A 71934-nucleotide genomic window follows, 5' to 3' on the forward strand; every position below is an offset into this window, starting at 1 on the left:
TTGGGCGGGAGGGAGCGGGCAGCAATCGGTGGAAGAGCATGCACTTAGTTTTATTGATGCCTCTTGTACTGAGATGCAGTGTCTTAGACCACTGCGCCACTCGTAGAAGTACTACCAGTAGAGCTGGTACGTGTCTCTATGGATGCGGGCCTTACTTTAAAAAATAATAATAATAATCAGGAAAATGGTGGAATTAGTGGAATTCCCTTAAGAGAGTACGGTAATGTGAACGGTTCATGTTAATGTGTTAATTATTTGACTAGGCTACCTGTATTTGACATTGTGTTGTTATTTCGCTGAACACTAGATCATTTAATTTTATGGCAGTGAAATGAGGCTACTCAGGCGAGAAAAAAAACTCACCCAAATGTATAGCCCTGTTGGAAAATATAAATGAACTGTTTGAAAATGTAAAGATTATTATATTTTTTTTAACGTGTATCACATTTTTATTTTGCGTACCCCCGACAGCATTGCATACCCCAGTTTGGGAATACCTGGTCCATTCACCCTGCGAATGGCACACATACACAATCCATGTCTCAATTGTCTCAAAATCCTTCTTTAACCTGTCACCCTTCTTCTACACTGACTGAAGTGAATTTAACAGGTGACATCAATAAGGGATCATAGCTTTCAACTGGATTCACCTGGTCACCTGTGCCTTATTGCTTAAATAAAGTAATCTTCTAATTGACCATTTTGATGCCAGAGGGCCTGGATATTGCTTTGGGGGCCTTTGTCTTCCCACCTGTAAAATCAAACTAGGAAACAACTGCTGCGGTCTGTGTGACTCACCTGCAGCAGTGGGGCGATGTGGAGGGTGGAGAGAGGGAGAAAGAGAGAGGCGGAGAGAGAAAAATAGTGAAGAGGTGTGACTCTCCTGTATCTCCTGCAGTGGGGGGATGTGGATGGTGGAGAGCAGCAGCAGTAGGACAGTGTGGGTTTATGCAGTTGGGCAACAGCCAATGACAGGCCCAGATGGGCCAGGACCACGTCCACTCCTTGTATCCGCAACGCAGGCTGTGGTTAGGGAAAAACAAAAAAACATAAAAACTACAATATTTTGGTTCTAAATTGTCTGGGGGAAGAAAAAAAAAATGGGGGGAAAAAAATGTTCCACCTTAGTTGGTATTTTCCTTGTATATTATACCTTAGGAACGAAGAAACTGGCTAGTCTGGAGACCACAGCATTGCCCAACAGAGTACAAAGCAAAAACTTCCTAGCCCAGTGACTCCAGAAACTCCACTCAAAGTATGTGGGGTCCTGTCAAAGACAAATTATTTTACCATGAGCCCAGTCTGAAAACTTCATGTCACTTCACACACATATTAGAAAGCCTTTCTCCAGCTGGAACTCTCCAATCCTGGTTCATGTTCTTGGAAAAGAGAGCCTATTTCTCTCTCTCACAATGAGGCTGTACAGAGCAATCATTCTGTTTTTATTGCAAAGTTTTGCCAGGAGGTTTGAACAACTCTACTATGAAGTATTAGAAGCTATGTGGGGAAATATACATTGTTAAGGGGATAACACACTATAAAATCAGTCCATCTGATCCACTTTGCTTTCCATTTAAGGCTTTTTCATGAGAGCTGTGTTGAATAAAATCAAACTTTATGTTGTTGTTTTTGGCCCATGTGACAGGTGTAGACCTTAACGTGAAATGCTTACTTACAAGCCCTTAACTCTTTCTTGAACTGCATTGTTGGTTAAGAAAATATTTACCAAATAAACTAAAGTAAAAAATAACACAATAAAATAAAAATAACGGGGCTATATACAGGGAGTACCGGTACCGAGTCAATGTGTGGGGATACAGGTTAGTCAAGGTCATTTGTACATGTAGCTAGGGGTAAAGTGAATATGCATCAATAATCAACAGCGAGTAGCAGCAGTGTAAAAACAAAGGGGGGGGGGGGAACAGTCTATGACTTGGGTGACTGGAGTCTTTGACAATTGTTTGGGCTTTCCTCTGACACCCCCTAGTATATACAGTGAGCACCATAATTTGTTGGACAGTGATAATTGTTTTGTTATTTTGGTTCTGTACTCTAGCACTTTGAGTTTGAAAGGATACAATGAGGGTGAAGTGCAGACTGTCAGCTTTAATTTGAGGGTATTTTCATACATATCGGATGAACCGTTTAGAAATTATAGAAGCTTTTGTATATAGTTCCCTTCCATTTTCAGGCATCAAAAGACATTGGACAGTTTAACATAATGTAGAATAAAGTAATCATTGTTAATATTTGGTTGCATATCCTTTGCATGCAATGACTGCTTGAAGTTTGCGATGGATCGACATCACCAGACGCTGGATTTCTTCCCTGGTGATGCTCTGCCAGGCCTGTACTGCAGCCATTTTCAGTTCCTGCTTGTTTTGGGGACTTATTGCCTTCAGTCTCCTCTTCAGCATGTAAAATGCATGTTCAATTGAATTCAGATCCGATGATTGACTCGGCCAGTCAAGGATTTTCCACTTTCTGGCCATCAAAAACCCCTTCGTGGCTCTAGCAGTATGTTAAGGGGTCATTGTATTGTTGCATGATGAAGTGCCATTCAATGAGTTTGGAGGCATTTAGCAGATAAAATATTTCTGTAGACTTCAGAATTCATTGTTCTACTTCTGTCTCCAGTCACATCATCGATGAAGACAAGTGAGCCTGTTCCACTGGCAGCCATACAGGCCCAAGCCATAACACCCCCTCCACCATGTTTCACGAATGAGGTGGTATGCTTTGGATCATGGGCATGTCTTTTTTCTCTCCACACTTTCCTCCTAACATCACTCTGGCACATTTTAATCTTTGTCTCATCTGTCCACAAAACTTTTTTTCCAGAACTCTTGGGGCTCTTTTAGGTGCTTTTTAGCAAACTGTAATCTTGCCTTTGTGTTCTTCAGGCTCATCAGTGGTTTGCATCTTGTAGTGTACCCTCTGTAGTCCTGCTGGTGTAGTCTTCTACGTATGGTAGACTTTGACACATCTACACCTGCATCCAGGAGAGTGTATTTGGTCTGTTGGGCTGTTGTCAGGGGGGTTTTCTTCACCATAGGTAGTATTCTCCGGTCATCCACTACAGTGGTCTTCCTCAGTCTACCGGGTCTTTTGGCATAATTGAGTTCACGGGTAATTTTTTTCTTGTTAATGATGAACCAAACTGTTGACTTGAACATGCCCAGGGTTTTTGCAATGTTCCTGATTGATCGATTTTCATTTCTGAGCCTTATGACGGCCAGCTTCATCTGCATTGACACTGCTGTCTTCCTCATGTTGTCACACCCCAACAACAACCTCCAAAGGCAATAGCAAAGTGTAGAATCAATACTATTCATCAACAGCTCTCCTGCATTCACTAACGACACAAATTAATAGACCTGCCTAACGACACACATCTGTGAAGCCAAATCAACAAATACTTGTAGTATCTTAAAATGGGGGGGACCATGTAGAAAAGGTGCTGTCATTTCTAAACGGTTCATCCGATATGTATGAAAATACCCTTAATGTAAAGCTGACAGTCTGCACTTCACCCTCATTGTATCCTTTCAAACTCAAAGTGCTAGAGTGCAGAACCAAAATAACAAAAAAATTGTCACTGTCCAACGAATTATGGTGCTCACTGTAGGTCCTGGATGGCAGGAAGCTTAGCCGCAGTGATGTACTGGGCCGTACGCACTACCCTCTGTAGCGCCTTATGGTCACATTGTCACACCCTGACCTGAGAGAGCCTTTTTATGTCTCTATTTTGGTTTGGTCAGGGTGTGATTTGGGTGGGCATTCTATGTGATATTTTCTATGTTTTTGTATTTCTTTGTTTTGGCCGGGTACGGTTCTCAATCAGGGACAGCTGTCTATCGTTGTCTCTCGTTGGGAATCATACTTAGGTAGCCTTTTTCCCTTTGTTATTTGTGGGAAGTTGACTTTTGTTATTGGCACTATAGCCCTGTAGGCTTCACAGTCATTTTGTATTGTTTATTGTTTTTGTTGGCAACATCCTAATAAAAAGGAAAATGTACGCTCACCACGCTGCATTTTGGTCCACTTATTCCTTCCAGGAAGACGGCCGTGACAGAACTTCCCACCACCAAAGGACCAAGCAGCGTGGCCAGGAGAGGCAGCCCCAAAAACATTTTTGGGGGGTGGCACACGGGATGGTCTGCGGAGCCGAGGATGGAACCAGAGCCAGTCGGGGTGAAATTGGAGGGGAGCGTAGGGAGCGAAGCAGAGACAGAGAAGGAGTTGATGGGGAGATTGGAGGAGAGAGCCAAGAGAGAGCTGCTGTGTTGGTGCATGAGGGACAACATTCGCCCTACAGAGCATGTCGCCTGAGTCAGCTCTCCACACTCGTTCTGAGGTGTGTGCTAGCCGTCTGGTGAAGACTGTGCCAGCCCACGTACCAGGCCTCCTGTGCACCTCCCCAGCCCTGCACGTCTTGTGCCAGCTTGGTGCGCCAGACCTCCAGTGCGCCTCCACAGCCCGGTGAGTCCTGCGCCGGCTCTATGCACGGTTTCCCCAGTTCGCCAGGAGAACCCAGTGCGGCCTGTTCCAGCTCCCCGCACGTGCCAGGCTAAAGTGGGCATGCAGCCAAGAGGAGCGGTGCAAGTGCTAAGCACCAAAGCTCCAGTGCTCCCCCACAGCCCGGTCTATCCTGTGCCTCCAGTAGGTCTCCCCAGCCTGGTTCATCCCGTGCCTCCTCCACGGACCAGGCCTCCAGTAGGTCTCCCCAGCCTGGTGAGTCCGGTGCCTGCTCCACGGGCCAGTCCGGGGCCCGCAGCAAGGGTGCCCAGTCCGGGGCCCGCAGCAAGGGTGCCCAGTCCGGGGCCCGCAGAGAGGGTCCCCAGTCCGGGGTTGGCGGCGAGGATCCCCACAACTTTTGTTAGTGGCACTATAGCCCTGTAAGCTTCACGGTCGTTTTGTATTGTTTATTGTTTTTGTTGGCGACATCCTAATAGAAAGGAACATTTACGCTAACCACGTTGCACTTTGCTCCACTTAATCCTTCCAGGAAGACGGCCGTGACACAAATGTTGAGCAGTTGCCATACCAGGCGGTGATGCAACCGGTCAGGATGCTCTCCATGGTGCTGCTGTAGAACTTTTTGCGGATCTGGGGACCCATGCCTTTTCAGTCTCCTGAGGGGGGAGAGGTGTTACTGTGCCCTCTTCACGACTGTCTTGGTGTGTTTGGACCATGATAGTTTGTTGGTGATGTGGACACCAAGGAACTTGAAATTCTCGACCCGCTCCAATACAGACCCGTCAATGTTAATGGGAGCCTGTTCGCCCCGCCTTTTCCTGTAGTCCATGATCATCTCCTTTGTCTTGCTCACGTTGAGGGAGAGGTTGTTGTCCTGGCACCACACTGCCAGGTCTCTGACCTCCTCCCTATAGGCTTTCTCATTGTTGTCGGTTACCAGACCTAACACTGTTGTGTCGTCAGCAAACTTAATGATGGTGTTGGAGTTGTGCTTGGCCACGCAGTCGTGGGTGAACAGGGAGTACAGGAGGGGACTAAGCACGCACCCATGAGGGGCCCCCGTGTTGAGGGTCAATGTGGCAGACGCGTTGTTGCTTACCCTTACCACCTGGAGGCAGCCCGTCAGAAAGTCTAGGATCCAGTTGCAGAGGGAGGTGTTTAGTCCCAGGGTCCTGAGCTTAGTGATGAGCTTTGTGGGCACTATGGTGTTGAACGCTGAGCTGTAGTCAATGAACAGAATTCTCACATAGGTGTTCCTGTTGTCCAGGCCGGAAAGGGCAGTGTGGAGTGCAATTGAGATTGCGTCATCTGTGGATCTGTTGGGGTGGTATGCGAATTGGAGTGGGTCTAGGGCAGTGGTCGCCAACCGGTCGATCACGATCAATCTGCAAGGCATTCCTAGTCGATCACCAAATATTTCTGCAGAAAAGCCAAAGGCTTGCGCTCCTTTTTAAAAATCGTGTTGAGCTGTTGCCGGTAGGTGCACTTGATTTAAAAGTCCTGCGCAAGCCTTTGGCTTTTCTACTTCCGCTCAAGCTACAGCTGCAATGACTGAGTAGCCAAGTATCGATAGCCCTGCGTTTTATTTTTATTAGCAGCTCGTCGTGTCGATTTTAATATTAAGGAATATTTAACTTTCTCTGGTCATAGGAACAACATGAATTTGTGCATGAGGCAGATGTGGTGCGACTCGAGTTTCTCCATCAGGTGGAAGACTGTGTCCCCTCTCTCTGGTCAGTCTCACTGGAGGAAAGGAAGGAGAGAGCAGGGACCATGAGAGGCGGTTGGGAAAAATAATTTTGAACGGTCATCCAACTCGGAATTCCTAGCCGGAAACTCGGGCATCTTTCTAGAGCTCCGAATTTTCGACCTGAAGATCACTGACGTGGTGATTTGACGTCGTTGACCATCAGATGCAGGTACCATTAGCCCAGTAACATGCTCCACAGTGCTTTACAAGTGCTAAACCAACTGATCTATTTTGTTATCAAACCTGGAGTTTTTAAATAGAATATGGTCTGATTACCAATATTGGCAGGCCAATCATATAGCCAATATGCTGTGATAATGTATTAGGCCTACTGCCCAAACCTCCTTCCTACAAAACTGTTTGTGTGAGGATAATGTAAAAAATAATCTGAGCAGTAGATCTCAACTTGCTTTTTGACTGGGAAAGTGATCTTGACCCAGAAAAGGTTGGTGACCACTGGTCTAGGGTATCCGGCATGATCATGCTGTTGATGTGAGCCATGACCAGCCTTTCGAAGCATTTCGAAGCATTTCATTGCTACCAATCAATCAGGCAGGTACCTTCGCTTCCTTAGACACAGGGTCTATGGTGTTCTGCTTGAAACATGTAGGTATTACAGACTCGGTCAGGGTGTAATCATTGTGATGACAACACACCAGTGTCTCCCCTACCATTGTACATTATACATAGGAAGGGAGGAGTGGGCCCCCGCCAACTCCTTCCCCCTGCCCAAAATAATTAGGCTTAAATGGGTTTCAATTGACAATTTTGGTCAAAGAGGCACAGGATGTGGATTTGTGTCCTTAGCGCCCCACCTGGAGAAGACCCTAATAATGAGAAACACTGCAACACACAGGGAATCCCTGGCCATAGCCCAATACTAACATTCATTGCCTCCTCCTCTGCCCATTCGCTTCCCTGCTCTGCTCTGCAATGCAGCATCAGCTTGTTTAGCATTCTTACCTCTATCTCTCTCTTTTCCACTCTATCGTTCCATGGGGCGAATTGCCTTGTCACCTAAACAAAAGGCATTGCTTCCTGCATAGAAATGCAACACAGTGAGATGGGCCTGCATCTCTCTCCGGCCCTGCCCATGTAACCCCTTGAATACCAATATTGTCGGCCTAGTTTAGAATGTAGACATTTTGATCAAAATGGATACAATGAATTATTTTCACCCATCGTATTCTGTTCTTTTTTTTGCCTGGGCATTGTGGTATTGTGGATTCGTTACGATATATTTAGTTTTGAGTCCTATGGTTTAATTTGAAACATAACAGAGAGGGACAGTAGGGTGTAGTTGTAGCCCTATGGTATATACCAATCCCAACCGTTCAAATCTCAGAGGGAGTCAACGGTAACAACAGTTATTAGTGATTTGTAATCATCCCCAGCTCACTTTTCTGCGAAGTGCATTAACCACAGTGCCACAGCCCCACTTAGTGGCTAAACAACACAGAGCCACAGCCCCACTTAGTGGCTAAACAACACAGAGCCACATCCCCACTTAGTGGCTAAACAACACAGAGCCACAGCCCCACTTGGTGGCTAAACAACACAGAGCCACAGCCCCACTTGGTGGCTAAACAACACAGAGCCACAGCCCCACTTGGTGGCTAAACAACACAGAGCCACAGCCCCACTTGGTGGCTAAACAACACAGAGCCACAGCCCCACTTAGTGGCTAAACAACACAGAGCCACAGCCCCACTTAGTGGCTAAACAACACAGAGCCACAGCCCCACTTAGTGGCTAAACAACACAGAGCCACAGCCCCACTTAGTGGCTAAACAACACAGAGCCACAGCCCCACTTAGTGGCTAAACAACACAGAGCCACAGCCTCACTTAGTGGCTAAACAACACAGAGCCACAGCCCCACTTAGTGGCTAAACAACACAGAGCCACATCCCCACTTAGTGGCTAAACAACACAGAGCCACATCCCCACTTAGTGGCTAAACAACACAGAGCCACATCCCCACTTAGTGGCTAAACAACACAGAGCCACATCCCCACTTAGTGGCTAAACAACACAGAGCCACAGCCCCACTTGGTGGCTAAACAACACAGAGCCACAGCCCCACTTGGTGGCTAAACAACACAGAGCCACAGCCCCACTTGGTGGCTAAACAACACAGAGCCACAGCCCCACTTGGTGGCTAAACAACACAGAGCCACAGCCCCACTTGGTGGCTAAACAACACAGAGCCACAGCCCCACTTAGTGGCTAAACAACACAGAGCCACAGCCCCACTTAGTGGCTAAACAACACAGAGCCACAGCCCCACTTAGTGGCTAAACAACACAGAGCCACAGCCCCACTTAGTGGCTAAACAACACAGAGCCACAGCCCCACTTAGTGGCTAAACCACACAGAGCCACAGCCCCACTTAGTGGCTAAACCACACAGAGCCACAGCCCCACTTAGTGGCTAAACCACACAGAGCCACAGCCCCACTTAGTGGCTAAACCACACAGAGCCACATCCCCACTTAGTGGCTAAACCACACAGAGCCACAGCCCCACTTAGTGGCTAAACAACACAGAGCCACAGCCCCACTTAGTGGCTAAACAACACAGAGCCACAGCCCCACTTAGTGGCTAAACAACACAGAGCCACAGCCCCACTTAGTGGCTAAACAACACAGAGCCACAGCCCCACTTAGTGGCTAAACAACACAGAGCCACAGCCCCACTTAGTGGCTAAACAACACAGAGCCACAGCCCCACTTAGTGGCTAAACAACACAGAGCCACAGCCCCACTTAGTGGCTAAACAACACAGAGCCACAGCCCCACTTAGTGGCTAAACAACACAGAGCCACAGCCCCACTTAGTGGCTAAACAACACAGAGCCACAGCCCCACTTAGTGGCTAAACAACACAGAGCCACAGCCCCACTTAGTGGCTAAACAACACAGAGCCACAGCCCCACTTAGTGGCTAAACAACACAGAGCCACAGCCCCACTTAGTGGCTAAACAACACAGAGCCACAGCCCCACTTAGTGGCTAAACAACACAGAGCCACAGCCCCACTTAGTGGCTAAACAACACAGAGCCACAGCCCCACTTAGTGGCTAAACCACACAGAGCCACAGCCCCACTTAGTGGCTAAACCACACAGAGCCACAGCCCCACTTAGTGGCTAAACCACACAGAGCCACAGCCCCACTTAGTGGCTAAACCACACAGAGCCACATCCCCACTTAGTGGCTAAACCACACAGAGCCACAGCCCCACTTAGTGGCTAAACAACACAGAGCCACAGCCCCACTTAGTGGCTAAACAACACAGAGCCACAGCCCCACTTAGTGGCTAAACAACACAGAGCCACAGCCCCACTTAGTGGCTAAACAACACAGAGCCACAGCCCCACTTAGTGGCTAAACAACACAGAGCCACAGCCCCACTTAGTGGCTAAACAACACAGAGCCACAGCCCCACTTAGTGGCTAAACAACACAGAGCCACAGCCCCACTTAGTGGCTAAACAACACAGAGCCACAGCCCCACTTAGTGGCTAAACAACACAGAGCCACAGCCCCACTTAGTGGCTAAACAACACAGAGCCACAGCCCCACTTAGTGGCTAAACAACACAGAGCCACAGCCCCACTTAGTGGCTAAACAACACAGAGCCACAGCCCCACTTAGTGGCTAAACAACACAGAGCCACAGCCCCACTTAGTGGCTAAACAACACAGAGCCACAGCCCCACTTAGTGGCTAAACAACACAGAGCCACAGCCCCACTTAGTGGCTAAACAACACAGAGCCACAGCCCCACTTAGTGGCTAAACAACACAGAGCCACAGCCCCACTTAGTGGCTAAACCACACAGAGCCACAGCCCCACTTAGTGGCTAAACCACACAGAGCCACATCCCCACTTAGTGGCTAAACAACACAGAGCCACAGCCCCACTTAGTGGCTAAACAACACAGAGCCACAGCCCCACTTAGTGGCTAAACAACACAGAGCCACAGCCCCACTTAGTGGCTAAACAACACAGAGCCACAGCCCCACTTAGTGGCTAAACAACACAGAGCCACAGCCCCACTTAGTGGCTAAACAACACAGAGCCACAGCCCCACTTAGTGGCTAAACAACACAGAGCCACAGCCCCACTTAGTGGCTAAACAACACAGAGCCACAGCCCCACTTAGTGGCTAAACAACACAGAGCCACAGCCCCACTTAGGGGCAAAACTTCACATCATAGCTGAGGCCTCCACTTAGTAATACAGGGCTAGTCAGGTAGGTATCTTGCATACAGCAGACTTTGCAAATTAGTGTGAAAATCTCTTAAGACAGGTTGGTCAATGTACTATTAGAGAATACGTGAAGTTGATAGAAGCAGTAGATGTGAGAGCCAAGAGAGAGAACCCAGTATGCACAGATCTCAGCAACACAGCAAAGGTTGAGCTTTGGACCACGCAGCCGTCATGCAGCTCAGGAAGGAGACGCGTTCTGTCTCCATGAGATGAACGTACTTTGGTGCGAAAAGTGCAAATCAATCCCAGAACAACAGCAAAGGAACGTGTGAAGATGCTGGAGGAAACAGGTACAAAAGTATCTATATCCACAGTAAAACAAGTCCTAAATCGACATAACCTGAATGGCCGCTCAGCAAGGAAGAAGCCACTGCTCCAAAACCGCCATAAAAAAGCCAGACTACAGTTTGCAACTGCACATGGGGACAAAGATCGTACTTTTTGGAGAAATGTCCTCTGGTCTGATGAAACAAAAATAGAACTGTTTGGCCATGATGACCATCATTATGTTTGGAGGAAAAAGGAGGATGCTTGTGTAACCAATGTGAAATGGCTAGTGTAACAGGGTTATATTGGTGATTCCGCTTGCCACTTTATTGTTAAGCCAATGGGTTTTTGATTTGAGTTTGTCTTGCCTTCACCTACTCAACATGGCATCTTATTGGCTGGTTTGCGTAGCTTGCTTACGAGGGGGGATGTTCCAGTTAGAATCGTCCCAGTGAACAAGCACCAAACCAGCGGTAAGTTGTTGGTTGCAAAGCACTGTACATCAAAAGTGATTTTTTTACTCTCAAGTGATGATTTAAATGTACAATTTATATCAAATTGTTTGTAAATGTTATTCGAACATCACACATAAGATGCAGCGGTTTTTGGAGAATATTTGTTGTGCATTTTGTTGTAAAGAATTCCCGCCAGTACTAGCTAGCAACTTACTGTGTCTGGTGAGGGGGGGGGTTCATATATTTTGTACAGTGCGTGAGTGCAGAGTTGGATGGTGAGACGAGCATTGCATGACGTGCAATTTTGTGTCGTTCCTATCAGAATAAATCTATATGACTGGTGCTACATGTTGGAGTTCCGTGTCGATGACTGATTGTACACAACGCAAGAAGAGTACTGTTACACTAGCTAGTTAGCGGTGGTGCGCGCTAATAGTGTTTCAATCGGTGAGGTCACTCACTCTGAGACCTGAAGTAGTTGTTCCCCTTGCTCTGCAAGGGCCGTGGCTTTTGTGGAGAGATGGGTAAGGATGCTTCATGGGGGGCAGTTGTCTGTGTGTGCAGAGGAGCCCGGGTCGGGGCGAGGGGATGGACTAAAGTTAAACTGTTGCACTTGCAAGCTGAAGAACACCATCCCAACCGTGAAGCACAGGGGTGGCAGCATCATGTTGTGGGTTGTTTTGCTGCAGGAGGGACTGGTGCACTTCACTAAATAGATGGAATCATGAGAGAGGAAAATTGTGGATATATTGAAGCAACATCTCAAGACATCAGTCAGGAAGTTAAAGCTTGGTTGCAAATGGGTCTTCCAAATGGACAATAACCCCAAGCATACTTCCAAAGTTGTGGCAAAATGGCTTAAGGAAAACATAGTCAAGGCATTGGAGTGGCCATCACAAAGCCCTGACCTCAATCCTATAGAACATTTGTATCCAGAACTGAAAAGCGTGTGCGAGCAAGGAGGCCTACAAACCTGACTCAGTTACACCAGCTCTGTCAGGAGGATTGGGACAAAATTCACCCAACTTATTGTGGGAAGCTTGTGGAAGGCTACCCCAAACGTTTGACCCAGGTTAAACAATTTAAAGGCAATGCTACCAAATACCAATTGAGTGTATGTAAACTTCTGACCCACTGGGAATGTGATGCAAGAAATAAAAGCTGAAATAAATCATTATCTCTACTATTATTCTGACATTTCATATTCTTAAAATAAAGTGGTGATCCTAACTGACCTAAGACAGGGAATTTTTACTGAGATTAAATGTCAGGAATTGTGAAAAACTGAGTTTAAATTTATTTGGCTAATGTTAACTTCCAACTTCAACAGTATATTTCATGAATTACTTGAAATTAGTAGACATCTAACAGACTGTGCCTTTAAATAGTCTAGTGAAACATCCAACTAAATTTGTGCCAGAGGTGGGATGGGGAATAGTGAGTGAGGACCACGTTTGGAGGAAACAGACTACAAATGGTGGCAACGCCTAGACCCAGCTAGTGACTGATCGTATTTCAGACATTTGGAATAAGATGCGAAAAAGAGCTCTGAAGAAGGCCTTGAGGCAGACGCATAAAGCGTATTAAAGAGTAGTGATAGTAGCAAGAGCAGTGTGTGGGTTTCTTATTTTTTTTCTCATCTTGTTCAACTGTTGCCATGCACCTACAAAAAGGGATGGCTCAGATGTGCGAGTGCCCTATGAATTTTGAGAAACAGGGAATAAAAAGCCCATATCTATGTGTTCGCGTGTACAGTGCATGAAGTTGTATTCGAAATGAACCGATTTCAGAAGTTTAGCCTACTCGTTTGACACTGTTTATACTGTATCAATGCCTCTATGTGCGAGTCCGGCGAAGGCACGAATAGTCCTACAGCTGGTTACTGAGGCCTATTGGTTAAAACAGAGAAACACAACCGTGCTACTCACATGCGTTATACAACAAACAAATACGTTGGGCTACATCTTCTGCCTTGTCTGTACAGCGAACACCGCTACCACAGATAGATGTGACGCTTCCTTGGGAAATGGTCGGACCACCTTTTGATTGGCTTTGTTGTAGACTTGGACATGGAGACAGCGATATTGTTTCATTACAATGACCTGCATGAATGAATTCTGTGTCCAAAAAAATGCAGACCCTTTGATATTGTAGCGTCCCGCACAGACAGCTGTGTGTTATGTGTTAGGCTAGTAGGTGGTTGTGTTGTACTTACCAGTACCCAGTGTTCGCTGGGTCCGACATGCCAATCAACCTGCTATCTGCCAATCACGGGAATGCCTGGAATGTTCTGATTCCGGGCATCGTGGCGGTTGGCGGAGGGGGGTTGGGCAGGGGGTTGGAGCATTGGAAGTTAAGACCAGGTTTAGCCTTTGTTCTCTCTCTTACATCTGGGCTTCACAAGAGAAGGTCACGATTGGCTTGTGGGTTATCTTTCATTTATTTGGCGTGGGCTACGGCCAAACAGTATCCTGTGTAAAGTTGGTTTAATAAACCGTCAATTCGTAAACTCAACCCTCTGTCTGGACAATTGTTCCTTTATGATCTAGTCAGGTCATTACAATATCATTTTTATATCAATATGCCTAGATATTTGTTAATGAGAGGATAACGTAAAACCACAGTCTGTAAGATTAATAGTAATTTCAACAAATAAATGATATACCCCATGAAATTCCATAGGCTTATTATTCTATACCAACGTTAAGCTACCCTTATAAATACGATTTGATGCTCCTATAACTAATTTATGAAGTCTATGATCGTAACAATCCCACACAGCCTGTGTGGTGTGGGGATAGCTTTGTCCACTGAGTGGGGACAGAGAGCCACATACACAGTTCGGAGTGTAGGCTACTTGGAGGAAGTTTGGCATGACAGTAGTATCATCTTGATTTGAGTTCGTTTGCGAGAGCTTTACACTGGGAAAAGTGGACACAGTAAAATGTTTTTGTTTCACCGATACATGTAGCTTATTCTGGATTTCTGATTGTTGATGTTAGGGTATGCCTTTACATTTTCCCTGGTGGAAACATGTTTCTCATGTAGGCCTCCAAAATACATGGACACAACAGCTCTGGTGAGTGCTGCCGCGGGCCCAGGTTCATGTCAGGGTACCACAGGTTTCCTATGTCCTGTTCTTAATAGAGTGGGTGTGTTCATTCAATAGGATGGTACGGTAGGCTACACCTCCCATTGCTCTGGGGTGACATTTCCCCTATGAAGGCCTACAGATCTTGGATCAGCTTCCTTCCCGGAATCCTAACATCAACAATCAGTGGGGAAAATGCAAAACTGGCCCAAGATCAGCCTCTAGGGTCAACTTCACCCTACTCCACACCTCCCATTCGGAGGCGGAGCCCCGAAGTCTCTTTACTTGAAATTGAACACAGTTGAAGGTACTGCATCATTCTGCTAGCCTCACAGATAGAATTTAAAGGTCTTTCGAGTGGGAGTAGATCGTCAGCTGGACAAAGCTTTTTTGAAGAATGACGTCGAGGTGCCCCAGATGCACAAAAGATGTGTTTTTTGGTAAGGAAAAGTTTTTGTAAATTTATAGCCCGCGCCAATGAAAAATTATCTGAATATTGAAGATGATCAGAGAATTTGGATTGCATATATTTAAGAGTGATGGTAATGATTTACGATAATTAAATGAGAATTTACTGAAAGAAAATATTCAAATGGTTATTGTAGGGATAATTTGTGCAGATACAAACATAATAGAATATAACTGAATCCAAACCCTGTATGTCTTGCAAATGCCTTTGTGAAAAGGAGAAAAATATGTGTTATGTGAACTGTTTGGCATTGAGGCGACCCGGAGGGGCTGCCAAGGCATGAATCCCAAGTTGTCCCGGCTGATGACTTTGGGTTGCAGAACTGTCAGAATAGGCTAAAAGTGTAGACTTTGTTATCATAAGATAATGTATTATCAAAAGACAATAGAAAAATATAATTAAAGTTACCTTTTCAAAACCAGGCTAAGGGAATGCATGTATACATTCTTAACCAGATGTCTCTGAAATGTTGACTGATTATTCCAAGACATTCAACGAGGATGAGTTAATACTTTACATGTTTATTTACGTATAGGCAAGGTTACACGGGTTATATAAGTTAAACCACTGGAAGGAGGCTACAGGCTGCAGCTCTTGGTTGTTCCCACTCTTGTCTCTGAGCTGAAATACACTTTTGTCTATTGATTTATTGTCTGCAAGTTGAAACCTTATTTATGCTGAAGTGTGGTAACCCGTTATAGGCAGAGGGAGAGGGGTCAAAATGTCCAATAACATTTCAGGGAGAGGGTAGAGTACAAAGTCTGTGTTGGTTATAGCCTACCCTGTGAAACAACATAAAGGAAACCCTACATTTAATGTACCAAATAGAGATATACACTACCATGTCAAACGTTTTAGAACACCAACTCATTCAAGGGTTTTTCTTTATTTGTACTATTTTCTACATTGTAGAATAATAGTGAAGACATAAAAACTATGAAATAACACATATGGAATCATGTAGTAACCAAAAAAGTGTTATATTGGAGATTCTTAAAATAGCCACCCTTTGTCTTGATGACAGCTTTGCACACTCTTGGCATTCTCTCAACCAGCTTCATGAGATAGTCACCTGGAATACATTTCAATTAACAGGTGTGCCTTCTTAAAAGTTAATTTTGGGAATTTCTTTCCTTCTTAATGTGTTTGAGCCAATCAGTTGTGTTGATATACAGAAGATAGCCCAATTTGGTAAAAGACCAAGTCCATATTAATGCTAAGAACAGCTCAAATAAGCAAATAGAATTGACAGTCCATTATTACTTTAAGACATGAAGGTCAGTCAATATGGAAAATTTTAAGAACTTTTAAAGTTTCTTCAAGTGTGCAGTTGCAAAAAGTCCTCAACTGGCAGCTTAAATAAATAGTACCCGCATAACACCAGTCTCAACGTCAACAGTGAAGAGGCGACTCCGGGATGCTGGACTTCTAGGCAGAGTTGCAAAGAAAAAGCCATATCTCAGACTGGTCAATAAAAATAAAAGATTAAGATGGGCAAAAGAACACTGGACAGTGGAAGATTGGACAAAAATGTTGTTTACAGACGAATCTAAGTTTGAGGTGTTCGGATCACAAAGAACATTCGTGAGACGCAGAACAAATTAAAAGATGCTTGATGCCATCTGTCAAGCATGGCGGAGGCAATGTGGTGGTCTGGGGGTGCTTTGGTGGTAGTCAAGTGGGAGATTTGTACAGGTTAAAGAGATCTTGAAGAAGGAAGGCTATCACTATATTTTGCAACGCCATGCCCTGTGGACAGCTCTTAATTGGAGCCAATTTCCTCCTACAACAGTACAATGGTCCAAAGCACAGCTCCAAACTATGCAATAACTATTTAGGGAAGAAGCAGTCAGCTGGTATTTTGTCTATAATGGAGAGGTCAGCACAGTCACCGGATCTCATCCCTATTGAGCCGTTGTGGGAGCAGCTTGACCATATGGTACGTAAGTGTCACGAGCATGTGTCCTTGGTGCGCAGGGTACTTGGGTGACTGTTGGAGCATGACCTGTACGTCAAGGCTGAGAAATGCCTGCTCTTCCAGCAGGCCGCCTCCTTCCTAGGGTACCGCATTTCCACATTAGGGGTGGAGATGGAGAGTGACGGCATTTCAGCTGTGTGTAATTGGCCAACTCCCACCACGGTAAAGGAAGTGCAGCGGTTTATAGGGTTTGCCAAATACTACCGGAGGTTTATCCGGAGCTTTGGTCAGGTAGAGGCTCCTATTATCTCACTGGTGAAGGGGGACTGGTGCGTTTGCAGTGATCGGCTGAGGCGGACAGGTCTTTTGGTCACCTGAGGGCTCTGTTTACCTCGGCTCCCGTGCTGGCGCATCCGGATCCCTCTATGGCTTTCATAGTGGAGGTGGACGCGTCCGAGGCTGGGATAGGAGCCGTGCTCTCTCAGCGCTCGGGTACGCCACCAAAGCTCCGCCCCTGTGCCTTCTTTTCGAAGAAAGCTCAGCCCAGCGGAAAGAAACTATGATGTGGGGGACGGAGAGTTGTTGGCTGTCGTCAATGCGTTGAAGGCGTGGAGACATTGGCTTGAGGTGGATGAACACGCTTTTTTTATCTGGACTGACCAACGCAATCTGGAGTACATCTGGGCGGCAAGGAGACTGAACCCTCGTCAAGCAAGGTGGGCCATGTTCTTTACCCGTTTTGTCCTCACCCTGTCCTACAGACCAGGTTCCCAGAATGCTAAGGCAGACGCACTGTCCCGGATGTATGACACAGAGCGGTCCATGGATCACACTCCCATACTCCCAGCCTCTTGCCTGGTGGCACCGGTAATGTGGGAGCTGGACACGGACATCAAGCAGGCAATACGTGCAGAGCCCACTTGTCCAGCTAGAAGTCTGTACGTTCCGTCTGCTGTCCACAACCGTTTGATCTATTGGGCCCACACGTCACCCTCCTCTGGTCATCCGGGCATCGGTCGGACAGTGCGCTGTCTTAGTGGGATGTACTGGTGGCCCACCTTGGCTAAGGACATGAGGGTTTATGTTTCCTCCTGCTCGGTGTGCGCTCAGTGCAAGGCCCCTAGGCACCGGCCCAGAGGGACGTTTACAACCCTTACTCGTTCCACAACGGCTTTGGTCGCACCTGTCAGTGGACTTCCTGGCGGATCTTCCTCCCTCACAGGGTAACATCACGAGCCTGGTCGTTGTGGATCGGTTTTCTAAGTCCTGCCGTCTCCTCCCTTTTCCCGGTCTCCCTACGGCCCTACATACTGTGGAGGCTCTGTTCACACACATCTTCTGGCACTACGGGGTGCCTGAGGATATAGTATCTGATCGAGGTCCCCAGTTCACGTCAAGGATCTGGAGGGCATTCATGAAACGTCTGGGGGTCTCGATAAGCCTTACCTCAGGTTTTCACCCCAAGAGTAACGGGCAGGTGGAGAGAGTGAACCAGGATGTGGATAGGTTTCTGCGGTCCTATTGCCAGGACCGGCTGGGCGAGTGGGCGGCGTTCATACCCTGGTCAGAGATGGCCCAAAACTCGCTCCGCTACTCCTCCACTAACCTCTCTCCCTTCCAGTGCGTACTGGGGTACCAGCCGGTACTGTTCCTCTCCTTGTTCGGGCTCTCCTTGTTCGCCGGTCTACTAGCCATCGCCGATCCACTTTTCATTTTCCATTTGTTTTGTCTTTGTTTATACGCACCTGTTTTTCATTCCCCTAATTATTGTTCACATATTTAACCCTCTGTTTCCCCCATGGTGTTGTGCGGGATTGTTTAATGTCATGTTCTGTAATGTTAGTGACTGGTTATTTCGACGGGTGCTGTTTCTTGCCCGTGAGTAAAAGTTGATGTTCGTGTATTTGTGTTTGGGCAAGTGTATTGTTTTACCTTGCACCATTCATTATTCTGAGTAAAGTTACGTTGCTCCCAATTCTCTGCTCTCCTGCTCCTGACTGCATACACCAGCTACACCCACCATTCTGACTGTAAGAAGTGCCCATCAAGCCAATCCAACTTGTGGGAGGTGCTTCAGGAAGCATGGGGTGAAATCTCTTCAGATTACCTCAACAAATTGACAACTAGAATGCCAAAGGTCTGCAAGGCTGTAATTTATGTAATTGATTCTCCTGCCGGAGCAGCATCTGTTGTAAAAATGGGAAAGGTGTTTTTGACTTTGTAGCTGTGTTATCTAGTGGACATTGGGTAAAATGGCCATTGTAGAAATTGCTCTGTCATTTCTTGGTTTCAAAAATTCTACACCATTTGCTCAATTTCAGTTTGTGTGAAAATACAAGCACGTAGTAGTGTAGGGAATCATTGTACCATCTAAATTGCTGTGAAATGCTCAAGCTCGAGTCAATCACGGGTCTCCGCCATGTTACAGGGAAATGAGATCCGGGGTAGAGGGAGATTGATTTTGAATGCAGCTTAGTGCTGTTGCAATTCACCTTACATCCACATAAAGGAAATTATAGGCGTAGCACCTTTACGACTTGCTGCCACTCCAATCTATCCTCTATACATTTTCAATTGATGGGGCACTATAATCACATCAGAGTAATATTGGTACAGCATTCTCACTCACGAGTGCAACAAATATAGCATATTACAAGGCATGCCTCAAAATATGTTAATTACTGGAAACAAGGCCTACTCCATTGTTTTTACTGTGTTGTAATTTTCTCTCTCTTTCTGTCCTGCAGCTGAGAAAGTGAGCTCACTGGGGAAGAACTGGCACCGGTTCTGCCTGAAATGCAAACGCTGTAACAAAACCCTGTCGGCTGGCAACCACGCTGAGGTAAAGGGAAGCCCTGTGACCGTAATCAAATCAAATATCCTATCTACAGAGAGGGAGATTTTATTTATTTATTATTTATACTTTATTTAACCAGACAAGTCAGTTAAGAGCAAATTCTTATTTACAATGATGGCCTACCCCGGCCACACCCTCCCCTAACGTGGACGATACTTGGCCAATTGTGCACCGCCCTATGGGACTCCCGATCACGGCCGGTTGTGACACAGCCTTAGACCACTGCGCCACTCGGGACGAGAGAGTGAGAGAGAGAGAGAAAGAGAGGGGTGTGCTATCTTACCCAAGAATAAAGGGAGGGAGGGAGGTAGGGGGCGAGACAAAGAGAGATACAGCGAAGGGCTGTTCTATCCTAAAGAGAATGGGAGAGAAGGAAGGGGTTGCATGGGGATGGAGGGAGTAGGGCAGGCCACTAACCCCCATACAATGTAAAGCTATTTGAGCAACTGTATCACAACTAAGGGGTGTTGTCAGTTAAGTGAGTTGCTTTTAGGCCCATATATAAACTCAAATGAAAAGTTGCTGTGGCGCATCTACATTAGAAGTCAGATAACAGTGGCTGTGAAATTCAGTGGCCTAGAAATTCCAATCATCTCAAGAATGAAACTGTTGAGCGGCTATGTTTTTGTGGGTCCCTTTGATTGTAGCTGGTCTGTGAACCAAAGCGATGGTTTAGAATAATCTGACACTCATCCTTTGTCCACTCCGATCCCTCACCAGGCATCGTGACCCAGATCCTTTCTACTGTGTCTGTGTTGCAAATGGTACCCTATTCCCTACACTGACCAAAAAAAACCTGTTGTTTTTACAATATACAATATAGGGCACTACATAGGGAATATGGTGCCATTTAGAACACAGGCAGTGTCCTGCCACCTTTCATTGTCCCGCTCAAAAGATTTTCTAGCTCACTGAGCTGAATCGTTCAAGTTCAGAATCTAGGGCTTGTATATCTGACTGCACCCCCATCTCACAGACATGTGACACACACACACACACACACACACACACACACACACTGTGTCCTCCCCTGAGCATGGCAGTTAGCCAGCCTAGTAGTGGAATGGAATGTTAGCTCAGGGGACGTCTCTAATTCGAGTGAATGTTTAATGGAACTCTGTCAAGAGGACTTGTCTCTCGTTTCACCAGGGTGCTTCTTCCTCAAGACAAATATGACACTGAGGATGATGGATGGAAATAACGAAGGGTTGGGGAATGCAAGTATTAAGACTTTAGTAAGAGTCAGGGCCAGTATTCATAAAGCGTCTTAGAGTGGGAGTGCTGATCTGGGATCAGGATCCCACTGTCCATGTAATCTTCCTTAATTAAGATCTAAAATCAAAACCGAGACTACATCAGCACTCCTAATCTGAGAATCTTTGTGAATATGATCCCAGATATTTGAAACAAAGTAATTCCATTAGTATCTAGAAAGTGTAGGGTTATGTTATTGCTAGTGTAGTATTAACAGTGTAATCCTCTTGTATGATCTCTCAGGACCCCACATTTCTGCCTAGTCATGCACAGTATGTCCTGTTAAATGTAAGAAAGGAGCTTTACTGTACAGTCATAGTAACAGCAACTGTTCAAGGATGACTCATCCTCACAGTCATAAAAATAATACGCAAATCCCAGAAATATACATATATCAAAAGAAGGATAACAGAGATTGAAAAGAAGCTCAAAATGAAGGCTGCACAGGTGGGCCTGGACAATGAAGACCCAGTGAGGGTTTATTGTACTAAAAATAGTAAAAGACAATAAAACAATCAATAAACAATGGATAAAAACTACGCAGTGTCGAGCCAGTGGGGGACCACATATGCCCCCTGGCAGGGGGGGTTTGAGTCCCGACTAGGCCTCTATCTGCGGCTGTCAAAAATTACAGAAGGGGATCAGAATGATTCTAGCCAGTGTCTGGAAAGGCTATATAACACATTCATCTAAATGTGCACTCTAAATTATATTTTTCACTTATCACAGACTCCAAGTAACTGAATTATAGTTAGAGCCCCAATATTCTGGTTGGTCTCCTGTCTAGTGTTCTCCAAGTCTCACAGAGTAGGATAAATGTCAAAGGGCTATAGTTGTTTTGGAAGCCTGTTTGATACCCTAACCCAGGGGTAAGTCATCGTCCTGGCCCAAACAAGTCTTTGAGTTGATTGATACTAGGGCTACTGAGGCCACATGTGGCTGGAGGCTCCTTATTTGGGGAGGACAGGCTCATAGTAATGGCTGGAATGGAATTAATGGAATGGTATCGAACACATCAAACATATGGCTTTCATGTGTTTGATACCATTCAATTCACTCCATTATTATGAGCTATCCTCCCCTCAGCAGCCTCCTATGACTGAGGCTAGTCATTCAGGTAATTTCAGACCAGTAAGTGACAGTCAAGCCTTGATTCAGTGTTTCAGTGTACATTCGTTTGGAGACTATGGGGTAGTTGGTTCAGTGGGCCAGGGAACAGACAGTTGGTTCAGTGGACCAGGGAACAGACAGTTGGTTCAGTGGGCCAGGGAACAGACAGTTGGTTCAGTGGGCCAGGGAACAGACAGTTGGTTCAGTTTGCCAGGGAACAGACAGTTGGTTCAGTGGGCCAGGGAACAGACAGTTGGTTCAGTGGGCCAGGGAACAGACAGTTGGTTCAGTGGGCCAGGGAACAGACAGTTGGTTCAGTGGGCCAGGGAACAGACAGTTGGTTCAGTTTGCCAGGGAACAGACAGTTGGTTCAGTGGGCCAGGGAACAGACAGTTGGTTCAGTTTGCCAGGGAACAGACAGTTGGTTCAGTTTGCCAGGGAACAGACAGTTGGTTCAGTGGGCCAGGGAACAGACAGTTGGTTCAGTGGGCCAGGGAACAGACAGTTGGTTCAGTGGGCCAGGGAACAGACAGTTGGTTCAGTGGGCCAGGGAACAGACAGTTGGTTCAGTTTGCCAGGGAACAGACAGTTGGTTCAGTGGCCCAGGGAACAGACAGTTGGTTCAGTGGACCAGGGAACAGACAGTTGGTTCAGTGGGCCAGGGAACAGACAGTTGGTTCAGTGGGCCAGGGAACAGACAGTTGGTTCAGTGGGCCAGGGAACAGACAGTTGGTTCAGTGGGCCAGGAACAGACAGTTGGTTCAGTGGGCCAGGGAACAGACAGTTGGTTCAGTGGGCCAGGGAACAGACAGTTGGTTCAGTGGGCCAGGGAACAGACAGTTGGTTCAGTTTGCCAGGGAACAGACAGTTGGTTCAGTTTGCCAGGGAACAGACAGTTGGTTCAGTGGGCCAGGGAACAGACAGTTGGTTCAGTTTGCCAGGGAACAGACAGTTGGTTCAGTTTGCCAGGGAACAGACAGTTGGTTCAGTTTGCCAGGGAACAGACAGTTGGTTCAGTTTGCCAGGGAACTGACAGTTGGTTCAGTTTGCCAGGGAACAGACAGTTGGTTCAGTGGGCCAGGGAACAGACAGTTGGTTCAGTGGGCCAGGGAACAGACAGTTGGTTCAGTGGGCCAGGGAACAGACAGTTGGTTCAGTTTGCCAGGGAACAAACAGTTGGTTCAGTTTGCCAGGGAACAGACAGTTGGTTCAGTGGGCCAGGGAACAGACAGTTGGTTCAGTGGGCCAGGGAACAGACAGTTGGTTCAGTGGGCCAGGGAACAGACAGTTGGTTCAGTGGGCCAGGGAACAGACAGTTGGTTCAGTGGGCCAGGGAACAGACAGTTGGTTCAGTGGGCCAGGGAACAGACAGTTGGTTCAGTGGGCCAGGGAACAGACAGTTGGTTCAGTTTGCCAGGGAACAGACAGTTGGTTCAGTGGCCCAGGGAACATACAGTTGGTTCAGTGGGCCAGGGAACAGACAGTTGGTTCAGTTTGCCAGGGAACAGACAGTTGGTTCAGTGGGCCAGGGAACAGACAGTTGGTTCAGTGGCCCAGGGAACAGACAGTTGGTTCAGTTTGCCAGGGAACAGACAGTTGGTTCAGTGGGCCAGGGAACAGACAGTTGGTTCAGTGGGCCAGGGAACAATTAATTTATTATTTTTATGTTCTGATGGTCTCGTATGTCTTTCTGAAACGCTGACTTTTGCTAGAATTTCTTTCTACACCTTTTTCATATAAAAAAAATGACTTGCTGATAGAGTTCACAGGGAGCAGAATTCATGGCATGCTGTGGTTGTACTCTCTAGTCTAGTAGTCTTAACCTCCATACTGTCATTGTCCTTTCATCTGAACACTAGTTGAATTTTAAAATTGCAATATGTAACCTTTTGGGCGACCTGACCAAACTCACATAGAAATATGAGTTATGGATCTGTCATTCTCAAGAAGCAAGTCTAAGAAGCGGTATATCTGTTCTATGTGCGCTATTTATATGCTTCCTCTTCTTAAGATGAATTTTTGCGTCTTTTACTTTCGGTTTTATACACGAGCTTCAAACAGCCAAAATTACAATATTTCTAGTTATGAAAAAAAAATCACAGCGGTTCAGATGGTACAATGATTATCTACACGATACTTGCTTGTTTTGTCACATAAACTAACATTTGATTTCTGCATAGTGCACCTTTAAGGGTTACTTGTGGATGGAAGGGTTACATTTACATTTACATTTAAGTCATTTAGCAGACGCTCTTATCCAGAGCGACTTACAAATTGGTGCGTTCACCTTAAGACATCCAGTGGAACAGCCACTTTACAATAGTGCATCTAAATCTTTTAAGGGGGTGAGAAGGATTACTTTATCCTATCCTAGGTATTCCTGAAAGAGGTGGGGTTTCAGGTGTCTCCGGAAGGTGGTGATTGACTCCGCTGTCCTGGCGTCGTGAGGAGTTTGTTCCACCATTGGGGGCCAGAGCAGCGAACAGTTTTGACTGGGCTGCGCGGGGAACTGTACTTCCTCAGTGGTAGGGAGGCGAGCAGGCCAGAGGTGGATGAACGCAGTGCCCTTGTTTGGGTGTAGGGCCTGATCAGAGCCTGGAGGTACTGAGGTGCCGTTCCCCTCACAGCTCCGTAGGCAAGCACCATGGTCTTGTAGCGGATGCGAGCTTCAACTGGAAGCCAGTGGAGAGAGCGGAGGAGCGGGGTGACGTGAGAGAACTTGGGAAGGTTGAACACCAGACGGGCTGCGGCGTTCTGGATGAGTTGTAGGGGTTTAATGGCACAGGCAGGGAGCCCAGCCAACAGCGAGTTGCAGTAATCCAGACGGGAGATGACAAGTGCCTGGATTAGGACCTGCGCTGCTTCCTGTGTGAGGCAGGGTCGTACTCTGTGGATGTTGTAGAGCATGAACCTACAAGAACGGGCCACCGCCTTGATGTTAGTTGAGAACGACAGGGTGTTGTCCAGGATCACGCCAAGGTTCTTAGCGCTCTGGGAGGAGGACACAATGGAGTTGTCAACCGTGATGGCGAGATCATGGAACGGGCAGTCCTTCCCCGGGAGGAAGAGCAGCTCCGTCTTGCCGAGGTTCAGCTTGAGGTGGTGATCCGTCATCCACACTGATATGTCTGCCAGACATGCAGAGATGCGATTCGCCACCTGGTCATCAGAAGGGGGAAAGGAGAAGATTAATTGTGTGTCGTCTGCATAGCAATGATAGGAGAGACCATGTGAGGTTATGACAGAGCCAAGTGACTTGGTGTATAGCGAGAATAGGAGAGGGCCTAGAACAGAGCCCTGGGGGACGCCAGTGGTGAGAGCGCGTGGTGAGGAGACAGGTTCACATGCTTGACTTTTGAGAGGCAATTGTTCTTACACAGGTCCTTCTGGACAGTACATGGAATAATGTACAAGCACTGCTAGTTCACTGTCACCAGCCCATGTACTATCTACTTCAGGGGTGTCGGTCTGCCAAAAGGTCCTCACCGTCAACTTTTTCTATGCTCCCTTACTGTCCACCTTTCATTGTTTTGTGATTACTAGCGTGCTGGACACGGTCAAGAAACTGTATGAATGTAGGTCCATTGTCATTTAAGTCATTTGATTTGAGTCATTTTAAAGTATAACAAATTCTCCCCTTCTCTCTCTCAGGGGTCAAATACATTTTTTTCATCAGGGAGGGACAGAGAGGGGAGAATGGCATTTGCATTCCTGAAAGGGTTTCTCATTCGGGGAACTCTCAGTACTTCTGGCTGTTGGGATCATTGAAAATACAGACATGCCAAAAGTCATGGGTACCTGATGTTGGCATCTTTAAAGTTAAGTAGATGTTAAAAGACTAAGAATACATTTATAATGACCTTGTCAGAGAGGTTGTAGCCTACAATGCTAACACATTCATCACATTGAAAAATGTCTCCTCCAAGATATAACGCCCTCAGTGACAGTGTGACAATGAACGGGCCAAAGTGTGACATCACAACAGACTGTCAGGTCTGTAACGGATACTTGTGGTATCAGGGGTTGAATCCCATTTGGGACGCACGTTCACTCTCCAGAAAAAAACATGATTTCAAATGATCAGACATGGGACAAGCTGAGTCACAGGCTGTCCTAGACACCATGTTCCAGACCTCAGTGTCCGTATATAGAGAGCCTGAAATAGCTATGCAGGAAGTGGTGATTTAACTTTGAAGTTATCAGTGCGGATATGTGACACATTCAGTGATTCACTATGAAAATCATGTGCGTATTTAGGAATAATAGGCTTTTTTTTGCTTTCTAAATTTGACGCTATGGTTAGTTTTCGTTGTATTAATGGGGCAAGCAGGACGCTAACAAATCTACGCTCGGAAAACAATGGTATAGCAAGGCCTTATCATTACAACAATTATTATGAGAAAATACATGTACAAATATATATACATATTTTTTGTCACACAGCAAAATATTTTGTTGCATATGCGACCAAATAGATCGCAGTTTAGAGCCCTGTATCCACATCAATGCAATTGAACCGCAAACAATTGCACACTAAATGCCATTTCTTAATATGTACCTACACGGTGTTACCATTGTTTCTGACAATGTAATCACCTTATGTCATACTGGGATGATCTGACGCTATTTACGCAGCAAAAGGGTATTTCATTAGAGACTTCAGTGTTTTTGGAGAATCTTCTTTGGAGTTTTGGTTTGTCTTACTTTGTTGTTCTTGTGGCGTAAGGGAGTTTGTCAAGTAATTAAATATTATTCTGCTTGAGGAAACACATATATCTCACACACACATATCTCGCACGTACGCACACAAACACACACACAGATCATTCCTGTGTGTTCAGAGTGAGCTGTGTCCGACAGTGTGTGTGCATTCATTCATATAGGTACTGTTTGAGCTGTGTCACACACAATAACCCAGTGTTGGTCCGAAAAGAGGTGTGTCACATTCATTGCGTGTTTCTAAGGTTGAGTCATAAAAGGCACCCTATTCACTAAATAGTGCACTACTTTTGACCCCATGGGCCCTGGTCAAAAGTAATGCAATAGGGTGCCTTTTGGGACTTACCCTCTATGGTTGGTTTCATATGCAGCCATTTAGATTGAAGAGCTTGAAGAGCCTGGTGAGGTCACAGCATCCTAAATCTCTGCTATCCTCCTCTCAGAAGGGTGTTAGTTGTCTAAATATTGCCCTATTCCCAGTTCATGCCCCAAAATGTGAGGGAGCTAGCTAGAGCATATGGAAGCAGTTTGTTCAAATTAAAGTCTGAATTGGGGAGGTGTTTGAAGGATCTCTCTGCTCTGCTCGGCCCAGTCCGTTTTAGGACTGACAGAGAGAGTTCCTCCATAATTAACTTGAAGGGGTCAGGAGGAGAAGGCATTTGTATATATTTGAAAGACAATTGCTGCCCAATGGGCCCAGGTCAAATGCAGTGCACAATAAACAGAATTGGATGCAATTTGTGACAATTCCAGTGACCGGTCAGCGGTCACATTCCTGAAATATGACATCTGTCTGATTGGTTTAAACCCAATGCTTTACAATGACGCTGACTCGCTGTAAAGTTCAGTTTCAGTGAATTGTGAACCGTTTCAGTAGTTTCAACTTCAGTAAAGAGTTTATTTCTGAAATAAGTAGAACTGTTTCAGTAAATAGTAACAGCTTCAGTAAAGAGTTTATTTATGTAATAAGTAGAACTGTTTCAGTAAATAGTTACAGCTTCAGTAAAGAGTTTATTTCTGAAATAAGTAGAACTGTTTCAGTAAATAGTTACAGCTTCAGTAAAGAGTTTATTTCTGAAATAAGTAGAACTGTTTCAGTAAATAGTTACAGCTTCAGTAAAGAGTTTATTTATGTAATAAGTAGAACTGTTTCAGTAAATAGTTACAGCTTCAGTAAAGAGTTTATTTCTGAAATAAGTAGAACTGTTTCAGTAAATAGTAACAGCTTCAGTAAAGAGTTTATTTATGAAATAAGTAGAACTGTTTCAGTAAATAGTTACAGCTGAAGTTGAACTTAAATTGTATATTTGTTTTTATTAATGAACCATATTCAGCTATTTCTTATGACTATAGATTATTTGTTAATATTAGACATTCTCTGTCTTTCAGCATGATGGACTGCCCTACTGTCACAAACCATGCTATGGAACTCTCTTTGGACCCAAAGGTAAGAGATTACTGTTAAAAAGCCTCATCACAAATATATGACGAGGAAGAATGGCTAATAGCATACATATAGGATAATCTTTGTTGTCTCTGAGGGGGAAATTGTCTTAGATACACAGTGCTGTTGAATTTAAAAAAATAACCTATACCCGTTACACACACACTGTCACGCCCTGACCTGAGATATCTCTGTTTTCTTTATATTTTGGTTAGGTCAGGGTGTGACTAGGGTGGGTATGCTAGTTTTTGTATTGTCTAGGGTTTTTGTAGGTCTAGGTGATTTGTATGTTTATGGTGGCCTGATATGGTTCCCAATCAGAGGCAGCTGTTTATCGTTGTCTCTGATTGGGGATCATATTTAGGTAGCCATTTCCCTTTGGTGTTTGTGAGATCTTGTCTATGTGTAGTTGCCTGTCAGCACTCGTTTGTATAGCTTCATGTTTCGTTTAGTTATTTTGTTAGTTTGTTCAGTGTTCCTTCTTTAAATAAATAAGAATGTATGTATACCACGCTGCGCCTTGGTCCGATCCTGATAACGAACGTGACACACACTTAAACACCACCACACTTCATACAGTATCACAAATGCACTCCTTTCCCCACTCACACAAACAGCCATAAAAGTAGTTGAATGATTAAGAAAACAGTGTTTAAAACATTAGACCATTTTATCACACAGATACTATATGGTTTTTCAAGGCATTTCCAATGCATCAAAGTGCATGACCTCTTCAGTGTGCTGTGTGGAGCCCAGACAGATATTTATATATCTATAATGACCTCCTGCCCTGGTGTAATGCAGCCTGACCAGAGCCTATTCAATTATTACTCCTAACCAGGTGGGCCTCATTTCTTAAAGTTCCTTCAATTTCAATTTGCTTAAACCTTTGACAAAAATTTGAACCACACCAAAATCCTAGGATTTGTATGAGCCATTAAAAAAGTTGATTCATAATTATGGTGTACACATCACACCACACCACATTACATCATGTAGTTCTACGCAATACATACAACTTTGGGTTTATGAAGGTGTGAATGAACTCTGATGTAATCTGGTTAAAAGAACGACAAAAGGAGATTTTTATAAGCTCATAACATTTTTGTCTGACTACTGCTGGGGTGTACTCAGAAATATAGGTATTATTCTGGGTAAATATGAGATCCCAATTGGCACCCTATTCCCTATATAGTGCACTACTTTTGCCCAAAGCCCTATGGGCCCTGGTTAAAGGTGGTGCACTATAAATGGAATAGGGTGCCATTTGGACAGAACACAGACATGATTTCACGATTTTAATTGGATTATTCCCCAATGTGATGCTTTAATCGTGTAGTAGTGTATGAACACAAGGGCTTATTGAAGAACTGAAAGAAATATACATATCCACACACTGTTGAAAGCTACCACAGTTTATTGAGTGCAATGTTTCACTCTATTGAAAACCGACTACAGAGGCAACCAGCAACCTAATATGACCATGCCTGCATATTACATGATTGTTGTTGTAGGGGTGCCATAACACCTGGAAGAGAAAGTGTCATCTAATTTCCTAGATGGGACCTCGGTTCCAGTAGTTAGGGGTCAATAGGGGAGGTTCATTAGACTGGGGAAGTTTAATGTAAAGAGGGTTACACGTCTGACAAACTTGCGCTCATATCAAAGAAAATTATTTTGAGGAGCTTCATAGATTATCCATAAAGAATGAGATCATCCTACATTACAGTTGAGTTGACCCCAGTCCATACATACATACAGAAACAAGGAATTTGTCTGGAATGTGTGTGTCTCTGGTGGTTTGGGTTGGATGGGGGCGGGGTTTGGTTCTGGATGTTTGGATAAAGGAACCTCAAACCCAACTGAAAAACAACAGGCATTTCCCCTTGGTCTCTTCCTCCTCTGTTTTCAGTCTATCATCCAAGATGGGAGTTATGCAGTAGGACCTCTACTGGGGCTTAAAACATTTCCTTTTTAAAATAAATCACACTGACAACCAAATTCCTCTCCTCTCCTCTCCTCCAGGTGTGAACATCGGAGGGGCAGGCTCCTACATCTACGAGACTCCTCAACCCACCTTCGACTGCCCCTCCGAGGGATCCCCCACCACACCATGGACCACCATGCAGGTCACCTGGAACCAACCCAAAGGCAAGGGACAGTAGATCCCAGATCTATTTGTCATGCTAAACAATGTCCACGGGAGCTGAGCAAGACAGCACAAACCGATTTGGGACCAGGCTAAAGCGAGGGGAGTAGTAGTATTATTAATTAAGGGAGCTTAGAGTAACATATTGTCTTGATGAAAAACAAATACCCTCCTTAGCTCTCGCAACCTCGCGCACACACACACTGTTGGTTAAGGGCTTGTAAGTAAGCATTTCACGGTAAGGTTACATGTTGTATTCGGCTCATGTAACAAATAAAGTTTGATTTGATTTGAACCCATCCTTTTTAATCAGGGCTGCTCAAATAAACTGGCCTTGCCAAGTGCTCCAAGTATGACCGTTAAGGGTTAAATATAGCAACATAAAGGGAATAGAGAGAGGGTTACTCACCACCAAATGGTTGTAACGACTGTCTTGTTTCACACACAAACATACACGCACTTGCAATGACCCTCTGTTTGTCACTGGGGAGGAATGAGGAATTTTCATTGGCCAGCTTTGATTGGCTCACTTCCTGAAATATTTTGCCTTAATGAGGCTTTTCCTACAGACGAGCCAATTGTGTTAGTGACACTTCACATGTGACAAGGGACGTAATGTTCCAAGTAAAATTGACACGTTACTTTGAGTTATATAAAAGGATGGCTTGTATCTAAGATACATTTCTAAGATATAAACCCTCTAAATCAGGACCAATGGTTTTGAAGTGATTTGCAGCACAAGAGATGTCTATCTCTGACTATGTCTTCAAAGAACCATCTCTGATTACAAGATTCAAGATTGACCAACAGATCTTTTTAAAAGATCTTCTCCACAATTTGTGCTTAGCATTTCCTTTGAAGATTAAAATGATTTTGACGGAAGGGGTGGGAGAGTTGCTGATTGCTCGTTATTACGATTATAATGATTTATAATCTGTTGAAGCTTTGCCTTTTGATTAAAAAAAACTATGTATGTATCACAATGCGTTACTATTCAATCTGCAAACTGCGTGGTTAACTTAGAATAGATAAGTTGTGTATATTGAATAATTCTGTAAAGTAGGAGATTACATTTATTTTACAGTAGCAGCTGGACTCGGTCACTGGTATGCTGAGTTTGTGTCTGTTCTTATATTTGCTGTCTGGTTGGAGGAATACAATCTGCATGTTTCTGTGGGGTTCATTTCTGAGTTTAAGTGAGGTTAATTTATTAATTTATGTGGGGTGAACTTATGAATAACCTCCAGTCACTGTTGTTTTTCCCAGTTCTTCCCCCTCCAACCAGGACATTTGCTGGAGAGACCTCTCTCTGTCCTGGCTGTGAGAAAGTGGTCTATTTCGGTATGTTTTGGTCAGACTGTTATTTTCAACATTTGCTTTCTTATGTTTATTTTCTATGTTAGTTTAGCAGATGTTTATATTTTCAAAGCAACATACAGTACAGTGAGTGCATATATTTTTGGTGGAAATTGAACCCACATCCTTGTGTAACCTTTATTTAATTTGGCAAGTCAGTTAAGAACAAATTCTTATTTACAATGACAGCCTACACTGGCCAAACCCGGATGACGCTGGGCCAATTTTGCACCGCCCTATGGGACTCCCAATGATAGTCGGTTGTGATACAGCCTGGATTTGAACCAGGGTGTCTGTAGTGACGCCTAAAGCACTGAGATGCAGTGCCTTTGACCGCTGCACCACTCGGGAGACCTTAGCATTGCAATCACCACATTTTTACCAACTGAGCCACACAGAACCATGTGCACTGTTTATTAATGATCCTGACATGCCAGCTGAATGAGGTGGTAGTAGTGACGTGATTGTCTGTGTGTGCAGCAGAGAAGGTGATGTCCCTGGGTAGGAACTGGCACAGACCGTGCCTGCGCTGTGAGAGGTGTAAGAAGACACTGACCTCTGGTGGACATGCTGAGGTATTATATCCACATTATTACTGTAGTGGTTCCCAAACGGTGGGGTTCACCTGAGGGGCAAGCAAAATGTGTACAATTGCAAGAAATTAGCTTTAAAAAGGTAGGTTGACGTTTATTGTCATGAATCTTGCCCTGGTGGCAGAACTGACTGATTTCTGCTAGATGGTGCAAAATTGGCTTTATCCAAAAAATTCATGAAAACAAAAACTTTATTTTTGGTCTTAATTTAATGTTGGGGTTAGGCATTAGGGTTAGCAGTGTGGTTAAGTTTAGGAATACTAGATTAAAGGAATACTAGATTTTGGCAAGGAGACCCTTTATCTACTTCCCCAGAGTCAGGGGAACTTGTGGATACCATTTTAATGTCTCTATGTCCAGTATGAAGGAAGTAAGAGGTCATTTTGTGTGCCAATGCTAACTAGCATTAGCGCAATGACTGGAAGTCTATGGGTATCTACTAGCATGCTAGCCTGGAAGTCTATGGGTATCTACTAGTATGTTAGCAGATACCCATAGACTTCCAGTCATTGCACTAATGCTAGTTAGCAATTGCCCTAGCTCTAGTTAGCAACTTCCTTTAAATTGCACGCTGAGACATAAAAATGATATTCACAAGTTCATCTGACTCCCGGAAGGTAGATAAAGGGCCTCCATGCCAAAATCCCGTAGTATCCCTTTAAGGTAAGGATTAAGATCAGATTTTGTGACTTTGTGGCTGTCCCAGCTAGTGATCACTGCAGAGCTGTGAGAAGGGGGGCTTAGTGTAAAGGTTTGGAAACCACTGCTGTATATGACAGAAGCCAGGGGTGCTTTTAAGACTTGCATCAGTATTTTTGTAATGAAATGTGCAAGTAAGGTGATTTTATTAAATTTATTATTAAAGTCTCTTGCATCTTCAGGATGCAAACATGGATTTATAACACAATCTGAAGAGGCATTGATGTTGGTAAATTTAATCAGACTGAATCAAACCAATAGAAGTGTATTCATCCCCTCAGGGAGGGGCAATTAAGAAGAGCTAAATGCCCCTTCATGTATGTCTTATTCTGACATCTGTAGTCTAGGGTCATGAGACAGGCTCATGATAAAGAATGGATGTTGAATAATAATATCTATCAGATTCAAAACTATAATATGACATTGCTGATGTTTCCCTTGCTGCAGCATGAAGGGATACCTTACTGCCACGTCCCTTGCTACGGAATCCTGTATGGACCAAAAGGAGTGAACATCGGCAACGTGGGCTGTTACATCTACGAGAAAGAAGGCATGGCGCAAACTGAAATACCCAGCCAGTCCTAGCCACACACTGAAAGTGAGATGAATGTAAAAGGCCAATAGAAAACTCTGGTTAAATGTCCTCGGTTTGGGGTTTCAGTTTGATTTGGGTAATTTCAGTGACTGAATTGATTGAAATTACTGAATTGAGTGACTGAAGTTGTTGTGATGGAACTGACCACAGGTCAACATGAGGTCATGTTTCTTTATTTGTTTTCATGATCACAGAAATGATATCACATGGAAAGGACATTTACAAAAAACGTTCTGCATTTTATTCTAATGTATTAACGTAATAATGTTTAGGAATATTTAAATCACGTTTGCAACCTAAAGTGAAAAAAGCATTATACCGGCACACTAAGTGTTTTTACATATATATATATATATATATTTAATATATGCATATACAGTACCAGTCAGAAGTTTGGATACACCAACTCATTCAAAAAAAAATCTAAATTTTTTAACATTTTCTACATTGTAGAATAATAGTGAAGACATCAAAACGATGAAATGACACATATGGAATATTGTTGCCGCTTTCCATGTTGTCTGTTGTCTGTAGCTTGTGAGGTGTGGAAACACTTTGTTGCTTTTATGAATTTTGTCTTGCTGCTTTTTGTTCTATGTTGCTCTGTCTGTATGCTATGTCTTGCTTGTCCTATGTTGCTATGTCTTGCTTGTTCTATGGTGCTATTGTCTATATTGTAATTGTTTTTAATAACCTGCCCAGGGACTGCGGTTGAAAATTAGCCGGCTGGCTAAAACCGGCACTTTTACTGAAACGTTGATTAATGTGCACTGTCCCTGTAAAAATAAAATAAACTAAACTAAACTAAAACTAAATATTAAATAATGCATATGGAATCATGTATTAACTACAAAAGTGTTAAACAAATCAAAATATATTTTAGATTTTAGATTCTTCAAAGTAGCCACCCTTTGTCTTGATGACAGCTTTTCACACTCTTGGCATTCTCTCAACCAGCTTCACCTGGAATGCTTTTCCAACACTCTGCAGTGGCTGCTTTTCCTTCACTCTACGGTCCAACTCATCCCAAACCATCTCAATTGGGTTGAGCTCGGGTGATTGTGGAGGCCTGGTTACCTGATGCAGCATTTGATTTGGGCTCATCAAACCAAAGGACAGATTTCCACCCGTGTAATGTCCATTGTTCGTGTTTCTTGGCCCAAGCAAGTCTCTTCTTATAATTGGTGTCCTTTAGTAGTGGTCTCTTTGCAGCAATATTACCATGAAGGCCTGATTCACGCAGTCTGTTGAGATGTGTCTGTTACTTGAACTCTGTGAAGCATTTATTTGGACTGAAATTTCTGAGGCTGTTAACTCTAATGAACTTATCCTCTGCAGCAGAGGCAACTCTGGGTCTTCCTTTCCTGTGGAGGTCCTCATGAGAGCCAGTTTCATCATAGCGCTTGATGGTTTTTGTGACTGCACTTGAAGAAACTTTCAAAGTTCTTGAAATGTTCCGTATTAACTGACCTTCATGTCTTAAAGTAATGATGGACTGTTGTTTCTCTTTGCTTATTTGAGCTGTTCTTGCCATAATATTTGTATTTATTTATTTTACTAGGCAAGTCAGTTAAGAACAAATTCTTATTTTCAATGACGGCCTAGGAACAGTGGGTTAACTGCCTGTTCAGGGGCAGAACGACACCTTTGTACCTTATCAGCTCAGGGTTTTGAACTTGCAACCTTTCGGTTACTAGTCCAATGCTCTAACCACTAGGCTACCCTGCCGCCACCAATAATAAGAAGAGACTTGGTCTTTTGCCAAATTGGGCTATCTTCTGTATACCAACCCTACCTTGTCACAACATAACTGATTGGCTCAAACACATTAAGAAGGAAAGAAATTCCTCAATTAACTTTTAACAAGGCACACCTGTTAATTGAAATGCATTCCAGGTGACTACCTCATGAAGCTGGTTGAGAGAATGCCTAGAGTGTGCAAAGCTGTAATCAAGGCAAAGGGTAGCTACTTTGAAGAATCTCAAGTATAAAATATATATTGATTTGTTTAACACTTTTGTAGTTACTACATGATTCCATATGCATTATTTAATAGTTGTGATGTCTTAACTACTATTCTACAATGTAGAAAATAGTATAAATAAAGAAAAACCGTTGAATGAGTAGGTGTGTCTTTTGACTGGTACTGTATAAAATGTGTATACAACAATAGGCTCATATTCAATATTAAAGATTGATTGCATGCATTTGCCAATGGTTATGGTGAAGAATAATGCACAAAGAGTTATGATACATTATCAAAGATAATCTTGTTCCTCATTGATATGAAACAGAAAAGGAGTCTTTTCTAAATAAGATAATGTAATATTGGAATTAAGTGTAAATTATAATTTGTATGTGACGAATAACACTTGAATTATGCTTCACACTTCAGGCTCTCTTTCTCTTTTGTTCTCTTGTATTTCGTTTATCTTTTTTTATAAGATCAGTGAGAAGGTTGAAGGTTGTTTTTGATGTGTAACAAACACACTGAGTGTACAAAACATTAAAGAACACCTTCCTAATATTGAGTTACACCCATTTTGCCCTCAGAACAGCCTGAATTTGTCGGGCATAGACTCTACAAGTTGTCAAAAGCATTCCACAGGGTGCACATTTGGGCATATCAAAAATATATACGGGAAGAATCTTAGTATCCATTTTCCATCTCATCATTGTCCTTTGATTTGAGAGGGATATCTGTTGTTTCCACAACTTGGGATCCAGCCAAACCTTTCCTAGAATGGTACATTAAAGAAATAGATATACAAATCATTGATAAAACATTTACTATGACCTTCATAATTATCAATAATCATGTTTAGAAAGATATTAATTCACCATTTTGACTGAAATCTATACTAAGCAACTTTATTGTTATCCTGAAATGATATGGAGATCAAGTCCCTTGTTCTCGGCCTAAGGCTGGGATTCAATCCAAGGTAGGCTATAACGCAATGCATAACAATAGACTTTTAAAGGTAATTTACGCTTGAGCCGACATGCGAAGAGTTTACCATGAATGTGATCTCCCCAAACGTTGGGGGAAATGCCTTTAAAGGCGCAATACACTGTGTGCAACCCAGCCAAATTCACTTAAAAATGTATGTTAAAAACCTGTCATTCTCATTGAAAGCAAGTCTGATAAGTGGTAGATCCATTCTATGTGCCCAATTGTTTATGCTTCCTGTCCTTAGTTTAGTTTTTGCGTCCTTTTACTTTAGATTTTGTACACCAGCTTTAAAAAGTAGAAAATAATATATTTTGGGTTATTGAAAATACAGTATATTTCACAACGGTTTAGATGGTACAATGAATCTCTACATTGCTTGTTATGTCACATAAACTGAAATTATAGGACAGTATTTTAGAATTTTAGCAACCACGCAATGGTGGAACGATTTCTGCATATTGGGCACATTGTCAGCGGTCAAGTGCGCCGCTCTATAATGCGCTCTATTGCATCCAACCTTATGTGTCTGTATCACAGAGGTTATATCGTACCCTGTCTGCCCGTCCTCGACATCCTGGATGGTCTCTGGTAGACAGCGGCCCCGTGTCTCCGGCAGCATCCTGGCCACCAGGCTAGCCAGCAGAGCTATGGAGCAGAGGAGGACCTGTGGAAGGTCCCTCCACACCTCGTCCAGCAGCAGGATCAGAGGGGCCAGAGACACTCCCAGACGACCCATGGATGAGTTGTAGCCCATGCCGTTCTGCCTGAGAGACAGAGAGAAAGACACAGAACACATGTTTTGACATGTCTTTAGTTACACTTTAAATCAGAATCCCAATCTCCTGATGTTGATCTCTTTCTGTATTTTTTCCATTCTTAATGACATTTCCACAGGAAAGTTGAAAGTAAAGGGAAATAGATAGGAAAGTGACCAAGGTGGGAACCACCATCGCCAGGGGCATGTGGTTTTGAGTCCGCAGTGCAACCACTACACTAAATCCCCATCAAATATTCCTTTGTTAAAGAGAGAGTAGAGAGGAGAATCATTTACCTGACCACAGTAGGGAACAGCTCAGAGCTGTACAACACAACGGTTGTGAAGGATGTTGCCGAGCAACCCTTCCCCAGCACCGCCACCACCGTCCTTAAAACAGACATGTCTGAAAGAGGATGGGAACAACATGACCTTTAACTCAAAGTTACGCACCTCATTTAAATCTTGAGGATGAGTCCATGAATAACTGAAACAGACTGGAACAGATCCCAGCAGTACTAGATACTTTGTACTACTCAGTACTTTGTGGGCTATACTCAGCCTTGTCTCAGGATGGTAAGTTGGTGGTTGAAGATATCCCTCTAGTGGTGTGGGGACTGTGCTTTGGCAAAGTGGGTGGGGTTATATCCTTCCTGTTTGGCCCTGTCCGGGGGTGTCCTCGGATGGGGCCACAGTGTCTCCTGACCCCTCCTGTCTCAGCCTCCAGTATTTATGCTGCAGTAGTTTATGTGTCGGGGGGCTAGGGTCAGTTTGTTATATCTGGAGTACTTCTCCTGTCCTATTCGGTGTCCTGTGTGAATTTAAGTGTGCTCTCTCTAATTCTCTCTTTCTCTCTTTCTTTCTCTCTCTGAGGACCTGAGCCCTAGGACCATGCCTCTGGACTACCTGACATGATGACTCCTTGCTGTCCCCAGTCCACCTGGCCGTGCTGCTGCTCCAGTTTCAACTGTTCTGCCTTATTATTATTGGACCATGCTGGTCATTTATGAACATTTGAACATCTTGGCCATGTTCTGTTATAATCTCCACCCGGCACAGCCAGAAGAGGACTGGCCACCCCACATAGCCTGGTTCCTCTCTAGGTTTCTTCCTAGGTTTTGGCCTTTCTAGGGAGTTTTTCCTAGCCACTGTGCTTCTACACCTGCATTGCTTGCTGTTTGGGGTTTTAGGCTGGGTTTCTATACAGCACTTTGAGATATCAGCTGATGTACGAAGGGCTATATAAATACATTTGATTTGATTACTAGATGTGATGACACTTGTAGAGTCGCGATTACTCCTGTAGAGTCGCGATTACTCCTGTAGAGTCGCGATAACGCCTGTAGAGTCGCAATAACGCCTGTAGAGTCGCAATAACGCCTGTAGAGTCGCAATAACGCCTGTAGAGTTGTAATCTAGTAAGTGCCAGGGTATGTTCCACCCCAGCTACACACCTGATTCAACTAAGCATGGTCTTCAATTGAGCTATTAGTTGAATCAGGTAGTATGTTATTGCTGCACTGAAACAAAAGCCTGCACACACTGCAGCCCCTGCTCCAAACCCCAGTTTTTTATATGATAACTCCTATATTTAAGCAATAAGGCCAGAGGGGGTGGGGTATATGGCCAACATACCACGGCTAAGGTCTGTTCTGAAGCACGATGCAAAGCGGAGATCCTGGATACAACCCTATTGTCCATATACCACAAACACTGAGGTGCTTTATTGCTATTATAAACTGGTTACCAACATAATTAGAGATGTAAAAATAAATGGTTTTGTCATACCCACGATATACAGTCTGATATACCACGGCTGTCAGCCAATCAGCATTCAGAGCTCAAACCACCCAGTTTTTAAAAGATAATACTGCCTTCTGGACCGGAGTTGCTCACCTTTCTAATCAACAAAAAAAAGCACTCACCTCGGGGTATGAAGATGTTGATAGCGAGACAGATTCCAGCTCCTAGTAAAGATCCCACTTCTGTGTTTCTCCTGCCCACCTTATCCAGAAGGTAGTACGCTGATAGTTTGGCTGGCAGCTCTATGGCACCGTACACAAACTGGGTCAGATAGATATTGAGTCCAAATCCAGTGATGTTGAAGCTAATTCCATAAAATGTTGATGCCACACCATACCTTCGGTAGGAGAAATCAGGTTGGCATTGTTGGTGTTGTTAAACTGTGTAGACTGATTTCATGTGTCGTGACAGTTTGAGTTGAGCTAAAAGTTGACATTTCATGATTATTTTCTTGTATTCATCAATACATTCTTACATTACTCTTACGTTGTTATGTATAACCAGACTTGATGAACATGCATCTACTAAAGCGACTTGTAACAGACATCATGAGAGAGGGGATACTCACCACACTATGCCTGTTAGTAGAGCCAGCCTCCTCATCTTTGGTGTCCTGACCAAGTCCAGGTAGGAGTGACTGTCTTTTCTCTCTGTCACAATGATACTGGACAGAGTCTGTTGGGAAGAAAAATAGAGGCGGATCAGTTGCTGAATCCCAAATCAAACCCCAATCCTTAGACTCAACCACCTAGGCACTCGTGTACATCTGAACCTATTGGATAAGTATAAGCAATATGGCAAAAATCACACCCAGCCTTTCAGAGGGAAAGTAACCTGGTCCCAGATCTGTTTGTGCTGTCTTGCCAACTCTGACCATAGGAGTTAGCAAGACAGCACAAACAGATATGGGACTAGGCTAGAAGGAAAGGTGAAGGAATTACGATATTGCTTAAACTTCCTGATCCTGATATTCGCTTACCTCTGGTGTAATTTTGGATCCAAACTCCTCCTTCTGGTTCATCTGGGCACATTGTTGCAAATAAAAGTTAGCTTTCTCAAACTTCCCATTGGCTATGAGCCACCTGGCTGACTCAGGAATCCACCTATTGGAGGAGGTAAAGATGTCATTCATAATTACATAGCAACGGTTAACTGTCCATTCCTTTTTTTGTCAGTCCATCAGTCAGACCCTCCCTCTAACCTCCAGGTGAGTATGGCTAGAGCAAGAGGTGAGGTGACCGCTATGGTCAGCTGTCTCCAGTCGGTCACACAGTAGGCTATGGCTGGAATCATGCAGTAACCAAACGTCCAGGACAGGCTGTCAATCACTCCCACCAGCTTTCTGTGCTCAATGTCCACCCACTCCACACCTGAAGAGATGGGACAACACCACAACACAACCCCAGATGAGGAGAGGGTAGTGTCTGGGGTGCAACGTGGGTTTTCTGTATTTGTCTAGTGGGTGGGCTTCATATTTGAGTGTGGGTGTGTTTGTGTGAGCCTGTGTGCATGTGTATAATTACTGAGTACTGATGAGACGATAACGATGCCGGTGATACCGAACCCAGTGAAGAACCTGAGCACAGCGAACATGATGAAGGAAGTGGAGAAAGCACTGGCAACACCAAACAGCATGCCAGAGATATAGGACACCAGGAGCATGGGCTTCCTACCAAACCTAGAGAAAAAAAGACATGTAAAGAGAAGATTGAACAGAAACATCTACATACAGGTGTAGGATCTTAATTTGATCACCATATCGCAGAAGACCTTTCCTGGCTTCTGATATTTGTAATTTCCACTTTCAAATTTGATTTTCCCTGACAAAAAAATGATCAACCCCTACAAAAATGTTCATTAATTCTAATCCACATAATAATTCACATTTCCTGTTGCTGCAGGATTATTTTCTATAGCAAACTGGCTCAAATTAAGATCCTACATCTGTACATTCAGTAGCCTTATCCGAGCCAGAACGGCCCATAGGGCAGAAGCCTCTCCTGTTTCTGTAGCATGAGGCAGTTCCCCTTTTTCAATTAGAAAGATAATCTTATTATGTAGAGAGAATACAAAAACAAAATTCCTCTTGATTGGATTTATTTAAAAATATTTAAGTCCAAATGCAGCAGTTTTTATATCAATATCAAACCATTATTGGGTAACAAGTAAGTACCTCAATGCAACAGTATTCTATTCAAATGGTCAAAAAGAAACAAGGCTATGGGCCAAAACATACTAACACCTGCAAAATCGCGATTTGTCCAAATGATCAATGACAATCGTAGCATCCCATAGTCTGTTGACAGACACTAAAATAGCAGTTCTGATACATGCATCTATACATAAGAGATTAGGTTAAAGGTGACTGTAAAATATACTGTCTGTGAATGAATAAATGACTGTTAACTTACCTGTCACTCAGGCTTCCAAAGGTCATAGCTCCGAACATCACTCCTATGAAGAAGATGGTTGTTGTCGCCTTATTTTGCCCTTTCTGGTCACACACCAAGTCCCACTGATGAGAGAGGTGGAATTAAGAATAAACTCCTTCAATGTATAAATGAGAATGGCCTCTCTACTTTCCTTTTGTGAAAGACTTTCATTGAGTAGCTAGCAATGCAACAATATTCAAATATGCTTTGAAAGTACGAATAACACTTAAATTATATGCAACATCTGTAGTGGTCAAATAATGACAGTCAATGAGTACAACATGACCTTTCGACTTCTATAGTCTTGTGACAAAGAGACAGTAAGACTTACCTCTGTAGCCAGAGTGGATTTGAAGGTGCTGTTGTCATATGCCCATCCATTCTGACAGGGGACTGTAACTAGGTCACGGTCATTGGAGTTGGAAAGGAGCTGGAACTGGGGCTCTGGGAACATCTTACAGGAGCTTGGAGTCCCATCTTCCTGTACTGGAATGCTGACAGTCAGTCTCTGCTCCTGGGTCAGATTCCCAAAGAGGCTGCCATCATCCAGAGCGCTGAGGTCACAGTGGTGAGAGGGTACGGCGGCAATGAAGTTGTTCAGCAGGAAGTGACACGGCAGGGTGAATCGACCAATAAAGCTGATGATAATGATCATAATCTGGAACCGTCCAAATCCATTGACAACCGAGAGTAGGTGTTCGAACTTCATCTTCCACTTGGTCCACACAGACTTCTTGTCCACAGACTTCTTGTCCGCAGACTCGTAATATCAACAGCAATCCCTCATTCACCAACGTTGAATCCCAAAAAAGATGTCCTAATCTTTCACCAAGTCTAAAGGTTGTCTGTTGGTCCCATATTCTCATTGTTAGGTAAACCATGTGAGATTGATCAATCTTTGACAGTGCAAAACCACTTAAACCTCTTTTGTTTGTGGTTTTCATCTACATTAATTGGTGACACATTGACAGAAAGGAGTTGCTTGAGCAACTGGAGAAAATTTCACAATTTCAAACTTTCTAGAAGTTCAAAATGAGAATAGGACGTGATGTTTGTTCTCTTGCCAACTCCATCACTCATTGTCAAGCCAAACATACATTGTACCATGACAATGGGTGGGTGACAAGGACTTGATAGCATGATGGTACCAACAGGCTGGCACTTAGGCTAGTTCCCACACAAGTTTGTAGAAAAAAAAGCAAAAATAGAAGAAGGCCAGATATCTTGAAATGAGACGAAGGCTAGATATACTGAAACGAGACTAAGGCTAAACGAGACGAAGGCTAGATCTACTGAAACGAGACGAAGGTTAGATATACTAAAATGAGACGAAGGCTAGATATACTGAAACGAGACTAAGGCTAAACGAGACGAAGGCTAGATATACTGAAACGAGACGAAGGTTAGATATACTGAAATGAGACGAAGGCTAGATATACTGAAACGAGACGAAGGTTAGATATACTGAAATGAGACGAAGGCTAGATATACTGAAACGAGACTAAGGCTAAACGAGACGAAGGCTAGATATACTGAAACGAGACGAAGGCTAAACGAAACAAAGGCTAGATATTCTGAAACGAGACGAAGGCTAGATATCCTGAAACGAGACGAAGGCTAGATATACTGAAACGAGACGAAGGCTAGATATACTGAAACGAGACGAAGGCTAGATATACTGAAACGAGACGAAGGCTAGATATACTGAAACGAGACGAAGGCTAAAAGAGACGAAGGCTAGATATACTGAAATGAGACGAAGGCTAGATATACTGAAATGAGACGAAGGCTAGATATCCTGAAATGAGATGAAAGCTAAATGAGACGAAGGCTAAACGAGACGAAGGCTAGATATACTGAAACGAGACGAAGGCTAGATATCCTGAAACGAGACGAAGGCTAGATATACTGAAACGAGACGAAGGCTAGATATCCTGAAACGAGACGAAGGCTAGATATCCTGAAACGAGACGAAGGCTAGATATCCTGAAACGAGACGAAGGCTAGATATACTGAAACGAGACGAAGGCTAGATATACTGAAACGAGACGAAGGCTAGATATACTGAAACGAGACGAAGGCTAGATATACTGAAATGAGACGAAGGCTAGATATACTGAAATGCTTCACAGTGTTTTACATAATATGTTCTATTGAACATGCCACCACAATAAAGGTATTTATCTGATGGAAAACACAAGTTCCAACTCGTGACAGCGGTTTAAGAGGAAGGAACTAACCCTAACCCTTAAGGTAACTCAGTAGAGGAAACAGATCTATAGAACATGGGTTTATTGCCAAGCCCCACAGGAAGACATACCAACACCAGTATTTATGAAGAACAAAACAGGAGATGAATTGATGACCGTGTGAGAAAAACAGACTACAATTAATTTTACAGTGCTCTTTCACTGTGTAATAACCAGATTAACAAGAACTTTTGTCAAGTGTGTTAAATGATTATATTGTTGTTTTTTGGTTGGTTTGGTTACGTTAGTAGGGCCCTAGTGCATCTATGCTTTGGTCCATCCATTATCTTCTGGCTAGATATTCTGCTCTATGTTCATATTTCATGATCTTGCTTTAAAACTACTGTTTCTCTGAGTGACATGGATTCACATAGAATTATAGAATCCCTTTGTAATTTAATAGAACCTCTGTGTGGATTCATGCAACTTCAACTGTTCCATTTCTGTTTTCATCAGAAGTGATTCCGTGGAATGGCACTCTCTCCATTCAGTTTCGCTCTGCAAATGAGAAAAGGTGCAATTAGATGTTAGATGGCCATTTGTCCAATTATGAATACTGATTTAATACTGGATTAAATACCTTTATTTAAAGCATCTTGGTAAAAAAAAAAGTATATCTTGCTATAAGCATGTATGAGCCTTTATAATGTCTTATAACCAGGCTCATGACAAGTCTTACAATGCATCATATAACTGCATCATAAATGTACAATTTAGGTACTTGATGAATATTGTCCTATAAGCCATATGGGCTGTAAAATCATCAATCAATAAATCATAATAATAAAAAAACATAGAATGCCCACCCCAACTCACGCCCTGACCAAACTAAAATAGAGACATAAAAAAGGAACTAAGGTCAGGACGAGAGAGTACCCCGCCTCCCCCAAAGATGCGGACTCCTAAACCTAAACCCATAGGGGAGGGTCTGGGTGGGCATCTGTCCGCGGTGGCGGATCTGGCGTGGGACGTGGACCCCACTCAACCTTAGTCTTGGCCCACTTAGGTGGCGCCTTTGGAGCGGCGACCCACACCGCCGACCCTGGACTGGGGACCCTGGCAGCACCGGAGAGGCCGGAGGCCCTGGCAGCGCCGGACAGACGGGCGACCCTGGCAGCTCCGGACAGACGGGCGGCCCTGGCAGCTCCGGACAGACGGGCGGCCCTGGCAGCCCCGGACAGACGGGCGGCCCTGGCAGCTCCGGACAGACGGGCGGCCCTGGCAGCTCCGGACAGACGGGTGGCCCTGGCAGCTCCGGACAGACGGGCGGCTCTGGCAGCTCCGGACAGACGGGCGGCTCTGGCAGCTCCGGACAGACGGGCGGCTCTGGCAGCTCCGGACAGACGGGAGAACCTGAGGGGAGGAGACAGAGAGATAGCCTGGTCCCAGGGGCTACCACAGGACCGACCAGGCTGGGGAGACCTACAGGAGGCCTGGTGTGTGGAGGAGGCACCGGATGGACCGGGCTGTGGGGGAGCACTGGAGATCTGGTGCATACCACTCGCACCTCTCCCTTAGGCTCAATGCACACATTCGCCGGGCGGAGCGCAGGCATAGGGCGAACTGCACACTCCCAGCGCCCCGGAGACACAGCACGCAGAGCCGGCGCACCGGAGACCAAACACACTGAGCTGGCACAACACGCCCTGGCTGGATGCCCACTTTCGCATGGCACTTGCGGGAGGGTGGCCTATAGCGCTCCAGGCTATGAGCGCGCACTGGCGACACCGTGCGCTTCTCCGCATAACACGGTGCCTGTCCAGTACTACGCTTCTTCCGGTAAGCACGGGGAGTTGGCTCAGGTCTATCGTCTGACTCCACCAATCTCCCCGTGTTCTGTAACGATGTTCGTCTGAGGAAGAAGGAGTAGACCAAAGCACAGCGTGGTACGTGTTCATATTTCCTTTAATTAACTGAACACTAAATACAAAAGAATGAGAATAAATTAAAACCGAAACAGTCCCCGTATGGTACAAACACTGAAAACTACCCACAACCCATAGTGGGAAAACAGGCTGCCTAAGTATGGTTCTCAATCAGAGACAACGATTGACAGCAGCCTCTGTTTGGGAACCATACCAGGCCAAACACCTAGAAATATAACGCACAGAACCAAAACATAGAATGCCCACCCCAACTCACTGGAAACCAGGGGCGCTGAGCCGGCACCATCCTTCCTGGCTGGATGCCCATTCTAGCCCAGCCAATGCGAGGAGCTGGAATAGAGCACACCGGGCTATAATAGCGCACTGGAGACACGGTGCGCTCCACCACATAACACGGTGCCTGACCAGTAACCCGCTCCCCACGGTAAGCACGAGGAGTTGGCTCCGGTCTCCAACCTGACTCAGCCAATCTCCTCATGTGCCCCCAAATGTTTTTTCTTGGGGCTGCCTCTCGGGCTTCCGTGCTAGCCGTGTCCCCTTGTATCATCGCCGTTCCTCCTGCGCTGTTTCCACCTGCTTTCATGGCAGAGTCTTGTCCCCTGCCATTACCTCCTCCCAGGTCCAAGAAGTCCTCCACTCATCTTTCTCCCGGGCCCAGGATGTCCACTCCTCTTGAGCACGCTGCTTGGTCCTTTTATGGTGGATTCTTCTATCACGTTCGTTGTATGGAGGAGACCAAGGCGCAGCGTTGTAAGCGTACATACTTATTTTATTAAAGAAAGAACACTGAACAAACTAACAAAATAACACCACGACCGTGACGCTATTTTAAACAAGTGCTGACAGGCAACTACACATAGACAAGAACCCACAAATACCCTAGACAAAATGGCTACCTAAATATGGTCCCCAATCAGAGACAACGATAAACAGCTGCCTCTGATTGGGAACCAATTCAGGCCACCATAGACATACAAATACCTAGACTTACAAAAAACTCTAGATATACAAAAAACCTAGACAATACAAAAAATAACATACCCACCCTAGTCACACACTGACCTAACCAAAATAAACAAAACAAATAACTAAGGTCAGGGCGTGACAGTCTTATTTATTTGGGCTGCAATCTGAGGTGCAGTTAAGTCTAATGAACGCTGGGTCTTCCTTTCCTGTGGCGGTCCTCACGAGAGCCAGTTTCATCATAGCGCTTGATGGTGTGACTGCAATTGAAGAAACTTTCAAAGTTCATGAAATTTTCCAGATCGACTGATCTTCATGTCTTACACGGACTGTCGTTTCTCTTATTTGAGCTGTTCTTGCCATAATATGGACTTGGTCTTTGACCAAATAGGGCTATCTTCTGTATACCACACTTACCTTGTCACAACACAACTTATTGGCTCAAACGCAGTAAGAAGGAAAGAAATTCCACCTCATGAAGCTGGTTGAGAGAATGCCAAGAGTGTGCAAATCTGTCTTCAAGGCAAAGGGTGGCTACATGTAAGACTTTTTTGTTTTGGTTACTATATGATTCCATATGTGTTATTGTTAGAGGAATTCTAAATTCCTATATGTTTTGTAGCCAAAATCAAATTCGCACTCTCTCTATTTCATTAATGAGTTGTAAATTCATTAATTATGCATGAAATAGATCGAGACCAGTCTTAAAAGTCAGGTAACAGCGTTTATTACAAGAGAGTACTGCCACATACACATTTTTCCACAGGTTATAAACTGAAAATGACGTCAGCGTTTTCTAAATGTTCTATCTCTTTCATGACACCGGTAGAGAGGCCCTATAGTTCTCGAGCCTTCGCTCCACGCCTGAAGTCAAGGTCAGTCAGTATAAATCAGCATTCTAGACAGTCTGGAGATAGTCCGTCCCAGCCACCTGGAGATAGTACATTCATTTGTACAAGGAACAGACCGTCATTGTTACTAAACTCCTGACTACATTATATACAATCGGGAATGGGAGCAAAAGAGAAAATTCATATATGTACAGTACATTATAGCATTTGGACTAGTCAGTTCTGATTGGAATGTATACATAATTAGTCATTTCAACCATAATTTCCTCCAACAGTTATTTCATAGTTTTGATGTCTTCACTATTATTCTACAATGTAGAAAATAGTAAAAATAAAGAAAAACCCTGGAATGAGTAGTTGTCCAAACTTTTGACTGGTACAGTATATATAATATATATAAACAAATTATTTAACTAACCATTGTAAACCACTTATAAGCCACGGAATCACTATAATCAGTATACCATAACGTAAAGTTGCAATATTTCTATACACAATGCAGCTAAGTGAAAGACAACATTCTATTAAACATACTTTTAGAAATGATCAGAGTATTTCATTTCTGCATGAAAATTAAAATGTGTACATTTAACAGATACTCTTATCCAGAGCAGCTTACAGTAGAAAGTATACATTTTCATACTGGTCCCTCGTGAGAATCGTACCCAGAACCCTGGCATTAAAAGCACCATGCTCTATCAACTGAGCCACACAGCACCTGAACACCAATGGTTTAAAGCTTGCAGCTATTTTCCACAGGAAACTTGTATTGTATCAGTAGTGTTAGTATATGTGAGTTTGTGTAAAGTAGTAAGGGTTCTGTATAGTGCATTCCGGTCACTGAAGAAACCAAATAAAGGAGCCCTACACATTACTCCAATGAAGAAACTGGTGGCAGTCGCTTTGTTCATTTCCATCTCCGTCCCAGCCACCTGGAAATAGTACATTCATTTGTACAAGGAACAGACCGTCATTGTTACTAAACTCCTGACTACATTATATACAATTGGGAATGGGAGCAAAAGAGAAAATTCATATATGTACAGTACATTGTAGCATTTGGACTAGTCAGTTCTGATTGGAATGTATACATAATTAGTCATTTCAACCATAATTTCCTCCAACAATCCTCCCTTTGATCAAATATTATACATTCAAATCTACATCTAATTTTATCAAACATAAAAATAAAAATATGAACCAACATTATTATAAATGTTTATCTGACTCTTCACCCATCATTAATCAAATCTAACCTTAACCTTAATTTAACCCTAAAACCTACATCAGAATTATAACTCTTCTTAACAGGACTTTTCGTTTTTTTCTAATATTGAAACAAAGTACAATCTAATTCCCCTCCTCAACCCTAGTCTCATCAAACATAAATTCCCCAATGATGAAAGATCCAGATTTGTCCACTTGTCCTGTAGTCAGGCATTCAGTCCTCCACGGGTCAGAACCTGGAATCGTCCCACACCGCACCATCTATTGTCATAGATTACTCCAGAGTCCTGGAAATAAGGCCTCATACACAGGGGATTAGACAACAGCCCCCTAAAACTAAAACAGTCACACAGGTGAATGTAGCCCACAGTGATCATAACATTTTCCATTTTCCAAACGTATTATCAAAACCCAATTAGTCAGAGAAGTATCCACCCCAGAGTTTATGCCAACCCGTGAGCCAGGGTGGTCAAACCAGCTGAGGCTTCGGGCACTGATTCGTCCGGAGCTGTGTTATTTGGGATGTAAGCACAAACATGGTCCTGATAATCAAGTATACTTCTCCCTTTTCAGCCATTAACACATCTAATGCAATTCTATTCTGCCAAGCCATCCAGCTGGTTGCTTCAGTCTGTTCTGCAAAACCTTTAATAGCATCTCTAGTATACTTGTTAAAGCACTGTTGATTATCATAAATATAATTAATCCAGTCCACGTTCTTATTGAAAGTAGAGCCCCGGAAATGCTTAACTCTAATCCTGCTAGGATCTGATTTCTTGCTTTGACTCATCTGGCACCTCCCTTGGAACCCCAATGTTATCAGGGGCTCTACTAGGCAAGTCAGTTAAGAACAAATTCTTATTTTCAATGATGGCCTAGGAACAGTGGGTTAACTGCCTGTTCAGGAGCAGAATGACAGATTTGTACCTTGTCAGGTCGGGGATTCGAACTTGTAACCTTTCGGTTACTAGTCCAACGCTCTAACCACTAGGCTACCCTACCTTGTCATCAAATGACCCAGATGGAGTGCTTCTCTTTTCCCGTTTAGATAACTTCATGTCCTGGTGTCGAATGAGTGTAAAAGGCATCCCCAAATGCACTAACGCACATGACCCCACCCAATCTGTGGGTAATACTGGCCATAGAATTGTTCCCCCACACAACCACCAGATGTCAGCCCTGGCCCACCTTACTTTACTGAAATCTTCAGAGTTTAACCAACCTCTCAAATCCAACATGGTCTTATTAGTGGTAACATTCTCTGTTCTATTACAAGTACTAACTTCTCCCACATATTTTCCATGAGTACTGTACCGGGCCAAACAGTAATAATCTCCTCTGGATACTGTAAAGGGAAGAACCTGGGGATTTAAATAGTGCAAATCAATACAACTGTCATTATCTGGCATTCCTGCTTTCGTGAACAGCTTTACCATACCGGCCCAAACTCCTCTACCTAGAACCGCACTAGGGTGTCGACCAAGACCTGGTCATCTCCATACCCAACCCTAGATCCTCCTTCATTTCTATTTAAAGGGTCTAGACTGCCATGTAGTTAGAGACTCCATTTTGGTCTACATAATCCTTCCCAACCTCTACTCTAACTTCCTGTCTACCCAAATCTAGGGATCTCTTATGCTTATTTTGGAACAAAATCCTCACCGTCTAAACCATGGGTCAAATTACCACTCTCCGCATACTCGAGTAGGACGTGCTGTATCAGGAATATGTCACCCACGATAAGACAGCTCAGACGAACAGCTTCCATGTGAAGCCCCATCCTCTCCCCTAAGAACACATCACTTAGCAAGAGCCAGACACATCTTCACTTCTATGAACAACAACAGTGAGGAAAGGACAGGTAAGGTATTTTTCATTCGAGAGATGGCCCCCAGAATTCTGTTAATTCCAGTTCTCCTCTCGAACTCTGTTATTGTTCGACAGAGTCGCTGTGTCTTACCCTCCCGCATTGCGATATGAATCCGGGTAGCTCTTTCAGCTAGCTGTCACCAGGAATCCTTGGTATGGTCCCCCCAACAAGCCTCTGGGACTGGATTGAGTGACTTCACCTGTAGTTCACCTGTAGTGCATAAAATCTTGGACATACAGGTTTGGTTAACAAACAGTTTCTCATTTGTTCTGTTTATTAGCTAAAAAAAATGTTGTATTAGTTAATTATCCCGTAGGTCACATCCTATCCGAGAACACAATTTACCCATCCCCCTTTGTTACCTGGCTCTGCCCCGGTAACAACCTTGCCTACTCTTAAACAATGACTTAGGTAAGATTTAGTAAATTATCCTAATGTCTAACATCATCATGTAGGAGCCCCTTTTAAATGTTCCACATGTCCAATTCTCCCTTGGGCGTCCATTCATGTCAATCCTGTAACAATACTCTGTCAAGTTTCTTATCTACTTTAAAGAACTATCTGTGCTACTTATATATTTTCTTAAATATATATATTCCGATAACCCTTTTCTCTCATATCTCTCAAATTCCACTAAGCTTCTAACTGTTTGACTTTATCTACAATCATTGATATTAGAAAAAACATGTCTATGAGCGGCTTTTCTCTAAAGTCCTTACATTTCCTTAATCAATCTATCTTAATCCTAACAATAATCCTAAATCATCACAGATGTCCTATATTCCTGTTAAATGTAATACTATTTAAAAACTTATAATAATCAAACAAAGTCTAATAAATGCTAACCATATCAAAATCCTTCCAACACTAACAAGCCCTCTCCTTCGGGGACCCTCAGTATTCTATCTGACAATAACATGAATTTAATATGTGTTGCAAAGTGTGGAATACCTGATCTACAGTAATTTATCACCCCTAAAAACTGCAACTTATTTTTCTATGTAATTCCCTGCCCTATTGGCTTAATCTATCTTATCTTCCCCTATTTATTCTCAATGATAAATATGACTTTTTCTCTGTTACAATACCAAATCATTAATAGCCCATTCAAAAACTTCACAGCTAATGTTGTAAAACAGAATCCTGAACCACTTTCTCATTTGCGGTTCAAACAATAATTCTAACCCCCCAACCAAAAATCCATTATAATTAATTTACCTTAAAACTAGTAACTCAATATGACCACATTCATTATACAAATGACTCTCCCCTGAGGCTGATCAGACCTCAGAAGACAGTCACGATAAGATCAATAGGTCATAAAATAAAATACAAAAATTCACTTGTATAATTAAAACTCATAAACTAAAAACTCATAAAGTTCCATATGTGAGTGTGCCTCTTTAAAATACCTTTGCACTAAAACAAATAGTCCTAACAATGGTTTTAATTGTATATACTTGCAGACCTATTTTAATTTGGTCGTTTATGGCCTCATTCTCCCCAAGATTATAATCCCAGGAAACATCTAAAATTGAGACACCTGAACATCAATTTTCCCAGAAGAACACAACACTCCTAACTAGCATTCACTATGCTAATTCCGATTCAGAAACTCAAAAGTGAACTATAAACTAAACCTAATGATGATTCCCCTTTAACTCAAATCATTGATCATACATTTTAAACAACGTCAATGTATATGTTTACTTAAATGAACATGTTACCCTTAGATACAATTAACCCGATAACATTATTGTATTACTTTTTCCCCTTTGCCGCAAATGTCGTACATTTCTCAGTGTAAGAAATCCGTAATTTAATCCCCGATATTTAATAAATATGCATTCGCATTCTCCCATGGCTCCTTTAATTGACTTATTTTAGATAACTTCCATCCGTCCCGGAATGAAGAATCCTACTTAAGCACGCATGTCTACGTATCCGGGGAAAAGCTTGAATAACCAAATTCAACCTAGCTTACTTCCCGAAACATATGCAGTTATGTTTTTCTATAGAGGTTGCTTTTCAAACTTTAAATACCCTAACATGGTTCCACACAATTGAAAGTGCTCAAATTCACTGGTGCTACATAAACAATCAAACCTGGAATCACAACCATGGAATCCATTACCACGATGTTTTACGATTCATACATCCAGTCTCTCTCTCTCCCATAGCCTAGTTCAATCCAAACAAACGCCACAAACCTTGATGCCTACCTAGGTATCAGCTGATAGTTTTTAGCATCTTTCCTGACTATCCTGGCGACTCTCAAAATGTATTTTGTAATATATATATTTTTTTCAACTTCTGAAAAGTAACTCTAAGCTATAATGCACACATTTTCCCTCTAAATGCCACAACCCCTTTTCTCTGTTTACATTTGAGGAACGATGTTGTTCAACGTGAAACGTCATCACACATCTGCCTGCCTCTGTAAAATATATATTCCCTATTCAGATTGCGTTCAGTTTTAAATTCTAATCATCAAAGTAAAACCAACCCAACTTCTCAACTTACCATACTCTAACATTTAAACGTACCATGTTTTGTGCTAAACTTATCATATGTCAGTCGATCCATAAATAGCTATAATGTCCGGATAGCATGAAATTGTATCGTATCTCTCCGTTATTCCCTACATTTAACTTTAGGTGACTTTCTCTTCTATGATACATTTATTTAAATACGACTCCCATCTCAATACATTATTCCACCAGATCATTTTGGGCAAAATAGCGTAATACATCGAAATTGTCTCGCCATTATTTTTAACGACTTCTTTTTTCAATTCTATCTAAAACACATAATAAACGTTCATTTCATATCTTTTACAAACACTGGCGACCGTATTTTTCAGGCAAAACATGCAAATAGGTCAATTACAATCTAAAATCAATTTTAGTTAACCGCCTCGGCCGGGAACCGAACCGTGGATTGTCGTTGGTGAGACTGCCGCGCTCACCACTATACTACCAACCCTGGAACTGACTAAGATTCTCCGCAAATAGACCCATCTTCTCTGTTTAAATTTGTAACTCCGACATTTAGACAACAGAAAATAGCCCCAATTTAGACGCCCAAAGTTTTCCCTCAGTTAGAATCTCGCTCCCTTTGTATCTGAACCTTCTCTTTCTTTACCCGATTGTCGCCTCTGACTTTCCCCACAGTTAAATTACAACCTTGTTGACGACTTTTGCAGGGAGTGTTACACTCCCGGGCGAAATGTCCAATTTCGTTACAATTAAAACATCTTGTATTTTTCTTTTGACTCACCTTATCCATTTTTCTTGACTTTATTCCCTTCTCTAACTCCATTATACCTCCCTCGGCTTCAGCGGGATCCACATACTTGGGTGGTAATTTCACAGGTAGCTCCTGCAGCCGTATTCTTATAACCACTATTTCGTCGACTGGATTATCTCTGTATTGTTGGTATAATCGAGGAAGATATAGTTTGTTACCCTCACGCCCACCCAATTGGTTAACTTTTTCATCTGCGGGAGCAGTGGGTAGTGCCTCTCGAGTCTTGTTAGATTTAACCTTTTTTCCTGCGCGTCCCATTCTCTTTTTTGCTTCCGAAAGCCAAACTCCGGCTGTGTATAACCCCTGTTTATTCTGCTTTTTCACATTATTACCACATTCCTTATGTATCTGTTTTATAAGGGATTCCAGCTTTTCTACATTTAGACGGCCATCAAAATCGTATTTCTTTCTCCATCTTAGACCGAAATCGATGTTTCTCTTGTCTTTCTGTTCCATATAACGCTCGTCTCCCGTTAGTTCCGGGGCTTTCTTTGAAGCATTCCCACCCATTCTAAATCCTTGCCGTTACTAGTAGCTATGGTATCTAATCACTTATCTATGCCTTTCTATATAATTTTAAATTCTATGTGCGTGCAGTTCTATAAATTTGTAATTTACCGTTACTTAGTTACTTTTAGTCTTTTTCTGTCTGACTATGTGTGTGTCCCTTTAAAAATAATCAGTATGTATTTTCCTTCCTGTGAACCGCGTCCATAGAAAACTTTTGATCGGACATCACATTTCACCCATAGGATATTCCTTTTGGGACTTTCAACGTTAATGTCTCATATCTCACTACTCTAGACTAAGTTGACCTCTCCTGTGAACCACGTCTATAGAAGACTTTTGATCGGACATCACATTTCACCCATAGGATATTATTTTTGGGACTTTCAACGTTAATGTCTCATATCTCACTACTCTAGACTAATCACTTATCTTTTGATATTAATTTCTTTCAGCATTGTACAGGTTCAATTATTCTGTTTGCCTAGAATGACCCTGCCTTCTCACCAAGCCTAATTTATCTTTATTTAGGTATGTCTTTTGAATTATTGGCTATCCTATTTGTACGGAACAAGCGTCCTAATTCTCCAATGCGTACTATATCCTCCTTAATAACCTTCTGGCTTGCAAGACCAGGATTTATTAAGCTCTAGTTTATTTGATGGTAGCGCACCTTTACAACAGGTCAATTTCAGCCCTGCTTCCTTCCTATCGATTTTGGTTAAAACCCAAGGTAGAAACCCATTTTATTTGTTCAGAATATTCAAGCACCTATTATTGATCAAATTCACCTCCTTCATAACATTTTAATCAATAAATATCCTAAATAATCCCTCCCAAATTCGAGAATAAAGGCTACTTTACCTGCTGCTGGCTGGGAAAAGCACTGTTCGTTTTAACCTTAATTCAGAGGTCAGGTCTTTTTAGTAAAACGAGTCAAAAACTTGTCCGTGCACGATTTTCAGCGTACTACCTCCAGATAACAGGGAGGGGTATTTAGATCCGGGATCGAAGGACCAATTGTTAGAGGAATTCTAAATTTCTATATGTTTTGTAGCCAAAATCAAATTCGCACTCTCTCTATTTCATTAATGAGTTGTAAATTCATTAATTATGCATGAAATAGATTGAGACCAGTCTTAAAAGTCAGGTAACAGCGTTTATTACAAGAGAGTACTGCCACATACACATTTTTCCACAGGTTATAAACTGAAAATGACGTCAGCGTTTTCTAAATGTTCTATCTCTTTCATGACACCGGTAGAGAGGCCCTATAGTTCTCGAGCCTTCGCTCCACGCCTGAAGTCAAGGTCAGTCAGTATAAATCAGCATTCTAGACAGTCTGGAGATAGTCCGTCCCAGCCACCTGGAGATAGTACATTCATTTGTACAAGGAACAGACCGTCATTGTTACTAAACTCCTGACTACATTATATACAATCGGGAATGGGAGCAAAAGAGAAAATTCATATATGTACAGTACATTATAGCATTTGGACTAGTCAGTTCTGATTGGAATGTATACATAATTAGTCATTTCAACCATAATTTCCTCCAACAGTTATTTCATAGTTTTGATGTCTTCACTATTATTCTACAATGTAGAAAATAGTAAAAATAAAGAAAAACCCTGGAATGAGTAGTTGTCCAAACTTTTGACTGGTACAGTATATATAATATATATAAACAAATTATTTAACTAACCATTGTAAACCACTTATAAGCCACGGAATCACTATAATCAGTATACCATAACGTAAAGTTGCAATATTTCTATACACAATGCAGCTAAGTGAAAGACAACATTCTATTAAACATACTTTTAGAAATGATCAGAGTATTTCATTTCTGCATGAAAATTAAAATGTGTACATTTAACAGATACTCTTACCCAGAGCGGCTTACAGTAGAAAGTATACATTTTCATACTGGTCCCTCGTGAGAATCGTACCCAGAACCCTGGCATTAAAAGCACCATGCTCTATCAACTGAGCCACACATCACCTGAACACCAATGGTTTAAAGCTTGCAGCTATTTTCCACAGGAAACTTGTATTGTATCAGTAGTGTTAGTATATGTGAGTTTGTGTGAAGTAGTAAGGGTTCTGTATAGTGCATACCGGTCACTGAAGAAACCAAATAAAGGAGCCCTACACATTACTCCAATGAAGAAACTGGTGGCAGTCGCTTTGTTCATCTCTTTTCTATCGCAAACAAGGTCCCACTTTAAAGAGATCATAACAACACTGGTGTCACTGATCTCTTGGGAACAGAACAGCTACAACGTGATCAAAATGTTCCATCTTTAAAGCAAAAGAGCCGTAAGTGAGCCTTATCTCTGTAGCCAGAGTGGACATGAAGGTAAGGTTGTCATATGCCCATCCATTCTGACAGGGGACTGTACTGTAGCTAGGTCACTGTCATTGGAGTTGGACAGGTGGTGGAATAGTGCCTCTGGGAACTTTTTACAGGATCTTGGAGTCCCATCTTCCTGTACTGGAGCACTGACAGTCAGTCTCTGCTCCTGAGTCAGATTCCCAACTACACTGCTAGCATGGTGTGGCAGGGTAGCCTAGTGGTTAGAGCATTGGACTAGTGTCACGAACCGACTCAAAGCCCGTAACAAAAGGGAGACAACGTGAAGATAAGGAGTAACAAAATATATATTTATTTAAATAAAGTATCTAAGTATAATATACAATGGTGTGTGTGTGTGTGTAATCAGTAGTGTAAGTGAGTGTTTTGCATGCATGAATGTGTTGAAAGATGCCAAAGCAAACAATCAAAAAACCACCAAGAAACACAACAAAATCTCTAAAGGTGTCTGCATGGAGAGAGTCTCCTCCATGAATGGGGAAGTGGTGTATTTATCCTGGGACACACCGGGCCCAGGTGTTTCCCATGTAGCTGACGACCCTCCCAACTCCACCCACCGGCATCCTAATAAGGAAACAAGAACAAAGAGTGAATACGGCAGACAGAGTGGGAGGGTCTTCACACTAGTAACCGGAAGGTTGCAAGTTCAAACCCCAAAGCTGACATGGTACAAATCTGTCGTTCTGCCCCTGAACAGGCAGTTAACCCACTGTTCCTAGGCCGTCATTGAAAATAAGAATTTGTTCTTAACTGACTTGCCTGGTTAAATAAAGGTTAAAAAAAATACATTAAAAAAATATATATAAAAAAATCCAGAGCGCTGAGGACAAAGTGGTGAGAGGGCAGTTGTTCAGTAAGAAGTGACACGGCAGGTTCAAAACTCCCTAAATAAGGTAACAACAACCACCGCTAATGCTGTCTGCAGAGACAATCCTCTAGCCCTCTGCCCTTCTTACAGTTAATCATTCATTATGTGTGTTGTACAAAAGTTGGAGAGTCAGATAGGACACATGCACCAGCATTTACCAGCATCGTGTTAACCATTAGTCATTGTTCATACACAGAGATACAGTACAAGCTGATAAAGCAAAAGCTTGGTCCCAGTAAATGGGATGCTATATTAAATGTGATGTTATTCATATGTTAATTTTATTGTAGTTTGGGCAAGTGTCACAGGTGTGACAAATGCCTTTAATTACTCTGCATGCTTTTGCCCTAATTGAGTGTTCCTAATTGATTGATTCATGGAGCAATGTGATTGGCTCTGTTTATAACCCTTGTTACTGTTATTTGTTGTGTGGCTGCTCACAGGAACTTAATGCAGTCTGGAGGCATGGTGGATGTCCAGGTTTTGCTAGTGCATGTAGGGTGTCGTTTGTTGAGCGCATGGATAATGGAGGTTGTTTAAGATGAAATTGAAGTCTTTAGAAGATGGACGCCTCTCTCCTGTGGTCTAAACCGAGGTGTAGTAGGATCTATGCTACTGAACTGTCTAGTCACAGACCCTTCAAGGTGTGACATGTTGGTGTTGTCGGCAGGACTTGGGCAGTGAGTGGATAACACGGAATGGCTTCAAGTAGTGTTAATGATTTGCATGTCCCTTCACTACCCTTTGCATTCTGTTGTGAGTTGACATATTCCTCCAGGTTTCTGATGTGGTTGCAGGTCTGGAGAACTGGCTGCTCCCTCCCCCCTTGTGCATACTTCCTGAGGTGGACTCTTAAAATACTCAGGTGCTATATGGGTGGATGCTGTGCTGGTGTGTGCAAACCATGCTATTTAGTAGCTGGAGATGGTGGCACCAGAGGAGACTGCCCAGTTGAAAGCCTCCTCGTATCTGGCGGGACAACTGACGAGGTGTCCCACTCCTAGTGAGCGGTTGGGATTCAGGAAGCATGGCAAAGATAGGACACCTTGCAGCTAAACGGACCTGCTGGTGCCAGTCAAGCCTGGTCTGGAGAGGAGCCTATGGGTGGGGTCTACAGATGTGGGCGAGCAACACAGTATGGAGGCCTCCATGGGCCCTAACCTTGAGGAGTAGCTTCAGTACACCGGTGAGGGAGTGAAGCACAACCGGTCAAACTTTTGAGCATTCAATATGGAACTTAGGGACAACTAAATGCTTGGAGGAAGTTGTTGTGCTAAGGGTGACAGAACTTGAGCCATTTTTTTGGTGTGAACATTTATTTGCATGTTTTTGAATTGCTAGCATTGCCTTTTCTATTTACTCAAATGTGTGGACATCTTTTGTTTTAGTGGGTGAGAATGTCACAGGAGTGACATGCCGTTAATTACTTTGCATGCTATTGCTCTAATTTAGTTTTCCTAACTGATAGATTCATGGAGCAATGTGATTGGCTCTGTTTATAACCCTTATTGCCTCTGAGATGTGGCTGCTCAGGGGATGGTGCATGTGTCTGAGGTGGTGTCTGAAGCCTTGTTTTGTTTGCTAAGAGAAGTATTGCCTTGATGAAATAATGATTTAAGTTAAAGATGTTAATGCTGTTCCTGCACTAATAATTTGTATGTTATCCTGCTAGTTGTGCTAAAGTAAATATAGAAACTGAACTTGGAAGATAACAACATGAACTGAAATGTGACATGCCTCTTCTCATTTCATGTTCTTCCACTCAACCACAAACTGAAAGAACCTGCAGCCAATAGTGTTATTCAGTGCTCCCTATGCTCTTGGTGTAAACCTAGGGTGGTGTAGTTGGATCGATGGTACTGAACTGTCTAGTCACAGCCGCTCTCTGTCGGGGTGTGAGGCAGGAACTATAGAATTAGGGGTGCTGAACTGAAATTGGTAACCCTTAATTTGGATAGTCCCAAATAAGTTTGTAGATGCTCAGATCAATTAACTCAACATTTCTACGATCCACTAACCCTAAACTTAACCCTCTGACATATAGGCATACTCGGATGTGTTTATGGGCCTGTTTGAGGTTTGCTTTAGTCCTCAAGTCATGGTTATATATTGCGATTGGGCTAGTAAGTTTATTTTGTACGTTTATTCTATTCCCAACTATTTTCTGTCAACTGTAAATGCAACTTCTGGATCTTGTCTTTATCACCTGCCCTGTAAAATAAATCTCACCTGTTTTATCACCTTAACCTCCGACTCCATCGCAACTGTTTCTGCCCCACACCAACTAAATAGGCTGCTGAATTCCTATTTCATTAGATTTGATTTGCAACATACAAATTAGCTAATGTATTGTAGTGCCTGTTACTAGTCAATAGAATGTAATGGCTGTTTCTGCTAGTGAGAGGTAGTCAGGCTAATACCAAACTCTTCAGTCTTCCTGATGTCAGTCTTGGCTCCTTGATGTAGGCATATGGCGTTAATGATGGGGGGGGCTGTGATTTTTTTTTTTTTTTACTGATTGGTTCTGATCCAGGAAACAAACATTTGAGAACCAATCCAAGCTCAGCCCATTTATGTAAGACTACTGCATTTACAACAAGCACCTGTCCAGACCAGTGTCACAGCTCTCTCTCGCTGTGTACCATGCGAGTCGTGTCAGCCAGGCGAACTGAGGGACATAATACACTCATATGGAAGCAGGAATAGAGTTAGACTTATGACTAAGTAGATAATAGGAAGTAGTCAAATTCTCTTTCGTGCTTTGGTCCTTGACACACATTGTGCATAGGTAAGACATCTAACGGCATCAGTCGCTTAACACTGAGTTATTTCTAATGCATGCCCATGGGGAACAACCACGTCTGTAGGCCTAAGCACTAATAGATATTTAAACACATGCCTCTTCAATTATATGAAGATCTAGTCAGAGGATAAACATGTATACTTTTAAGATGCAATCAGTGGCCTGTTTTAGCTAACCACCTCGTTAACAAATGGATCGCTCCTAGACAATGTCTTGCTATATAAAGCAGGCATCGAGGCATTCAGTTACTGTTCGATTGAACGGTAGAATGGCCAAAACGACTGACCTAAGACTTTGAGCGTGTTATGATTGTTGGTTCCAGGTCTGCCGGCTCCAGTATCTCAAACAGCTGCCCTCCTGGGCTTTTCACACGACTGTCTAAGGTTTATCGCAAATGGAGCGACAAACAAAAAAATAATCCAGTCAGCGGCAGTCCTATAGGCAAAAACAGCTTGTTGATGAGCGGTCGAAGGAGAATAGCAAGAATCGTGCAAGCGAACAGGCGGGTCGCAGACAACCGCGCGGAACGGCACTTCGGGACGCACACCTCGTCGATCCTTGTCATGAATGGGCTACGGCAGCAGATGACCACACTGGATTCCACTCCTATCAGCTAAAAACAAGCTCATTTCCAATAAATAGGGGGTCTCAATCTGAGGGTCTCATTCTGGTGACATGATGCTTGGCTGCTGTTTGACAAGTTAAAATAATTATGCTCTTTTGTCCATAATCTCATGTAGGCCAGTGGTTAAAAAAATGTTTTTTGGGGGGGGGGGGGGTTGCTGTGCCACCAAGCATAGGCCTACTTTGGGTAAAACCAAATGTACTTGAAGTGGATTTTACCAGTAAAGCTATGGTCTCATGGGTCCTAGCCTTGGTTGGGAAACACTGTAGGTAGTGATGGGTCGTTTGCGAAGAGCCGGCTCTTGTAGGTGAACGGCAGAAGGCTCGCATATCAGAGGAGCCGAATCTATTTATTAAAAAAATTAAGATATGAATAATCAAAAGATTTAAATTAATAGAATTAACTCATTCAAAGAACGAAAAAATAAAATGTAGGCCTAAATGCTCAAGCACACATTCGTTCTGCCTGACTGCTCAGACTGAAAACAGCTGGAAAATTAGTCGGAGACACAGTAGCTTTTTGATGCATTTTAATAATGTAGACAATGTTAGAGCACAGTGTAGAACTTGCCAAAACAAAACCTCAGATTAAGCCGGTTCTACGTACACCGGCATATGCGAACTGTGCACACAACTGTGAAGCTAGCTACAGCGGAGCTTCGAGAAACTAGCGGATAGTGGTGGAGCCAGTACCTCCACACATGGAGATGTATCCATTCAGTCAAGTAGGCCTACTCCGCGCCCTTGCTGTCTCTGCCTGGCCGGTTCCCCTCTCTCCACTGGGATTCTCTGCCTCTAACCCTATTACAGGGGCTGAGTCGCTGGCTTACTGGTGACCTTCCATGCCGTCCCTAGGAGGGGTGCATCACTTAAGTGGGTTGAGTCACTGACGTGGTCTTCCTGTCTGGGTTGGCGCCTCCCCCCTTGAGTTATGTGGTGGCAGAGATCTTTGTGGGCTATACTCGGCCTTGTCTCAGGATGGTAAGTTGGTGGTTGAAGATATCCCTCTAGTGGTGTGGGGGCTGTGCTTTGGCAAAGTGGGTGGGGTTATATCCGGCCCTGTCCGGGGGTATCATCGGATGGGGCCACAGTGTCTCCTGACCCTCCTGTCTCAGCCTCCAGTATTTCTGCTGCAGTAGTTTGTGTCGGGGGGTTAGGGTCAGTCTGTTATATCTGGGGTATTTCTACTGTCTTCTCCGGTGTCCTGTGTGAATGTAAGTATGCTCTCTCTAATTCTCTTCTTTCTTTCTCTCTCTCGGAGGACCTGAGCCCTAAGACCATGTCTCAGGACTACCTGGCATGATGACTCCTTGCTGTCCCCAGTCCACCTGGCTGTGCTGCTGCTCCAGCCTGCGGCTATGTAACCCTGACCTGTTCACCGGACGTGCTACCTGTGCCAGACCTGCTGTTTTCAACTCTTAGAGCCAGCAGGAGCGGTAGAAATACTCTCAATGATTAGCTATGAAAAGCCAACTGACATTTACTCCTGAGGTGCTGACCAGTTGCACCCTCGACAACTACTGTGATTATTATTATTTGACCATGCTAGTAATTTATGAACATTTGAACATCTTGGCCATGTTCCGTTATAATCTCCACCCAGCACAGCCAGAAGAGGACTGACCACCCCTCATAGTCTGGTTCCTCTCTAGGTTTCTTCCTAGGTTTTGGGCTTTCTAGGGAGTTTTTCCTAGCCACCGTGCTTCTACTCCTACATTGCTTGCTATTTGGGGTTTTAGGCTGGGTTTCTGTACAGCACTTTGAGATTTCAGCTGATCTAAGAAATTGATTTGATGTGGTTCTCCGCGACCCACAGCAACGCAGTCTTCTATGGACCAATTTATGCCAAAGTCTGTCTGTAGAAAAACAAGGTCAAATTGATATTGCATTGGCTAAAATGATTGCCACCGATTTCCAGCCATTTTCGATCGTGGAGGACAGAGGTTTTAGAAATGATAGCAATAGTGTAAATCCAATGTACACATTTCCAAGCAGAAAAACCCTTTTAAAATAACTTATTCCACGACTGTACGAGAGCACACAGGCTTCAGTGCGGGAAAGAGTCCAAAAAGCTACTGCAGTTTGCCTTACCACTGACTACTGGACATCAAGGGTAACCACTTACATGTCGGTTACATGTCACTTCATTGAAGATATTTTGATGTCTAGCTGTCTTCTGGACTACTTTGAGGTCAGCGACCGACACACCTCAGAGAACTTGGCAGAGGAACTGTTGAAAGTGGCCAGAGAATGGCAAGTATATGGAAAAGTGGTCTGTTGTGTTAGCGACAATGCAGCAAACATAATCAAAGCCATGAAAATGTTAAAATGGACCCATCATCCATGTCTTGCCCACACAATCAACCTGATTGTAAGAGATGCTCTGAAGGTGATTAAGCCCACTGTGGACAAAGTGAAAGCAGCTGTGGAAAACTTCCACAGGAGCACAGTAGGTGCTGAAAAATGAAAATGTACACAATGCCAGATGTTTAGGCCTCAGCTCAGGCATCCCCAAGACTGCACTACAAGGTGGAATTCAACATTTTATATGTTGAAGTGGTTTCTTGAGTCAAATGATGCCATAATCTCTACCCTGGCCATTGTCAATGCCCCTGTTGATGCTCTGACCCAAGAGGAATGTGAGGTGTACAGAGTCCTGGAACCCTTTGAGCAGGTCACTGTGGAGATCATTGGAGAGAGGTACAGTAAGCAGTTATTACTACATTATTTAATCCATTATTGTATATGAGCAGTAGATGAGAATGTAGTATCAGTAGAAAAGAACATTAACCTGAACTAATAAATTACTGTTCTCTCTCTTCAGCTATGTGACAGCCTCAAATGATACTCCTGTGTAAGGGTCTGCAGCGAATCACAGCCAGCCACCAGAGAGAAGCAAATGTAACCATAAGACATGTGACAGAGTTGATGGACACCCTATGTTCATCAATGGAATATAATCCTGTGATATCAGAAACCGCTGCACTTGACCCCAGGTTTAATAAGTTAGCCTTTAGTGATGCCAGAGTGATTGAGGCTCTTCAAAGAATAACCTCAGCAGCAGGGAGGAACAGCCCCAGCAGTCAGCTGGCTCAGGCACCAGGGCAACAGGAAGAAGAGGGAGGGACAGCCCCAGCAGTCAGCTGGCTCAGGCACCAGGGCGACAGGAAGAAGAGGGAGGGACAGCCCCAGCAGTCAGCTGGCTCAGGCACCAGGGCAACAGGAAGAAGAGGGAGGGACAGCCCCAGCAGTCAGCTGGCTCAGGCACCAGGAAGAAGAGGGAGGGACAGCCCCAGCAGTCAGCTGGCTCAGGCACCAGGGCGACAGGAAGAAGAGGGAGGGACAGCCCCAGCAGTCAGCTGGCTCAGGCACCAGGGCAACAGGAAGAAGAGGGAGGGACAGCCCCAGCAGTCAGCTGGCTCAGGCACTAGGGCGACAGGAAGAAGAGGGATCAGAGGGAGCAGAAGCACCAGCAGTAGTGCCACAAACGTCTTGGGTTTGGATGCTGTTTTACGAGAGAACAACTGAGCACGAAGGAATCCCTCAGCAGATGCCATAATGGAGGTTGAATCCTATTTGGAGGAGCCCCTTGGCTTACTAAAGTCATGACAGGGAGACTCTGCATAGTGGCCACATCCGTTCCCTCAGAGAGGGTCTTTGCGAAAACGGGACAAATAATTACAGAGAGAAGAAACCGCATCAGTGCGGCAGCTTGCATTTCTGAATGCAAATCTATCATAAAAGCAAAATATGGTCAGTTTTGCTGTGTGCTGCTGGTTATAACATGGCGAAAAACTGGTCCCACTTTTCACTCTCTCTTTAAGTGGGATGCTGCAGTTTTGTACATTGTTATTTATTTTTCTTTGATATGGTGCAATATTCTATTATGATGTTCAGATTGTATTAGTTTTGAATGGTTAGATTTATATGCACTTTGTTTATATACATTAAAGTTATACTTTAAATGTGAACATTAAATAGCATTTTTCATAACAAACCAATGCATTTATAAATACATTGTGGTTAAGGTAGAGTATGATTTAATTTAATTAGAATGGTTTTTTCACTAATCATAGTCAAACTATCGCAAACTGTTTGACTTGAACAAGAACCGTTTGGGAGCTAAACGAACCGGCTCTTTTTGGTGAGCTGAGCCGAACGAGCCGCCTCACTGAAAAGAGTCGGAATACCCATCACGAACTGTAGGTTATAAACGCACTGTATCAGCTAGCTATTTGCAAGAGCGCACGTGCCAATACCACAGTGGGTACATTCGCTACATAACACTTTTTTTGTGACAAAACCATCAGAGTTGAAAATGCAATGGAACACATTTAACTTGTATTTTTTATTCAGTACATAGGAATGTAACCCCAAGTTATTTGTATGTGCACTGTCATCAAGCACATACTTTTATCGGCAATAAGTACACTTGATGAAAACACATCTCTGGTGAGAAAATGCGCATATTTTATTTATGTGGATTTGAGAATATTCGCATGAAACCTCCGTCACAAATTGGATGGAAACTCAGCTAGTTCTTCTGATATATTCACTATACTTTTGCCATTTTCCTTTATCAATCTCAATGTGAACGTGTTTAATGTGAATATCAGTAATAAATTGATCTGTCAATTAGATCATTCATTAAATGTCTTACCAATGTTGGTGTGATAGGATAACAAGTCTGATCCTTTCAGCAGTTAGGAACTACTTCTATTCTTCAAATTTGAGTCGTATTCCACGGGATCAAACATAGTTGTCCATGAGAAGTTACACACGGAAATGGATGAATCTATGATAAATACACATTTCTATGCATAAGGGAAAAAAGGTGCGTAAGAATGTTTTTTGTATTGTCAGAAAAAAATCTAGTCACAGCCAAAAGCCTTTTAAACTTTTGATTTTGTAATTATTTTGTAATGAATCTGCAAGTATTTTTTTTAGACAGGCAAACATGTGACAGGTAGAGGGGTCTTTCGGTTGATAGGCTGGGTTTCATTACTTTGCAGTCTCCTTCAAGTCGCCCTCCAACCGGTGAAGTTTACTGCTAGCCTCATCTTTTACTGGTAAGTAAAGCAACTAAACTGGATTTTATTTTAAAGGAACTAAACGACATTTGCCGCGGTTTATGACCACGCTTGCCCGAGAACTGCCTGAAACACTATCGCTAAATGTGCCTAGCATTAGCTATTTAACTAATGAGCTTTGCTGCTGGACCTGTATGTAACCTTATACGAGAAAGGACAACTCATGTCCGCTGCACATGTGTGTTAAATGGCGTTCACCGGATTACTTTGAGCTGCTCTAGGATAATGACCTAGCTAGTAACATTAATGGAGTCTCTGAATTGTACAATACCCAGTAGTTGATTTAATGGGACGGACAGGGTAGGAGCCAGTAATTGGCTGGAGAGTGGACATATGTATCAAAACGTCATGCCAATAAAGCGAATTGGAATTAAACTGAGTGAAGCGCTTCCCAGACCTAGCCCTACATTCCTCTGCCTGGCTTTAACTGAGTGAGTCACTGAGGTGTGGCCCAGCGTCAGTTCAGATAAATTAGCTTAGCTATCCAGAACCAGACAGGCCACTTATCATACCCACTCAGATTATCAACGTCTGCAAGGGAATCCTTGCTCTGGGCTGATAGAGCTGGCTGTTATAGACAGGCAACCACACTGTTCCTGGAGAGCTACCATTCAGTAGGTTTTCGTTCCAACCATAATCTAGAGCACCTAACGATAGTAATTAGCTGGTTGATAAACTGCATCACGTTAGTTACAACTGGGGTTGGAGAGCCCTGGTAAAGTAGTTGCCTAGTGGATGATTAGCTGTGTTGGATGAGTACTTATGTTCATAGACAGGGACTACTCGCCTTTTGGGGCCTCTAAGCGGGCAAAACATTTTAGTGACTCTTGACAGTGGAGAGAATTTAAAAAAATAAAAATAAAACAGAGTTTCCTGCAATACACATTTTGCCTTGACTTATGCCATTTTAATGATATCAGAGTGAGCATGACTAACAAATCAATGGTGGTCCGTCCCCTGGGCGCCTTCCCCTGCTTTGGGTAACTGGTTAGTATTAGGCCATGATAGCTGGCTAGACTAATTTACCAATCTAAAAATGATGACATGACTAGTTGAGTGACTGACATGATGAGAAATTGCTGATGCACAAGCAAATGTTGAACTTTAACCCATGTGTATTTTACTATTCAAGCTTTAAACAGTAAGTTGAGACCCTGACAGAGTACCTAAAATGCAAATTAAATGTTTTTTTTGTCGTTGGGGACCTGCTAGCGGCCTGGGACCCTTATGTCGCTTATTATTCCTATCCCTGTTCATAGATCCAAATGAAATTGGTTTCCAAAGCAGGCAATTTGTAAATCAAAATGAACTCTGACTGTTGTGTAATGTATACATTATTTTCTCCCTGCTACAGGTGTAATGGCTGTGCCTCCATCATATGGTGACCTCGGCAAGTCCGCCAAGGACATCTTCAGCAAAGGCTATGGTACTGTACATTTCACTCAAACAAATGTACTGTAGTGGTCATTGTGTTTGTAATGAAACACATTTGTTTCAGAACAGGAAGAACCAATAGGGTGAGTTTATTTGAGGGATTCTAAACCAATAGGCAGGATGGTGTTCTATCTATAGATAAAATATATCTCTCTCGGCTCTGCATGTCATCCTGTAAGATGTTAGTGTATGAAGTATTACATTGTGTTAACACTGATTTTATTGAATGACTATTTCCCATTTGTGAAATATGCATCAGTGGTTGACTGACTTTGCTTTCTCCCTGAAGGGTTCGGCCTGGTGAAGCTTGATGTGAAGACCAAGTCCGGCAGCGGAGTGGTAAGTTGACTTATTTTCTTTCTAATTATGTGTACTTTCAAAATGAATGTAGAACTATCTCTATTCTACTACTGTGTATGTGGTCTTTATGATTGCAGTAATTGTGTAGTACTTTGAATTTACAACCCTGAGAGCTCTACAGGAGCAGTAGAGTTCAATACTCTCCTTCACAATAAAAACACAAGTGAATTAAGATATTTTTACAACATTTGTATTTATTCATATCCTGATGTGAACCTTTTTTACAAATGTTCTGCAGGAGTTCAAAACAGCTGGCTCCACCAACACAGACACCAGCAAGGTGGCGGGCAGCCTGGAAACCAAATACAAGAGGTCAGAGTACGGCCTGACCTTCACAGAGAAGTGGAACACTGACAACACCCTGGGAACAGAGATCACCGTCGAAGACCAGGTTCGGATTCAACAAAGCTTTATTGAAAATGCTTTTTGTAACACAATCGTTGTTGTGTTTGGAGTTTCTCACAATAGCCTTGACACATAATTGAAAAGAAAGCGGATTCAAACAAGTAATGAATGTTCAATATGTAGTGATCACATGAAATGCTGGAAGATCAAACTTGTGTTACCAGTCTGGTTCTCTGTTCTTGTTTTCTTTAGATTGTCAAGGGTCTGAAGCTGACATTTGACACAACCTTCTCACCAAACACTGGGTAAGATTACAAATGTACAATTTCAATGCAGAGGGCCAGTTCTAAAAATGTATGCATTCACTACTGTAAGTCGCTCTGGATAAAAGCATCTACTAAATGACTAAAATGTGGTTCTAGTACTTAAAATGGTGTTTCATGTGTTTGGACATATGGGTACTGATGGTATTAACATATAGCTAGCCAAGAAGAGTCAGTCCAGCACATAGTGTCCTTACATGAAGGTAACATGATCTGGGCTGTGCAGTCCTCACAGGCTTGTGGGTAGATCTGAGGTGACGGGGCCAGTCAAATTATCTTCAGCCTGAAATGGCACTCATCTGTGTAGAATTTATTATCACATCCATGGCATGTGTTTTCTTGCTTGTATAGTTGAATGGAGATGTTTATTCTCCTAGTTGGGCTCCAGATTTTGACAATTTAATCAAACTATTTTTGGGGTGGCTAAAACCATTATTCGGTCAAGCAGTAGCCTAAAGTGCATGACTAGATTTTAATGTATTAAATAAATTGTAAAGTCTTGTCTTTTTCGTCAGTAGGACGAGCTGTCGCTAATGGGGATCCTAATAAAATCCAAATATCCGGATTCCTCCATGAAAGTCTGTGCCCCTGTGGCTGTTTCACTCGGCTCTGAGTAGGTTAGAGGGAAAAATAGCAACTGCTGTGACTGTTGGAGAGAAGGGCCTCACCTTTCTGTAGGTATTACATTGTATTTCTCAACTCTCAATACTGATTGTTTAAGCATAGTTTTCAACCAAAATAACTGGTGTATTGCTGACGTATACAGAGCACTGGTAGTGCACATCGGCCATTTGCAGTCATTGCATAGGCCTATATAGACGTCATTGGGTAGTATGCAACAGTGTTTTTTATTACATTTAATTTACTGTTCGATGAATAAATTACAAGGCTAACTAGCAGCCTATTATATTAAGCGATCTAGCTAATGAGTTTTGAGTTTTCACTTCCCAAATGAACCAGCCTATGAGCTATTTGTACATAAAAAGATGCTAGCAAATGTAATGTCTATTGAATAAAATAAATCTGCAATTCTGGGCCCTAATTTTGCGAGTAACGTTATAGCAATAATGACCCATTTGTCAACCCATAATGCACATAAAAATATCTTGATCGTGTGTTCCTGCTTGGACATGTTAGATGAAACAATATATTTCTTGAATTATACCATCTCAGTTGCACTGTGAAATACTTTCTAAGATAGCTTTGTGTGTGACAAACCTATGCAGTAGTTCCTCCCCAGCCAGTCCACATAGTATCGGCTTTCCTGGAAGTGTAAATCCCGTGGTGACACATGGTGGGGTTGTGGGGAGGAGGGGGGTGTTGCTGCATATCCACTGAGCTCTGGGGGAGGTGTTTCCGCTAGGTACAGATATAGGATTTGGGAGGGGAAACTGATCCTAACTTTAACCATTAATGGGGGGGAGGTGCAAAACTGACCCACGGTCAGCATGTAAGGGCAACTTCACTCTGCTGAATTGTACAGCTTGTCACACTGCCTAGGCTATCAGTTTAGAACTGGCCTTAGTGTCATTTAGCACAAACATTTTATGGGGCTCATAATAAAGTGTTATTGTAATCTCTAGTTGCTAATGCTGTGTGTGAATGGAGGCTGTGTGTTTGTGCACTTACTGTAAACCTCGTTGGCTAGTGTGTAATGACGATCCAGAAAGAGATTGCTCAGGATTTGTATTGCTTGTGGACTATTTTATTAGGAACATAAGACTGTGTATGGGTGAATTACTACTGGAGTGAGAGGTTTTCAAGCTCTTGGTTTCTCCCAATTGCCTTCATATTCTGTTACTGTTGCTACATTTCCATTAGACTGGTTATTATAGGCCTGGGCTGTTTGGCTGTTCAATAAAAATATTTAACTTCAGAATGTGGGCTAACAAAATATGTTTTTTTGCTACAACGACAGCAAGAAGAGCGGCAAAGTCAAGACCGCCTACAAGCGTGAGTTTGTCAACCTGGGCTGTGACGTTGACTTTGACTTCGCTGGCCCCGCTATCCATGGAGCGGCCGTCGTTGGTTACGAGGGCTGGCTCGCCGGCTACCAGATGACTTTTGACACTGCCAAGTCTAAGATGACCCAGAACAACTTCGCTGTGGGATACAAGACCGGAGACTTCCAGCTACACACCAACGTGTAAGTGAGAGCATACAGTGTATACAAGTGTATGAATTTCCAGTCCTCTGCTATGTGCATACAATACCAATTACCTTCAAGGGCAAACATTGTGTGTATTAAAAAAAAAAAGCGCACACAGAAACAATGAACATAGATGACTGGACAGCGGTAGTCAACCTGAAAATTATAGTAATCTTTGAATATCTGATTAATAATGATTTAACCAGGGATCAAAACATCAGGCCCTACAAACTGCATAGCATGGTAAAGGCTAGGACTTGACAAATATTATCACTCCTTCTCTCCCTAATCTTGTCCCTGGTGGTTGTTACAGTAATGACGGTGTACAGTTTGGTGGCTCAATCTACCAGAAAGTGAGTCCAGCGCTGGAGACAGCGGTCAACCTTGCCTGGACTGCCGGCAGCAACAGCACAAGCTTTGGCATCGCAGCCAAATACCAGCTGGACAAGAGTGCCTCCATCAGTGTAAGTACTGTGCAGGAGTGACTCTCTTTGGGCCAGTTTTCCCAGACAGAGCTTTAGTCTTGTCCAGGACTAAAAAGCTATGTCAATTGAGATTTTCCATTGAATTCACATTTGAATTTTGTCCAGGACTTGGCTTAATCTGTGTCCAGGAAACCATCCCTTTGTCTTACTGTATCCTAAGAACACATGCAAGAAACACTCAAGTACTTACTAGTGCTGTTTTTTACACTCACCACATACTTACTAGTGCTGTCTACTACTGCTACAGCACTCGCCACATTGTCTGGCTCTCTAGGATCAGAGTTGCCCACTCTAGTTTAGAAGGCTGCCGTCATTAGGAACCTTCCTCTGCCTTTTGGCTTGTAAGTTAAACAATTGATTCTGTCTTTTCAGGCTAAAGTGAACAACATCAGCCTGGTCGGTCTTGGATACACCCAGACGCTGAGACCAGGTAAGACCTCGTTTTACAGGAGATTTAATGATTCTCTTACTGCTGATACTACAGGTTCTCTAAGTTCCCTCAAGTTGAAATGTTAGATTACCACTCTTGTCTGTAGCCCACTACTTCTCTATGAGCAACCCACACTGTAATGCAACATCCTCTTCCTGAACCAAAGTGCTCAACGTGACCTGCATACAGTACTGCACCTGTAAAAGAAACACATTGGACAGTACAGTAAATGGGGTGGGGGGCGTAGGACTCTTTCAGTTAGTGCACGTATACACTCCACTCGGCACCAAGTTGATTTTAAGATGATGCTTTACTGGAGACTCAAAGCAACGGTCGGCCAATAGAGATTCGATGTAAATTTCAGCAAC

The 71934-nt window shown here is 43.3% G+C and overlaps 3 protein-coding genes and 2 long non-coding RNA genes across 6 annotated transcripts in view; 3 read left to right on the forward strand and 2 right to left on the reverse strand.

Annotated features, from left to right (window-relative positions):
- Window positions 1–14613: 14613 nt before the first annotated feature.
- On the forward strand, window positions 14614–35864 carry LOC115134973 (cysteine-rich protein 2-like). 2 transcript variants are annotated; one of them, XM_029669108.2, is made up of 7 exons: window positions 14614–14752; window positions 19447–19541; window positions 28029–28086; window positions 30109–30234; window positions 31499–31573; window positions 32069–32163; window positions 33328–35864. In XM_029669108.2, exons 1-7 carry the CDS (start codon window positions 14710–14712, stop codon window positions 33463–33465), a joined length of 630 nt encoding a protein of 209 aa, XP_029524968.1. In that variant the 5' UTR covers window positions 14614–14709; the 3' UTR covers window positions 33466–35864. The 2 variants fall into 2 exon arrangements, with proteins under 2 accessions (XP_029524968.1, XP_029524969.1); XM_029669109.2 differs by having other exon boundaries at window positions 32072–32163.
- LOC115136305 (solute carrier family 22 member 7-like) lies at window positions 33633–42270 on the reverse strand. The gene is made up of 10 exons (XM_029671890.2): window positions 41749–42270; window positions 41397–41500; window positions 40509–40663; window positions 40187–40355; window positions 39965–40088; window positions 39554–39660; window positions 39108–39322; window positions 37480–37588; window positions 36980–37192; window positions 33633–36213 (listed from the first exon to the last, which is right to left on the reverse strand). The coding sequence occupies exons 1-10, from the start codon at window positions 42124–42126 to the stop codon at window positions 36126–36128; spliced, it is 1662 nt and encodes a 553-aa protein (XP_029527750.1). The 5' UTR covers window positions 42127–42270; the 3' UTR covers window positions 33633–36125.
- Window positions 42271–47226: 4956 nt separating this feature from the next.
- LOC135573663 (uncharacterized) lies at window positions 47227–65911 on the reverse strand. Its single transcript, XR_010464817.1, has 2 exons — window positions 65611–65911; window positions 47227–57219 (listed from the first exon to the last, which is right to left on the reverse strand). It is a non-coding gene; the product is annotated as an uncharacterized LOC135573663 (long non-coding RNA).
- LOC115134972 (uncharacterized) lies at window positions 58117–59769 on the forward strand. Its single transcript, XR_003864419.2, has 2 exons — window positions 58117–58203; window positions 58321–59769. It is a non-coding gene; the product is annotated as an uncharacterized LOC115134972 (long non-coding RNA).
- Window positions 65912–65913: 2 nt separating the features above from the next.
- Window positions 65914–71934, forward strand: part of LOC115134971 (voltage-dependent anion-selective channel protein 2-like) — a 6808-nt gene continuing 787 nt past the window's right edge. The window contains exons 1-8 of the mRNA XM_029669107.2: window positions 65914–66019; window positions 67395–67466; window positions 67764–67813; window positions 68073–68225; window positions 68432–68484; window positions 70421–70648; window positions 70965–71115; window positions 71509–71566. Of these exons, the coding sequence (XP_029524967.1) occupies window positions 67400–67466; window positions 67764–67813; window positions 68073–68225; window positions 68432–68484; window positions 70421–70648; window positions 70965–71115; window positions 71509–71566 (760 nt within the window). The 5' untranslated portion in view covers window positions 65914–66019; window positions 67395–67399. The remainder of the gene's footprint in view (window positions 66020–67394; window positions 67467–67763; window positions 67814–68072; window positions 68226–68431; window positions 68485–70420; window positions 70649–70964; window positions 71116–71508; window positions 71567–71934) is intronic.

The sequence above is a fragment of the Oncorhynchus nerka genome, linkage group LG10 (assembly GCF_034236695.1).
Source record: "Oncorhynchus nerka isolate Pitt River linkage group LG10, Oner_Uvic_2.0, whole genome shotgun sequence".
Taxonomy (NCBI): Eukaryota; Metazoa; Chordata; class Actinopteri; order Salmoniformes; family Salmonidae; genus Oncorhynchus; species Oncorhynchus nerka.

Excerpts from the sequence above, each read along its gene's own strand:
- LOC115134973 (XM_029669108.2), top strand. The coding sequence starts at position 14,710 with ATGACGTCGAGGTGCCCCAGATGCACAAAAGATGTGTTTTTTG. Across the intron at positions 19,542-28,028 it reads CGGCTGGCAACCACGCTGAG|CATGATGGACTGCCCTACTG; the intron begins GTAAAGGGAAGC and ends TCTGTCTTTCAG. Across the intron at positions 30,235-31,498 it reads CACCTGGAACCAACCCAAAG|TTCTTCCCCCTCCAACCAGG; the intron begins GCAAGGGACAGT and ends TGTTTTTCCCAG.
- LOC115136305 (XM_029671890.2), bottom strand. The coding sequence starts at position 42,126 with ATGAAGTTCGAACACCTACTCTCGGTTGTCAATGGATTTGGACGGTTC. Across the intron at positions 40,089-40,186 it reads CTAGCCATACTCACCTGGAG|GTGGATTCCTGAGTCAGCCA; the intron begins GTTAGAGGGAGG and ends CTCCTCCAATAG. Across the intron at positions 37,193-37,479 it reads CTGTTCCCTACTGTGGTCAG|GCAGAACGGCATGGGCTACA; the intron begins GTAAATGATTCT and ends TCTGTCTCTCAG.